This window comes from Cornus florida, unplaced genomic scaffold (genome assembly GCF_030987335.1).
Source record: "Cornus florida cultivar Cherokee Brave unplaced genomic scaffold, ASM3098733v1 CherokeeBrave_3.0.0_Hap2_Chr07, whole genome shotgun sequence".
Taxonomy (NCBI): domain Eukaryota; kingdom Viridiplantae; phylum Streptophyta; class Magnoliopsida; order Cornales; family Cornaceae; genus Cornus; species Cornus florida.
In genome coordinates, this window is record NW_026775577.1 from 12,651,018 (window position 1) to 12,723,106 (window position 72,089).

Here is a 72,089-nt window from a genome sequence, read left to right on the forward strand (position 1 = left end):
CTTTCTAACCATTTGCTGATGCTGACATCAACACCGTGAGTTGCTTAACAGCAAAGGGTAATTTGCTATGCAAACCAAAATTTCAAAGGTAGGTGGAATTATGAAACGTAAAAAAAGTGTAAATGAAATATGGACAAACCTGAAGGAGTATAGATGAAATTAACCCAATTTAAAAATATTTTTTTTAAATATTTTTCCCTTCAAATCCACCCTACCAAAGCCTTAAAGTTTAAGTCTTAAAATTCAAGTCTTAAAATTTTTAATATTATCAAACAACACCAAAGTCTTACTGTCAATATCATGCCACTCACGCACTACAAAATCCGAAGAGGGGGGAAGGGTTTGAGGAAAAAGTGTGAGAATGTTGGTGCGACTCTGTGAGTGTTTTTTTACAATGTGAATAATAATACTAATAATAATAAAAATTCCAAACAAAAATGATAATAATAACCGTGAGATTTAGACTTGGAGACTGGGGATAAAAAAAATTCCCATTCCCATTTTCTGTCAAGGTCTCTCATCTCCTACACCTAAGAACAACTAGAGTTTTTCGATCACTGGTGCTTGTAATCTGTTCCATCAAACACGAATTGCTGCTACTTCTTTCTCAAATCTTCTCCGTTGGAACTGTGGTTGGTAACTTTTTTCTCAAAATCATGTGATATCATCTTCAGATTCAACACCAGTTCATTCAGGTAAGATTTTTGGCAACAAATGTTTTCCCAGAACACAATTTTCTTTACTTCTTCTGTTTATTGAAGAATTATATGTTGTTGCTAGAAAATATAATTGTTTGGAATGCTTCTATTGATTGAATTGATATGGCATGATTTTCTTAAATGGATTTTACTCTATATTTGTGCTATTGAAACTTCTCTTGAGATTTGTGATATTTATATGGTTTGGAAAATGATTTAATGAAGAAAACTGAATAGAAGTAGTGATATACATGTTACATAAAGATATGATTAGAAAATTTCCGCACGTCTCCCACTTTATAATGTTATTTACATGGCGGGATAATAAGTATTCATACCAATAGCGACATGATAATGATAAGCTGAGAGTAAGAATTCAATCCAGCTTAAATTTTAGAACAATCAATATGCTTCTCCATGTCGTTAAGGAGGACAACATCCCTGTAGACATGTCGATTAATTTTAAGCACCTTGTGTTGGCCATGAGTATCCGAAGAGATATAGTGTCGGCAGGCAGGTAACTCGCAGGTGATGCAGTACTTGTTTAACTCATTCTTGCTAGCTTCATGAATTGAACAAGAGATGAGGAAGGTCCATTGCAGAAATGGCTGAAGCCAATCCGGCTTTTCCTTCTCATGTTGGATTGCATCTTCATTCTACAAAATTAATCCTTGTTAATGAATATACAAATCACTAAGATGATTAAAAAGCTAAAGAGCATAAACCAAACTGTGAATATGTGCATTAGTGTCTGGTAAATGATGTTATTTGTTATGCCTAGTAAGTAGTGTGTAGTAAGTTGTGTTTGTGTACCAAAAGGCCTCTAGCCCAATGGTATAACATTCCTTTCCTCAAAGAGGAAGGGAGGGGTTCGAGCTTGGGTGTGGGCAAAACTGTGTATGCACTCACCTGACCAAAAAAAAAAAAAAAAAGGGTTGTGTTTTAGTTTTTCGCATATACCTGTTATTGAAAGTGCAGTTTAACTGCCTTGGAAATAGGAAAAGTTATTGGTAATTTTAGAAGTGTCAATAGTATCTTAATGTTGAGCCTCTTTCAAGAATCAGAGAGAATTGGGCGCGGGATATGGAATTATGGAGTTGGAGCTTTTCTTAATGTTTGCCCCCAAAATCGACCTAAAGACAATTTAGTCAATTTGTGAGCGTGCCATGACCAAATATTCTTAAACAATCTTGTTTAATTGTGTAGAACAATTGAATGCGAAGAGCAAGAATGACCTTACCTTGATTCTTTCTTTTTGGTCCCTGGAATGACTTAAGCCAAAGTTGGCGCTTAAATGTACAGTGAATATCAGTATAAGTAAAAATATACATTTTCTTGTTGAGAATGTATTATTTTCGCTAGGCTTTAAAAAAAAAAAAAATGTAATATTTTCGCTAGATCAGTGCACAAAACTCTCATCATTAAATTGTTTTGGGAGGTGAGATGTATGAAGCCTTACCTTCACATGCGGAGAGGCTGTTTCCCGTTTCGAACTCATGACCTCTAAGTCACAATGGAACAACCTTATCATTACGCCAAGATCCCCAATCATATATTTTCTTCATTAGTTGAAAAAAAAAGAGTAGAATGATGATCAATTGCATTAACTTAAAAACTTCCCTTAAATTAAAACAAGAAAAATGAAACTAAGAATAGAGGGATTAAGGGTAGTAGGAAAAAAGAAAAGAAGATGGGGGGAAGCAAGGGAGGAAAGAAAATAGAAGAGGAGAGAAAGGAAGGAGAAGGACAATAGAGAGAAAGAAGAGGGGTGTGGAGGATATGCCAAGAGAAAGAGAGAATGAGAGATATAGAAGGATATAAAAGCTATGTATGATAAGGAGGGTAAAGGGGCAGTGTTTTTGCTGTTGGAGATGGGACCCTTTCAATTCTTGCTCTATATTATTCTTAATTACTTTAGTCTTGTGAGAGATATGTTTGACATGACAAGCATTTTATACTTGTTGTACAGTGTCATTGCAAGTCACTCACATGGCACACGTCCTACAAAAACTTATTAAATTTAAAATTAGAACCATTATCATAATCTGTCTTTATAACGCCTGAGAACCATAAATGAGAAATACATGCTAACTTTATACTTTTTTTTTACTATTTTAGCCTTGGATGTGTTCAATATGCCAGTGCACATCGTTCACGTTTCTCATCCGGTGGCAGAACCAATTTAAGACAGTATTTATTGTTTTCGAAGTATTCCTCTTAATGTTGCCCATGGTTTTTTTCTTCAACATTATCGTCATTTCTGCATTTATCATGCACAAATGAGGTTGGCCACATGGATTTCTTTCAATACCATATACCAGACAAAATCCAAACTAAATTTGTAGTGTATTTTTATTAGTCTTAATCTTGTTGGACACGTATTTGACAATGCCACTGTGTATCACTCACGTGTTGCTTGTATAAAAAAATTTTAAATTTAAATTTCTTTCCTTCTTTAATCTTATGGGAACATGTTTGACATGCCAGCACATATGATACTTGTTAAATATCGCTCGTGTGGCACATTTCATAAAAAAAAACTGATTTAAAATTAAAATTTTGACCGTTCTCATAATCTCTCTTTATGACACTCAAAAATCATAAATTTATATTCTTCTTAATTATTTTAGTCTTAGAGGGGATGTGTTCAATATGCCAGTGCACAACGCTCACGTGTCTCATCTTATGACGAAACTGATTTAAGACAATATTTATTGTGTTCAAAGTATTCCTCTTAATGTTGCCCATGGTTTTTACTCATAAAAACCATCTACAGGACAATGCCGTTTAATATCGTCGCATTTAATGTCACTCACGTGTCTCTTGTTGTCAAAAGTTATTTAAATTCTTTTCCTCATTTTTTATTTTTTCATTTTTATTTTTATTTATTTATTTTTTTTTCTTACCTATTTAGTCATATGAGAACATGTTTGACATGCAGAGCATGTGATTCTTGTTCCACAATGGCGTTGCATATTGCTCAAGTGCGCGTGTCATACAAAAACTGATTTAAAATTACAAAAAACTGATTTAAAATTAAAAATTTAACCGTTCTCATAATCTGTCTTTATGACACCCAAATATCATAAATGAGAAATACATGGTAAGTCTGTATTTTTCTTAATTATTTTAGTCTTGGAGGGTATGCGTTGAATGTGCCAGTGCATATTGTTCACATGCGTTGAATATGCCAGTGCATATTGTTCACGTGTCTCATCCTGGGAACTAATTTAAGGCTGAGTATTTAGTATTTTGAAAGTATTCTTCTTAATGTTGCCGATGGTTTTTACTTATAAAAACTATATACCAGATAAAATCCAGGCTAACTTTGTAACGTTTTTTTTATTGGTCTTAATTTTGTACAGCTTTTGGGATACGTTCCCCTCTTGAACGCTTTCTAATACATTTTACTTATCAAAAAAAAAAAAACAAAAAAAAAAAAGATGGAGTCAAGTTATTTTGTATAATGAGCGAATGATTCTAGAAAAAGTTGAAGTGGTCCAACATAGTTGAGATTATTCTCTCTCAGAGTTCCTATGCCAGACATCTCTTCCCAAATGCCAAATTCAGAAATTTGTTAATGTGTTTAAAAAAAAAACACAACAGTTTATTTGTTATGTTGTAAAAAGCTATACTTATTTTGCTGATTGGAGACAGTAATGATACAAGTCAATCATTGAAAAAAAAAAAAATCTAAATAAGATGGCAGAGCAATTTTGATCGATTATTTCTTCAATTTGGAATCGATTCATAACAATTCTTTGATTTTTCATATAAAAAAAATACAGATACAGATTCGTGTTGTCATTAATCATTTGATATAATATTTCAATACGTATACGTATGTATATAGTTTTATCCTTCATTCTTTTTGAAGTTTGATGAAAAGATTCTTCTAACATAGCAACGTAGTCAACTCCATATGTTAGAACAACTTCCATTGAGTCTCTGCACATATCCTTTTTCGATTTTTGCTTTCTGAAAAGGATTGTTTTAATAAAATAACAACATCTTGAGAGTGATAATTTGAGGTGAAACTTTGTTACACATAAGTAGGATTGAAGCAAACTTCAATAGGAATCACTCCGCGATATATAGCCAGTAATGTAACTCCTGATTCCACCAAGACTGCCATTCTTGAGGAATCACAGCATGCTGGAATCTCTCCAGCTTCGCAGTGATCACCTTGCAAATTTGATCTGCGTCAGTGTTAATATCACGAATCATCTCCAAAATCTCCTGCTTGACATGATCCATTAATGCATGAGATGAAGTCCAACAAATAAAAAAGAAAATGTGAACATGAATTAAAATTGTAGTTACCTTCTGGGCTGATTCAGCAACTCTCGCTCTTGCCCTTGTACAAATGACCCTGACAGCCACCGTCTTTTCCAGAAGATCTGCACATATGTATTAATTATCAAGAATTTGGATCATTCGTTCATGATCTAGATTCTAAGAGGACAAAATAATTAGTCCACAAGGACCAAAATTGTTATTACTTTCTTTGGCTGCTGTAATAGAAAAATTGAGGAAAACAAGAGAGAAGGTTAACTCATTACACAAGACTACATCATTGAGAAGTCTGGGGAGGGTTAGACGTATGAAGCCTTACCTTAACATGCGGAGAGGCTGTTTCCCATTTCTTACTTGTGACCTCCAAGTCACAATTCAACAAACTCATAATATATTCTTCATTAGTTGACAAAATAATTAGAGTAGAACGATGATCGATTACACTATCTTTAACAAATATTCCTTAAAATTAAAACAAGAAATATGTAAACTGGGATTGAGGGTTGTAGGAAGAAAGGAAAGAAGATTGGTGGGGTGGGGTAGGGGGAAGCGAGGAAAGAAAAGAGAGGAGAGAAAGGAGGGAGGAGGCCAAATAGAGAGATGGGAGAGGCAAGGATAATGAGAGAGAGATAGAGAAAGAGAAAGAGATAAAAGATATGTATGTTAAGGAGGGTAAAGGGGCATAGTCTTGGCTTTTGGAGCTGGGACCCTTCTCATACTAAGTCTATAGTTTTCTTAATTACTTTAGTCTTGTTGGGGGAGATCCCTCGACATGCCAACGGATTTTATAGTTGTTTAATGCCGTTGCATGTCGTTCACGTGGCACATGTGCTACAAAAAATTATTTAAAATTAAAATTAGAACCATTATCATAATCTCTCTTTATAACACCTAAGAATCATAAATGACAAATACAATGTGTATTGCTTATGTGTCTTATCCTGTGACAAAACCGATTTAAAATAATATATTTATTTGTTTTGAAGTATTAATCTTCGTAATGTCGCCCATGGTTTTTACTTTGAAACCATATACTGGACAAAATCCAAACTAACTTTGTAACAATATTTATTAGTCTTAATATGGTGGGGATGTATTTGACAATACTATTGCATTTGACTCACGTGGCGCTTGTTGTATAATTTTTTTTTAAAATTTAAAATTTGATCCATCTCATCTTCTTTCTTTAGTTTCGTCATAATTTTATATTAAAACCATAAATAGTATAAACATTATATCATTTTTAATTACTTTAGTATTATATATGTTTGACATGCCAACACATACGATGCTTGTTGTATAATATTGTTGCATGTTGTTCACATGGTTCATGTCATCAAAACTAATTAAAAATGTAATCGTTCTCATAAATGAGAAATACAATCTACCTTTATATTTTTCTTTATTAGTTTAGTCTTAGAGGGGTCATGTTCAATATGCCAGCGCCTATTCCTCAAGTGTCATCTTGTACCAGAAGTGATTTAAAATAGAATATTTATTGCTTTCAAAGTATTCCTCTTATTGTTGTCCATGGTTTTTAGTTTTTACTTAAAAACTATATATAGGACAAAATTTTAACTAAATTGTAGTATTTCTAATTAGTTTTAATATTGTTGGACACATAGTGCCCCGTTGGACTAGCCCTTTATTGTTGAACACTTATTTTTCTTAATTAATTTGGTCTTGTGGGAATATATTTGACATATCAGTGCATATTGCTCATGTGTCCTGTTGTGACAAAGTTGAATTATAAATTAAATATTTTTATTTTGGATTTTTTTAATGTTTGTCACTTCCAAAAAAAAATTATTATTATATTAAATCATTATATATATAGATGTATGTGTCTGTGTGTATATATAAAATATTAACCAAAATGCATGTGATGAGGAACATTGTTAGAAATTTTTTAAAGTTATTTTGATTTTAGTAACAAGTTGTCCAATGTAAGGAGTTAACCACACCTCGCATTCAGTTTAGAACAGTTCTCAATAATAAAATAATTGGTACTCGTCTACCTAATACGATAACCACATATATATTTTTCTCACTTGAAATTTGGCAATTCACAGTGAGAGATATACTATGGTCTTGAAAGGGCACTTGGGGAGAGGGATAGCTTAAACGGTTGGCTTGTTGTCTCTTGGTATACTAATGACATCTATTGGCTTATTGACGTGGGATTGGACTCCACCAAGTGATTCTTTATCTCACGTAATTTTGCCCACCCGTTCCACTTTCGTGCCGGAGAAATTGGGATTCGAAACCATGATCATATTGTTAGAGGGGACATGTTCAATATGCATGCTAACTTTATATTTTCTTAATTATTTTAGTCTTAAGAGGGGACGTGTTCGATATGCCAGCGCATATTGTTCATGTGTCTCATCCTATGACGGAACTGATTTAAAATAGAGTATTTATTGTTTCTAAAGTATTTTTCTTAATGTAGCCAGTAGTTTTAATTTTGTAAAAAAAAATATCTTCGACAAAATTCAGACCACTGTTGTAGCATTTTTTATTAGTCTTAATCTTATTGGACACATATTTGACAATGTCATTGTATGTCACTCACATGTTGGCCTTATTTGTGTACAAATAATTTAAATTTAAATTTCTATCCTTCTCTTCATCTTTCTATATTACTTTAATCTTATGGGAACATGTTTGACATGCCAGTGCATAAGTTGCTTGCTGTACAATTCCATTGCTTGTCGCTCGCATGGCACCTGTCCCACAAAATATAATTAAAATTCTTTCTCATAATCTCTCTCTTTGTGACATCCAAAAATCACAATTGAGAAAACACACGGTAACTTTGTAATGTTTTTAATTTAAAAATGCCAGTGCGTATCGTTCATGTGTATCATCCTGCAACGGAACTAATTTAAAACAGAGTATTTATTGTTTTCAAATTATTCTTCTTAGTGTTGCCCATGGTTTTTACGTCAAAAAAACCAAATTCCAAACAAAATATGGGCCAACTTTGTAGCATTTTTTTTTTTTTTTTTTTTTCATTAGCCTTAATGTTGTTGGACACAATTTGACACTACCATTGCATGTCTCTCACGTGGCACTTGTTTCGTTTCAATTTTTTATTGAAACCATAGATAGGATAAATCCATGCTAAGTTTATATTAGTCTTTGTGGGGACATGTTTGACATGCCAACGCATATGACAATGCTGTTGTATGCCACTCATGTGGGCATGTCATAAAAGCCAGATATAAAATAAAAATTTAACCTTCTCATAATCTCTCTCTTTATAACACCCAAATCATAATTGAGAAATACAAGATAACTCTACATTTTTCTTAATTAGTATAGTTTTAGAGGCGACAAGTTCAATATGGTAGCATAGATTGCTAAAGTGTCTCATTTTATGGCAGAAGTGATTTAAAATAGAGTATTTATCGTTTCCAAAGTATACCTCTTAGTGCTGTCCATGGTTTGTACTTCTATACAAGATACAAGATAAAATTCTGACTAATTTTGTAATATTTCTGTTCTTCTTTTTTCTAGTTGATACTCACCCCCCCACCCCACCCCCGTTACAGTTGGTATTAGAGCCGCCGGCGAGTTTGTGTCCCATGTTATGTCAAAGTTGATTTAAATTTTTCTTTATTTTGGATTTTTTTTAAAAAATGTTTATCACTTTCCAAATTTTCTATTATATTATGTTATTATATGTGTGTATAATATATATTATTATTTTTATTATTATATGTGTGTATATTTATTTATTTTATTATTATTTATTTTTCTTACTTTTTCACAATCCTCTTCCTACCCTATGCCTTCACCTGAAACCACTATAATCTGAACTCTGAAGATGGTTTTCATCCTATAATCTGAAAATGGTTATGTCAATCACATTCCCATAGCATATAAGAAACCCATTTTCTGTCGAGGTCTCGTCTCCTATACCTAGAAGAACAACTAGGGTTTCTCTATCACTGGTGCTTAAAATCTGTTCCGTCAAACACGAATTACTACTACTTTCATCTCCATTGGAATTGTGCTTGGTGCAAACTTTCCTCTCAAAACAATGTGATATCTTCAGATTCAACACCAGATCATTTAGGTAAGATTTTTGGCAATTAATGTTTCCCCAAAACACATTTTTCTTTGCTTCTATTTATTGAAGTATTACTATGTCATTGCTAGAAAATATAATTGTTCCATCAAATGATATAATTGTTGGGAATGGTTCATTGGTAGAATTGACATGGCACACTAACAGTTTGATGATTTGCTTCAATGAGATCTTTCTCTATATCTGTGCTATTGAAACTTCTCTTGAGATTTGTGAATATAAAATCTTCCATCTTGTTATGTCTATTTCCTTTACAGGGTGTTTCTCTGTACAGGTTAGACTGTTAGACCCGAGTTCGTTAGTCTGCTTGTACTGAAGTCCTACAATGTACATCCCCCTCCTCCTCAAATGAAACCACAAAAAAAAAAGGGGATATAGAAGCTTGATATTACCTGCTTAAAATAATCGCGAAGCCTTTTAATCTCAACATGAACATTTTTAGATTAGAAAAAAGGCTAGCTCAGTACATGAGGCTCTCAATATTATAGGGTCTGGAGAAAGTCAGATGTACACAGCCTTACCTCCACATGCGGAGAGGTTGTTCTAAATATTGGGAAGACAGTTAATCCCAAATGTAATGACAAAAAGTGAAAACACGCACACTATAAGCTGAGTCATACATACAAAGACACAAGCAAATTTATATATTTGCTCCGTTATTAGTTTATTTTGAGATGCATGAAGCTGATGCTTCCATCTCTGGAAAGAATGAGTGAGTGGTAGGTTGTGACGTTCCACATCGCCCGTGGGGAGAGGTTGTTGTCACTTTTATGTGTGGACTCCTCCTAACTGTGTAGACATGTTTTGAGAGCACGGAGAGTGCGCAAAACGGACAGTATCTGCATAGGTCATGGTAGATGGTATTAGAGGTAATCCCCAACCACAAATGGGAGGAGCATGCACAAGCCCATGAGGGTTAGGCCAGAGAGGACGCTGGGTGCCAAGAGGGGTTTGGGGGAGAGGTTGTTGACACTTATATGTGTGGACACCTCCTAACTGTGAAGACGTGTTTTGAAAATTGTGAGCACGGATAGTGTGCAAAGCGGATAATATCTACACAGCGGGACTGGTCATAACATTGGCGCACACACGCCTTCAAGTAAGAGAAGACCTATGAGGCACTCCTTTCCTCTCTCGCTTTCTCTTCCCTGTTATAGCCTGTGTGCCTTCTTCATCTGGAGGTGGACTTTGGACAGCAAGAAAGGGAGGTTCAGTTTCATTTTCCTTTCTTGAAAAAGCTTCAACCTGCAAATTTTGATTTCAATTTAAAAAAAAGTCAATAGATTCTTGAACAAGGGAAACAATGATAATGAACTAGTCATATCTCGCCTTCTTACCTTGCATGCAGTGGAGCAGTAGCGGTTGGCATTTGGGTCGAGTAATTTCCTGTGGCACACCTCACATGCTGCATTCACATCTATTTGTGAACCACTGTGTGGCAGAGGATTCAGAGATATGACCAACTGCTTGTTGCATTTGTAGGTCTGCAATAACAAAGGATGGCAGATGTAGTCAGGAAGAAAAAGAGACCTATAAAGTTAAGATTGAAAATGTTTGATTGAATCAATAGTTAGAAACCAATAAATGATGGCATCCACACATCATAATCCAAGAGATGTTTCATTTAACGGAAGTGCATGACAACTATTTCTTGTTATGTGAGGGTGATGTTATGTTAGTCCTTTATGAACAAAAGCAAATCTTATCAATTATAGAATATTAAAGTAAACTAAATAAGGTCAAAGTTACTTTAAATATTTGAAACTATTACTTTTTAATTAAAGAATTTGTACCTGAATTTTAGAACAATCAATATGCTTCTCCATGTCGCTAATGGGGACAACATCCTTGTAGGTATGTCGATAAATTTTTAGTACCTTGTGTTGTCCATGAGTACCCCAAGAGATACAGTGCCGGCAGGCAGGTAACTTGCAGGTGATGCAATACTTATTCAACTCATTTTTGCTGGCTTCATGAATCGAACAAGAGCTGAAGAAGGTCCGTCGCAGAAATGGCTGAAGCCAATCCGACTTTTCCTTCTTATGTTGGACTGAACCTTCATCCTGCAAAATTAGTACTTTTTAGTGAATCAATACCAATGACTAAGATGATTAAAACGCTACAGGGCATAAGGCAAACTGAGAGTATGTACAATAGTGTCTAGTAAATGATGTTATTTATTGTTCCCAGAAAGTATTGTGTAGTAAGTTGTGTTTCTGTGTTTCCCATTTTCTTGTTATTGGAATTGCAGTTTGACTGCCTTGGGAATAGGAAAACTTATTGGTAATTTAGAAGTGTCAATATTATGTAAATGTTGACAGTTAACAAAAGGATGAAGTGTCTTACCTTGATGGCGGAATATGATTATGCATGAAAATGAAATTTTTTGTGCCTTTGTTGGACTCGATTTAGGTTCCAAAAGTTGTTTCTCTATGTGTTTAAAGTTGGATTACAGTTACAATTTTTTTTTTTTTTTTTTGAAGATGCTCATAAGTTGCTTTATTCTTTCTTTGTAGTGGAAAAGAGTGTGGAAGCTAGAGGGTGGCATCAGCTAAATGCAAGTTGGTATTGATAATTTCTTTTCAGTGGAAAACTAATTACTACTTCTAAATGAAAGACATGCTATTTGATGCTATTATTAAATCAATAATTAAAGATATTAAATATTATTGTTCCTATGATTCAGAAGGATTATATATCAATTTAGACATTCTTGTATTATTGACCTGTTTTGGGAATTGCTCTTATATTATCTTTTCCAAAGCTTTGACCATTTGGTGTTATTAGATATAGAAAATATCTAGTCTGTGAGATCCCTTGTGTTTAGTGTTCATACTTTTGGTTTGTATACTGTGGTTGGTTCAGAATTTGGCTTCAATTTCTAGACTAATGTAAATATTAAGTATCTTACAGTAACTAAGGATTAGACTTTTAGTCCACTGCAAAGTTGATGAAGCCTCTTTCATACCAACTTCACTAGTCGCTGCTAAATCACGAAATTCACGGTATTTTCTTTTACTAGCTTTGGAATTTATTTTTGATGGATTATTCAAGTTAGTTAATGAATCAATTTGTCTGATAGTTCTGTCTAATACCTCTTTATCTTTTAGAAAGGAAAAGGAATATTATGCGGCTAGTTAGCATTATTGTTTGATTCTAATAATAGACAAATACATGAATTAATTTGAATTAGTTGATGAAGTGATATATATTTTTCAACTTCACATACTGGTCCATGGTTGAAAAAAAATTAGAATTTTAAAATTAATGTTGATATAGTTTCATAAAACATTTTAATTAAGTATTAAACCATTTGCAGACTAAACCTTAGAAAATCATGATGTTCAAATCATAATAATACTAGGTCTAAAAGAATACAAATTTGAAGATGAAGCCTTTGTAGATCTATATACACATTTAAAAGCAAGTCAAAATGGTTCATTTCAACGAAATCTAAGTTATATGCATTAACATAGAAAAGGATATCAACATTTTAATTTGTCTTTTGGAAGATTTTTTTAACCCTTCATATTAGGATATATAGGCTAAACTATGACAAGTAAACTGATCATTTCTAAAAGGAAAAAGAAATTGAGAAAAATAACATTTTTGGTATAATAAAGTGTTCATCTCCTTTAATCTAGTTTTTGTAACAGAATGAATTACAGTCTTAAACAATGAAAAGATATTTGGAAAATATCTGATGAAGATTTCAAAAGGAAGATATGAAATACTTGAGTTCACATACCTTACTCATCTCTTCTTGCAAGTTAAAATGGAATATGAAGTGTAAGTTTCTTTTTCCTTTCTTCTCTCTCTATCAGTCTCGAAGCTTTGAACTAGGACTTGAGAATGAAGAACCAAAGACCACTAGACCATATCTAAAATGTAAGTTTACACTTTCTCTCTTTTTATTGTTCAAAAATGGAGGCTGTGAAGTTACTTTAAGTTATTTAAGTTCAATGCATGTATGGCTTTGAGAATTGTGGACCATTAAGTTTTTGCATTTGCAAAATTTATGTCATGGTTGTGTTAAATTTTTACTTATTGTTATGCCTATCACATCATCGTAGTGTAAATACTTTCATAATTATTTATTTATATAATCTTAGATTCATAATAATAATAATAATAAATATCACATTTATAATATAAATGTCTGAAAAAATAAATTTCCTTTATCCCCTTGTTTTATAGTTTAAAAATGGAGAGAGTGAAAATATGACAATTTAGTTCGACACATCAATGATTTTGAGGTTGCAAATACATTCCCATTTGCAAATGGAAATCATTTGTCTTAGATGTGCAACTATTATTATGGTTATTGATATTATCATAGTGTAAATGCATTCATAAATATACCTATGAAAGCATTTATGACCATATTATGTGTATAACCATAAAAATAATTACTTACCATAATACTAATTACTCCTTTCATCCCATAATGATGTTCACCCTTTAGGACTCTAGGTTTTTAATGGAGCTGTCATTATATGCATTACGCCCTTTTAAATTTAGAAAACTAATTGAATTTTATTTGAACATCTACTTTACTTTGTTGATTTGAAAAGATTTTCAAAACTTAAGGATAATTTGGGGAGGTTGAAATTTCGAACATCAAACATCTTAGAAATGAAAGTGGACATTTATTTTGGAACATCCCAAAAAGGAAACATCCACTTTCCTTTTTAAGATGCATTTAGTGCATTGTCTGAATGCCTTCATAAATACTTATGAAAGTAATTTTTACCATATGATATATTAAAAATAACACTAATTACTTGACATAATACTTTCTTGATTCTAATTTAGTAGTCCATTTTTCCTTTTTTGGTTGTCCCAAAATGCTTATCCTATTTAAAAAGTCAAAGTGAGATAAATTCATCTTTATGTAAATTTCCTTTTAGGTTTTCAAAAAATTTCAAACAATTTTAAAAGGGGATAATACACTAATTGCATGTTCCCTTGAAAAGTTATAGAATTAAAAAGGGACTATTAACCTGGGATAGAGGGAGTATTAATTACTCTTACCTCTCCATAATAAATATCACTCTTTGAAATTCTAACTTTTTTAAAGAACATGCATTTAATGCATTGACCCTGTAAAAATTACAAAACTAATTGAAAAAAATTTAAACATTTCTTTATTGATTTGAAAATATTTTCAAAACTTAAGGATGATTTGGAAATTTTGAAATTTGAAGCATATATTTATTTTGGGAATGGAAACATCCACTTTCCTTTTTGAGATGCATTTAGTGCATTGTCTTAAATTTGCAACTACTATTATGGTCATAGACATTATCATAGTTTTAATGCCTAAGAATTTTTTATATAACCAAAACTCATTACTAACCACAATACTGCATGTGTCCCATTTAATAGTCCATCTTTTCTTTTTTGGTTGTTTCAAAATACTTGTCCTATTTGCAAAGTAAAAAATGGACAATGTTTGTCACTTTGAAAAGTTGGAATCTTGAAAAGGGACACAATTAAATTGGGACATAGGGAGTATATTTCTTTCCGGGAGACCTGTTGACCAAATTGTATAAAATAATAATTTTTTCCTTCATTATTTGTAATATAACATATTATTATAATATAAGTGCATTATTGACTTTTCACACTTATAGTTACTTTTCGGCCGCTGGCGAACGGGTTTAGGGAAGGTCAAAGTAATAAACGTTGCCCAAACCTCAGGGGAGGTCAATGTAATTTATCCTAAAATAAAATGAATAATTTTTTTTTTCTTTTCATTGGCAAGAAAAACACACACCCATTTGGCCCTGCGGGGACTTGAACTATCACCATCCACTTTGGGAGGTAGAGGAGATACCACTAGGCCACAAGGCCCTTGGTAAATAAAATGAATAATTGAGGTTCAAAATTTTAGAGAAAGAATCATACACAAAAATTAAATTTTCTTGTAAGAGTAGCAACATTTGAACTCAACCGGAAATTTCTATCTCTAATTTGTTAATAGAGAAGTAAAACCTCTTGGTCTTTCTGTTATCTCTCTCCAGCTTTTATGCCCTATAGCTCTGTCTTCTAAATTTTATGTTCTTCGCCAAATATTTCTTTTGTTGTTAACCATGTGATTTATTCTATATTATAACTAGATTGAACAAGGAGTGGTCCAATGCAAACATTATGATTCATTCTACTGTCATTTGCATTCTCCTTTCAATTTTCTTTGCCACCCATGTCTTAGGTTGAGGTTCAGAGATGGCTATTTCTTGATTAATCGGCTTACATTCCATGTTGTTCATCATGATTTCTTGTTTGAATGATTGTTATATTCCCTATATTCATGGCCAATTGAACAGTACATGACATGAGAAATTCCTTGAATGCTCATGTAACTGTTGTCCATTTAGATGCACCTCAACGTATCCCACTACGTAACCGTTGCCAAGGCACTGAAAGAAAAGAAGAGCCACAGATGCCCCACTCATTTATCCATCGATTCAGGTACTCTTACAAATTCATTCATTACTGCAACTGTAGCAATATGAAAATAGGAAAAAAAGTGGAAACACATCCATATATTCTGGCATTTCGTGGCAGGACAATAACTTCTGCCTGCTTGTGTGATAGACAAGGTGACAAAGTTATGCATAAAAGCAAGTATCTTGACTCAGTTCAAATGCTTGGGTGAATTCAAGGGTCGAGAGATTTGTTTTCCATGTCTAGAAAAATCACCAGGTTTGTCATTTTTTTTCTCAAACTCTTATTCAGGTCAAAATGATGTCAGGTTGATAAATTTGCCATTTTTTAGACATTAGACATGTTGAAGCTTAATCTGCTTGACATTTATAATTATGTGGTAAGGGTACACCTGACTCTGTTGCCTGTATTAAGGTCCTACAATATTCACCCCCCTTCTCCACAAATTAACCATGGAAATGCTACTAATATATGCTTAAAATAATTGTAAAAGGAGAAAAACTACGCAAATGCAGTTAAAAGAAAAAACACACCAAAGCACATCCATGAGAAAAGACACATCAAACCAAAGTCATATTTCAAGGTCCATCATTGGTTTGGCTTGAGCTGCTTTCAGACGATGCTTCCATTTCCAAATACGATGAGTGAGTAGTAGGCACACTCTAATCTTCAGAAAACAGGAGATCTTTTGAGGATCCTTTTTGCACTACACCTGCTTATTGTCTAAAATGTTCCCACCTGAAAGGAAAATTAACTGATATATATATATATATATATATATATATATATATATATTTATAATGGAGCATAAGCCTTGTGGTCCGAAGGTATCAATCTTGTTCTTAGCTCCTATTTGGTCCTAATGTTAGATTTAGAGTTCGTGATGGCAGTCGCGTTCATTTTTGGGAAGATCTTTGGTGTGGACATCAGCCTTTATGTCGTACTTTCCCAAGATTATTTAGTATTGCAGTTGATAGACATGCCACCGTAGCTAACTGTTATCAGCTTGATAATAGTGCAATTACGTGGAATGTTCTTTTTCGGCGTTCTTTTCAGGATTGGGAGTTAGATGATGTGAGCATTTTTTTGGATCAATTGTATTGGCAGGAAGGAATTGGTAAGGGTTATGACAATTTGATTTGGATTCCCTCTTCTCACGATCATTTTGAAGTAAGGTCTTTGTTCTTATGTTTGTCTAATTTTGCACCCTCTGATTTTCCATGGAAGATTATTTGGCGTTCTATGGCTCCTACTAGGGTGGCTTTTTTTGTATGGACCGCCGTTTGGGATAAGATTCTGATGATCGATAATTTGAGGAAAAGGGGAAATTATTTTGTTAATTGGTGTTGCATATGTAAGCAGAATGGGGAGTCAGTTGATTATCTCCTAATGCATTGTTCTGTAGCGCACTACTGTTGGAATCTTATTATTGGGCTTTTTGGCATATTTTGGGTAATGCCACGTTCTACTAAGGAGCTGATTCATGCTTGGAGAGGTTGTCGTGTGAGTAGAAGTATTCGTGATTATTGGAGATCTGCACTGCATTGTATTTGGTGGTGCATTTGGAGGGAGAGAAATAGTAGAATGTTTGAAGGAAATGAGTCGTCTACAGCGACACTGAAACTTTTTATTATTCGTTCTCTCTTCAGTTATGTGAACAGAAGTTTCTGTTCCTCTTCTGTTGATTTAATTTCTTTTTTGGATTCTTTGGGGCCTTAGTTCCCGGTTTCTTTTATGTCTATGGGACGCGTTCCCCTATTGAACGCCTTTTTTAATTTATTATTACTTATCAAAAAAAAATTTGGTCCTCAGGCAAGTCTATTTCCTTTGCTGGGTGGTTCTCTTTACGGTTCAGGAATTTGCAGTAAGGTTAGACCTGATTCAGTTTGCTTGCACTGAAGTCCTACAACATACACACCCCCTCCTCAAACCAAACCACAAAAAGAACTCCATTTGAATTATTTGCGGTCCATATCAGTACGAGTACAGAAATTTACAGTCTTACTTTTGAAGATCAAGAAATTCTAGGGAGATGTAAGAATAATTACCAATTGGACCCTTAGCCCGAGAGAGGGAGGGGGGGAGGGGAAGGAAGAGAGAGAGAGAGAGAGAGAGAGGGATATATACGCTTTATCTTACCTGCTTAAAATAACTGCAAAGCATTTCATCTCAACATGAACATTATTAAGATAAAAAAAGGGGCTAGCCTCGCGAGACTTCTACGATTGCAGGGTTTGGAATGCATCAAATGTATGCAGCCTTACCTCCACGCGTGGAGAAACTTTTCTAAATATTATATAGTTATACAATCCCAAATAGAATGTCAAAAAGAAAAAGAAAAACATACACTATAAGGAGAGTCATACATAGAAACACACACAAGATGAGTAATATCTAAGTTCCATTATGATGAGCTGCTGGAATCTGATGGTTCCATCCCCAAACAGAACGAGTGAGAAGTAAGCACCCCAAGCCTTCAGGTAAGAGGAGACCTAGAGGGCACTCCCTTTCTCTCGCGCTCTCTCTTCCGTGTTGTCGCTTGACTGCTGCCTTCATCTGGAGGTGGTCTCTGGATAGCACGTTAGGGAGGTTCTCCACCTGCAAATTTGGATTTTCAATTGCAAATAAAGTCGCTATATATTTGAACAAAGGAAACAATGAGAATGAACTAGTCATGTCTTGCCTTCATACCTTGCATTCACATCTATCTGTGAAGTGCTTTGCGGCAAAGGGTTCAGAGTTATGACCAAGTGCTTGTGGCATTTGTATGTCTGCAACAACAAAGAATAGCAAATCTAGTCATGGTTAATCTAGTCTCTCTCTCTCTTCTATCAAGAATCAAAGAGAGAGAGATGAGGTTGGATCCTTTAGGGCAAGATTGATCCAAGGATGATTTAGTCAATTTGTGAGCCTAGGGTCAAATTTGATGCCAACCAAATATTCTTGAAGGGACCATGTTTAGTCCTTTAGAATGTAAGCAATGGAGTGCGGGTAGCAAGAATGACCCTTACCTTGATTCTTTCTTCTTGTCATTGGAAGGACTTGGGCCAAATTTAGTACTCAAGTGTACAATGAACATACGATCTAACTAAAATGTAATGTTTTTCCGAAAAGGGTCAGATATATTCTTACCTTCACATGCGGAGAAGCTGTTTCTCGTTCTGAATTCATGAGCATAGGTCATAATAAAACCTTATCGTTGCGTCAAGACCATCACTCATAAGCTAAGAGAGAGAGAGAGAGAGAGAGAGAAAATGTGAGATATATAGAAGGAGATAAAAGCTATGTATGTTAAGGAGGGTAAAGGGGTAGAGTTTAACCCTTTCCATACTAACTTTATATTATTCTTGTGTGAAAGATGTTTTTATATTTGTTGTACAATACCATTGCGTGTCACTCACGTAACACGTCCTATAAAAATAGATTTAAAATTAAAATTAAAACCATTATCATAATCTCTCTTTATAATGCCGGAGAATCATGAATGAGATATAAAAGCTAAATTAATATTTTTATTGACTATTTTATTCATAAAGGGGACGTGTTCAATATGCCAGCACATATTGCTCACGTGTGTTATCCCCAGAATTTTTTTTATTTTTTATTTTTTTCTTAGTTGGTACTCACACACACATGCCTCCACTGAGGCTTGAACCCCTGACTTCCCTTTGGAAAGTAAGAGCCTTATATTGTTTTTGAAGTGTTCATCTGTTGTTACCCATGGTTACTTGAAAATCATATCCTTATCATCAGTATCCTTGCCTTTATTCTGCACAAATGAGGTCAGCCACCTAAATTCTCTTAAAAACCATACAACGGACAAAATTCAGACCAATTTTGTAGCAATTTTTTATTAATTTTAATCTTGTTAGACATGTAATGACAATGCTGTTGCATGCCACTCAAGTGACTCTTGTATAAAAGTTGTTCAAATATAAATTTCAATCCTTCTCATCATGTCTGACATGCTAGTGCATATGATGCCGTTGCATGTCCTTCATGTGGCACATGTCATACAAAAATTGATTTAAATTTAAAATTTTAACGGTCCTTGTAATATCTCTTTATGACACCCAAAAATCATAAATGACAAATACATGCTAATTTTATATTTTTCGGAAATACATGCTAATTTTCTTAGTTATTATAGTCTTAAAGGGGAAGTGTTTAATATTCATAGGACTGATGAACTGATTCAAAACAATGTATTTATTGTTTTCAAAGTGTTATGTTGCATGTGGCACGTCATACAAAAATTTATTTAAATTTAGAACTTTAACCGATTTCATAATCTCTCTTTGTATAACATCCAAAAATCATAAATGAGATATAAATGCTAATTTTATCTATTTCATAATTATTATTTGTATCTTAGAGGGGAAGTGTTCAATATATATATATATATATATATATATATATATATTTATGGGGGAATAAAACCTAGGATCAAATAGGGTGGGGGGCACTTTAGGCTTGGCACTTTTACCACTCGGGCAACACCGCCACACCTAATGCCAACATATATTATATTGTTCACTTATCTAACAGAACTGATTTAAAACAATGTATTAATTGTTTTTAAAGTATTTGGGTTAATTACACTCACACCCCCTCAGGTTAGGTCGAATATTACCTAGATGAACATTTTGGTTTTAACTTTCACTCATATTTGGAAGAGTGTTTTTGTATGTCACTAACACCCCTAAATGTCAGTTTTCAGTGGTGCCAGAGTAGTTTTACGTGTAAAATGACGATACTACCCCTTTTGACTAGTTGAAGACTTACAAAATGATATTTTAATTTTTGCATGACAAAAATACCCCCCAAATGATCCAAAACTGATCTGTACAACACCTCCATCACCCCCACCATCACTGCTGCCCCCACCCAACACCTCCATCACCGCCACCCATCACCCAACACCTCCACCGCCCCCACCCAACTCCTCCATCACTACCACCCTGTGAGTAGACAAGTATTGTCCTCGATGAAAAATTTATATAAATATATCATTAGGGGCGGAGTCAGGATTGCAAAGTAGACTGGGTTAAGAGGAAGAGTAGTATTGCATATGGACCGAGTTAAGAGGAAGAGTAGTATTGCATATGAACCGGTCTTAGCGGTCTATGAACAGTAGGACTAAATTTTTTTCTTTGGATCTGGGCTGTTAGCCCTTCAGTAGCTCCGCCCCTGTATATCATCTTTCTTTAATATTATTTTTTCCCTAATGCAGCACAAGCCTTGTGGTCTAAAGGTATCAATGTTGTTCTCAACTCTGATTTGGTCCTCAGGTAAGCCTATTTCCTTTACCGAGTAGTTCTCTCTATGTTTAAGGAACACACGGTAAGGTTAGATCTGAGTCAGTTTACTTGTACTGAAGTCCTACCATGGACACCCCACTCCTCAAACCAAACCACAAAAAAAGGGGGAAGGGGGAAGAGTATGTTTGATATTACATGTTCAAAATAACTCGCGAATCATTTAACTCAGCAGGAAGATTATTAAGATTGGGGGGGTAGCCCAGTGAGATGTATGTAGTCTTATCTTCGCATGAGAAGACGCTGTTCCAAAATTTGGAAAAAAAAAAACCATAAGAGGAGGTCATACATAGAAACACACAAGCAGAGTTCTAATATTAGTTTATATTGAGCTGCATGAAGCTGATACTTCAATCTCCAAAGAGAATGAGTGAGAGGTAGGTAGACTCAAGCCTTCAGGTAATAGAGACCTCCGAGGTGCTCCTTTTCTCTAGCGTTTTCTCTTCCTTGTTGTCATTAATTGTCTGCTGGTGGACTTTGATCAACAAGAAATGGAGGTTCAGAGTTATTTTCTTTTCTTGAAAATGCTTCAACCTGCAAATTTTGATTTCAATTTCAAACAAAGTAAACAGATGTTTGAACAAAGGAAACAAATATAGTGAACTACTCATGTCACACCTTACTTTGCATGCAATTGAACAGTAGCGGTTGGCAGTTGGGTCCAACAATTTCCTGTGGCATACTTCTCAGGCTGCATTCAAATTAGTGGCATATTCTCAATGTTCACTTTCTTGGTGTTGTCCCATTGAGCCAATCTTGGCCCACCATATCCAATGGAACTGAGTGTTGCAAAGATCTTTCCCATGCCCAAATTTGAACAAATTGCAATGTGGCTCATACTGCAAGTGCTAAAAGCAAATTCTTTCACATCTGCTAGTTTCCAATTATGTAACGATAATGTTTCAACCTAAGGCACATAGAGCAGGAGCGGGAGTGCAAAAGCAGCAAAATCTAAGTCACACATAGTGGGTGTAGTAGAAGCAGCGAGGTGAGATAGTAAGAGTGGCATCTATTTAGAAGAATTGTGTGACTTAGGTCTCAACAACTCGGAAGATGCTAACATCCACAAGACAACAGCAGTGTTGGTGTGTCGTTTGTCCCACGGGCAAGCTCAAATAGATACCGGTATGTCGTTCATCCCATGGGCAAGCTCAAATAGATACACATCAAATTCTTCTAAGCTGTTCTCTTTAGTATAGGTCTTCTACTGGATATAAGTTGCAAATCCATTCTGATCATCTGAGTCATTATTTAATCAAACAAACATAACTATATAGAATTTACAAAATTTTGGTGGTTCTAAAATGCACCAAACAAAAGTAAAAGAAAATAAAAAATAAAAATAATTGACCTCTTTATGTAAATCAAATATGCAAATAATATTAATGACTAGATTTTAAGAAGAGGAAGAAGCACGGAAAAAAAAAAAATGTTTCTTGCACTATAGTATAATTTCTTTAAGTAAAGCATTCTTTGGAGTCAGTCAGTTTTGTGTTTTTTTTTTTTTTTTTTTTTAGGAGGGTCACCATAATTAACTTAGTTTTTTTTTTTTTTTTTTTTTTTTTTTCTTGAGGAGGCTTGAACCCTGACCTCCCTTTGAGAAGTAGGGGCCTGGTGCAGTTAGGCCACTAGCCTGTTGGTTAATTAATTAGAAGGTTCCCTGTTTCTCAAGTTTTGCTTGGGACGAAGAGATTTAATACAATTACCACCCTTCTTAGTCCAACTCCTCCTTCCATTACCTTGAGAGTGCCATCTAGACAATGGCTTTAAATTATCATCCATGCCTCCTACGTTTATTCTTTGATGAATTGTGTCCTACATTATGATCATTATCATGTGAAGAGTTAAGGGCAACTTCAACATAAGTGTTTGTTATGTTTCTCTCTTTCTGGCATTGCTCGTGAAGTTCCTTATGTCCTCATAGGGACGGAGCCAGGATTTAATTTAAGGGAGCACAATGTACTTGATAAAAAAAAATAAATAAAAAATTAAATCAATAATGGGCACGTTAGTTTGAGTATAAAATTTGTGTCTTTCTTTTTTCTTTTTTTCTTTCTAAGTCACAGCAAATTTGTTAAAATTATTCCTCCTCACCTGAAAATAAAGTTTGATGAAATATTATATATCTAGGATTGATCTTAGAAGACTATCTTTAAGCATATATGGTCAAAATAACCTATTAAAAAATTAAGATTTAATTGAAGAAAGGGATTTCAAATTTATTTAAAGAGATTTTTTTTTAAAAAAATGAAGAGGAAGAAGAATAGTAGGGGAAAATTACGGGGCACTATGTAATACTTTACAAATTAGATGCTTATATATATATATATATATATATATATATAATTAATGGACCAATCTCACAGTCTGGCCTGGGGGATTTTTAGAAGGAAAAAAAGAGAGACTAACTTAGTATATGAGACTCCCATCGCTAAGAAGTTTGGGGAGAACAGATATAGCATCCTTACCTTCTTCACATGCGGAGAGGTTGTTTCCTGTTGAGACTGTTTTTGATTTCGAACTTGTTACCTCTAATTCACAATGGAGCAACTTTATTGTTGCGTCAAGACCTCCGGTCATAGTATTTTCTTCATTAGTTGAAAAAAGAACCCCACTCCTGATGATAAATCACATAATCCTTTAAATTTTTTTCTTAAATTCAAGCAAGAAAAATATAAACTAACAATAAAGGGGTTGAAAATAGTAGGAACAAAGAAGAAGAAGATGGGGTAAACAAGTGAGGAAAGAAAAGAGAGAAGTGAAAGGAGGGAGAAGGCCAAATAGAGAGAAGGGAGAGGTGTGCGGGGGATAAGCAAAGAGATTGAAAGAGAAGCTGTGTATTTTAAGGAGTAAAGGGCAGAGTTTTGGCTGTTGGAGTTGGGACCATTTCTATACTGACCCTATATTATTCTTAATTACTTTTCCTTTGGAGGGAGAGATTTATAGTTGTACAATGCGGTTACATGTGGGCACATGTCTAGCAAAGACTAATTTTAAAATTAAAATTACGACGATTCTCATAATCTCTTTATTACGCCCGAAAATCATAAATGATATATACAATCTAACTTCATATTTTATTTGATTATTTTAGTGTTAAGAGGGGGCGTGTTCAATATGCCAGCGCATATTGCTTATGTGTCTTATCCAGTAATTAGAACAAATTTAAAATGGATAATACTTGGGTCTTCATCGGTGAGGATGTACACCGTCCTTGCCGCTGATGTGGACCAATAACAAATGGATACGTCTTCTTTCATTACCAAACCAAAGATGAGTATGTACCCCACCCACTCTAATTTGGTAATGAAAGAAGACGTATCCATTTGTTATTAGTTTACATCAGCAGTGAGGACCTAAATATTATATATCCATATAAAATTAGTGTATTTATTGTTCTTAAGGTACTCTTCTTAATGTTGCCAATGGTTTTTACTTCAAAAAATCATCATCATAATCATCATTGCCTTTATTTTGCACAAATGAGGTTGGCCACGTGGATTTTCTCCAAAACCATATACCGGACAAAATTCAAACTGATGTTGCAACATTTTTTATTAGTCTTCATTTTGTTGGACGCATATTTTACAATGCCATTTCATGTAATTCACATGGCACTTGTATAAAAGTTTTTTAAATTTACATTAAGTTCCTTCTCATCATTTTCCATTATTCTTAATTACTTTAGTATTATAGGAACATGTTTGGTATGCCAATGCATTTTATGCTTATTGTATAATGTCGTTGCATGTCCTTACGTGGCACATGTCATATAAAAACTAATTTAGAATTAAATTTTAATCTTTCTCGTAATCTCTTTCTTTATGACTTACAAAAATCATATATGAGAAATACATGCTAGCTATATATATATATATAATTACTTATCTATATATATATATATATATATATATATAATTACTTTAGCCTTAGAGGGGACGTGTTCAATATGCCAGTACATATTGTTTACGTATCTCATCCTATGATGAAATTGATTTAAAGGAGTATTTATTTTTTTTCAAATTAATATTTTTAATGTTGCCCATTAAAAATATTAATTTGAAAAACAATAAATACTCTCCTTTAAACAATAAATATTATTTCTACTTATCAAAAAAAAAAAAAATTTTAATGTTGCCCATCGTTTTTACTTTAAAAATAAAAATAAAAAAAATTTCTCGAACAAAAGTCGGACTTACTTTGTAGTATATTTTTTATTAGCCTTATTCTTATTGGACACATATTTGACTGTGCCATTTTTTGTCGAACATATTGTTGGTTGGGCTAAGGCTTTATTTTTGGACACACTGTATGACAATACCATTGCATGTCACTGTACTGGTGCTTATTGTATTAAAATTGTTTAAATTTAAATTTAGATTATTCATATAATCTTTTTTAATACCCTTATAATTTTCTATTAAAAATATAATCACTTTATATTATTATTAATTACACGACATGTTTGATGTCTCACCTGTCCCATGTTATTATGTCAAAGTTGATTTAAAATTTTAAAAATGTTTATCCCTTTCCAAAAAAAAAAAATTATTACTCTTATATTCTATCATTATATATGTGTATAATATATATTATTATATTTTAATAAATATGTGTATATATATTTTATTTTTTACTTTTTTTAACAACATCACAATACTTGATCATACGAATATACAATTGTATTAGAATACCATTTTCTGTCAAGGTCTCGTCTCCCACTCCTAGAAGAACAATTAGGGTTTCTCGATCACCGGTGCTTGAAATCTGTTCCATGAGACACGAATTGCTACTTCTTTCTCAAGTCTTCTTCGTTGGAATTGTGGTTGGTGCAAATTTCTCTCAAAATCATGTGATGTCGTCTTCAGACTCTCCTTCCATTTAACACCAGGTCTTTCTGGAAAGATTTTTGGCAATAAATGTTTCCCCAGAACACATTTTTCTTTGATTCTATTTATTGAAGGATTATTATGTCATTGCCAGAAAATATAATTGTTCCATCAAGTGATATAATTGTTGGGAATGCTTTTATTGGTAGAATTGACATTACATGCTAACAGTTTTATGATTTGCTCCAATTGGATTTTTCTCTATATCTGTGCTATTGAAACTTCTCTTGAGATTTTTGGGTGTAAAAATATTTCATCTTGTTATGCCGATTAATCAAAGTCTATTTCCTTTACTGGGTGGTTCAGGAATTTGCGATAAGGTTAGACCTGAGTCAGTCTGCTTGTACTGAAGTTCTACAATGTACAACTCCCTCCTGAAACTAAACCACAAAAAAAGATCTATAAGCTGGATATTACCTACACTTTGTAAATATTATAAAGATGGGCAATCCCAAATGTAATGTCAAAAAGAGAAAAAAAAACACACTGTAAGCAGAGTCATACATAGAAATACACACAAGCAGACTCATATTTTTGTTCCATTTTAGTTTATAATGATCTACACGAAGATGATGCTTCCATCTCCAGAAAGAATGAGTGAGAAGTAGTCACACTTAAGCCTTCAGGTAAGAGGAGACCTATGAGGCACTCCTTTCCTCTCGCGCTTTCTCTTCACTATTGTAGCCTGTCTGCCTTCTTCATCTGAAGGCGAACTTTGGACAGCAAGAAAGGGAGGTTCAGATTCATTTGCCTTCCTTGAAAAAACTTCAACCTGAAAATTTTGAATTCAATTTCAAACAATGTCAATAGATGTTTGAACAAAGGAAACAATGATAATGAACTAGTCATGTCTCGCCTTCTTACCTTGCATGCAATTGAGCAGTAGCGGTTGGCATTTGGGTCCAGTAATTTCCTGTTGCACACCACACATGCTGCATTCACATCTATTTGTGAACCGCTGTGTGGCAGAGGATTCAGAGATATGACCAACTGCTTGTTGCATTTGTAGGTCTGCAATAACAAAGAATAGCAGATGTAGTCATGAAGAAAAAGAGAACTGTTGTACTACACCAATAATCATTGTCTTGATAGTTCTTGTGTTTTGAGTCTCACAGAAATTCCATTACCAAGATTCGATCACAAGAATTTACACGGTTCAACGAAAGTTGCATTTAAATCTATGGGCAAATACAATCAACATGAAAATCCAAACTATGATGAAATTACATCAATATAGATTACTCTTGAAAACCCACATTACCCACTAGAATGGTAATACTAAAATTGCATCAAAATTGGATAAATATCCTACTACATGCTCTCTAAAAGAGACTACAAATTTGGACACACATGGGTTTTTACTGTTAAGTAGTTAATAAAGCACAAGAAACAACGGTTAACCACCACCTGATTCCTCCTTCTCAAATTATCCTGGGTTAAAATCCTTCCCAAAACAGAAGTCCAAGCAAAGAAGGCCACTTTGAGGGGGTATTTTGATGCTTGGTTTGTTTGGGATTCCCTGGGTTATTCCTTGTTCCACTAGAGGGTTGATTGAGGCTTGGAGAGGCTTCTCAGTGGGGGATCTCATTCAGGATGCCTGGAGGGCTACTCCTCTTTGTATTTGGTGGTGCATTTGGTTGGAGAGAAATCGGAGATATTTCGATGGAAAGGAGAAACCTGTCTCTATGCTTAAGTTCTCTATTATTTTCACTCTTTTTTGTTGGGTTTCAGGGAGAGATTATAGATCTTTTGAGGAGATTGTTTCTTTTTTGGCCTCATTGAAGGCTTGAGGCGTTTTTTGGCCTTTGTGTTTCTTTGGGATCCTCTACCCTTTTTGAGCCTCTTTTTTTTAATAAAATTTTTACTTATAAAAAAAAAAAAGAAAAAAAAGAAAAGAAAAAGTAGTTAGTAAAATTTCAAACAAGCACAAGGGGTACGACCTGGCGTATCTCTGCTAGCTTTTCAAGTCGAAGGTTGAGGATTTAACTAGGTCAAAATTAGTATATATGTTCATTATTGCAATACACAAAAAAATAAATAAATTATATGTACAAAATTTCTAGCAGATATACTATCCGACAAGTCAAAAATGTCTAATATATATTTTTTTTCATAACTTCCAATAGGAAATCTGAATAAAGGTGAACTTCTTTCAAGGATCAAAGACAGAATTGAGGTGGGATATGGAGTTGGAGCTTAAGGTTTGGTCCAAAATTGATCTAGGACGATTTAGTCAATTTGTGAGCGTGCCAGGGTCAAATTTGATGCCAACCAAATATTAACATCCTCTCACTAGAGCCTGCTGTGAGAGGATGTTAATATTTCATGGTTTATGATAAGTGTAGACATCAAGTCTTTGCTTAGGGTGTGTGGAAGATGAATACAAAATCTTTCATCTGTATGCCGATTAAGCAAGCCCGAGTGCCAAAATCCCATCTTAAGGGTGATGTTCTGTTTTGGGAGGACTGTTGTACTAGACAATGGTTGAGCACAAATTGCCAACAGATTAATGACACAAACTTTTAAAGTTCAATTTTCAACAAGAACTAAAAACAAAATAAAAAGAGCCATCGATGCTGATTTCGGGTCTTCTCAGAAGTCAGATGTGGAACGTGCTATTTAGATCTCTTTTGAACAATTTTGCAAATCTGTCAAAAAGTATTTGGAGTTTTTATGTTTATTGTAAATAATTTTTTAAGAAGTGATGTCTCAAACATATAAACATAAGATTGAAAATGTTAGATTGATGCAATAGTTAGAAACTTATAAATGTTGGCATCCACACATCCTAGTCCAAGGGATGTTCCATTTAACAGAAGTGCATGACAACTATTGCTTGTAATGTGAACAAAAGCAGATCTTATCAATTATAGGATATTTAAAAAATACTAAACAAGGTCAAAGTTACTTTAAAATTTTAATATATTACTTTTCAGTTAAAGAAGTACTACCTGAATTTTAGAACAATCAATATGTTTCTCCATGTCGCTAATGGGGACAACATCCTTGTAGACATGTCGATAAATTTTAAGTATCTTGTGTTGTCCATGAGTACCTGAAGAGATACAGTGTCGGCAGGCAGGTAACTCACAGGTGATGCAATACTTGTTTAACTCATTTTTGCTAACTTCATGAATCAAACAAGAGCTGAAGAAGGTCCGTTGCAGAAATGGCTGAAGCCAATCCGGCTTTTCCTTCTTATGTTGGACTGCACCTTCATCCTGCAAAATTAATCCTTTTCAGTGAATGAATACAATTGACTAAGATGATTAAACCACTACGGAGCATAAACCAAACTGGGAATATGTACAATATTGTCTAGTAAGTGCTGTTATTAATTATGCCCAGAAGGTAGTGCATAGTAAGCTGCGTTTCTGTTTTTCCATTTTCTTTATTGGAAGTGCAGTTTGACTGCCTTGGGAATAGAAAAACATATTGGTTTTTGTAGAAGTGTCAATATAATGTAAATGTTGAAAGTTAGTCTTACCTTGATGGCGGAGTATTATTATGCATGAAAATGAAATTTTTGGCCCCTCATTGGGCTGAATTTTGGTTCCAAAAGTTGTTTCTCTGTGTGTTTAAAGTTGGATTACAGTTACTTTTTCCTTGCATAATCCCTAAAGAAAATAAAATTATAGGATTTTTTTTTTTTTTTAAGATGCTCATAAGTTGCTTTATTCTTTCTTTGTAGTGGAAAAAAGTGTGGAAGCTAGAAGGTGGCATCAGATAAATGCAAGTAGGTATTGATAATTTCTTTTCAGTGGAAAACTAGTTACTACTTCTAAAATGAAAGGTATGTTGGATTCTTTTATTAAATCAATAATTAAAGATATGAAATATTATTGTTCCTATGATTCAAAAGGATTATATATTAATTTAGAGATTCTTGTATTATTGACCTATTTTGGTAGTTGCACTTATATTGTTGCCCTTTCCAAAACTTAGACCATTTGGTGTTGTTAGATATTGAAAATATCTAGAGTCAGTGAGATCTCCTGTTTACTGATCATACATTTGGTTTATATACTCTGGTTGGTCCAGAATTTGCCTTCATTTTCTGAACTTATGTAAATATTAAGTATCTTACAATAACTAAGGATCAGAATTTCAGTCCACCGCAAAGTTGATGAACCCTCTTCCATATCAACTTCATTATTCACCACTCTAAATCACAAAAAATCACTGTATTTATTTATATATTTTTACAATATTTGGAATCTAGGGTTGATAGATTATTCAAGTTAGTTAATGAATCAATTTGTTTAATAGTTCTGTCTAATAGCTCTTTATCTCTTAGAAAGAAAAAGGAAAAAGTATGCCGCTAGTTAGCATTACTGTTTGATTCCAATGATAAACAAACACATAAGTTAATGTAAATTAGTTCATTAATTAATTATATTACTGTTATCATCAGTGCAATTGGTTGCTTGATCAAATATGATTTTGTATATAAAAAAAATATAATAATTGCTTCTCTAAGTATATGTCAAAATATAACCGTACAATCTGATGGATATTATCTTTGGCCATGTTACTAATTTAGCCAAGTGTTTCTTTCTCATATCTTAGCACAAGAAGTGGACTGGATATGAGAAAAAAATTCTTGGTCTTAGAATAATAACTGGGCAATGATACGACCTGAAAGCTAAATCTGTGTTTTGGATGAGGTTTGTTTGCATCCTAGATGAAGTGATCTGTATTCTTCAACTAAATATACTGGTCCATTCGTTTTTTTGCAATTTTACTTATCCAAAAAAAATATATACTGGCCCATGGTCTAAAAAATTAGAATTTTAAAATTAATCTTGATATAGTTTCATAAAACATTCTTTTTAATCAAGTATTAAACCATCTGCAAACTAAACCCTAGAAAATCATGATGTTCGAATCATAATAATACTATGCCTAAAAGAATACAAATGTGAAGATGCAACTTTTGTAGATCTATTTACACATTCAAAAAGTAAGTCAAAGTGGTTCATTTTTCAATGACATCTAGGTTATATGCATTGCAATAGTAAAGGATATCAACATTTTAGTTTATCTTTTGGAAGATTTTTTTTTTAATCCTTCCTATTAGGATATTTAGGCTAAAGTATGACAACTAAACTGATCATTTCTAAAAGGAAAAAGAAATTAAGGAAAATACCTTTTCTGTATAATAAAGTTTTCATCTCTTTCAATCTAGTTTTTGTAACAGAATTAATACAATCTTAAACAATTAAAAGATATTTGGAAAATATCTTGGGAAGATTTCAAAAGGCAGATATGAAGTTAAGTTCACATACCTTACTCATCTCTTCCCGCAAGTTGTAGTGTAAGTTTTTTCCCTCTCTCTACGAGTCTTGAAACCTTGAACTTGAACTTGAACTTGGGAGTTAAGACACAAAGACCACTAGGACAAATCTAGAATATAAGTTCCCCCCTTCTCTCTGTCTTTATATATATATATATATATATGTATATTATTGTTCAAAAATGGAGGCTGCCAAATTTTTTTAAGTTATTTAAGTTAAATTTAGATTGGTGGACCATTAGGTTTTTGCATTTGCAAAATTTACGTCATGGTTGTATTAAAATTTTACTTATTATTATGCTATCACATCATCATAGTGTAAATGTTGTAAATACTTTTGAAAGTATATATGACTATTATGGTTAATATAATCATAATAATAATTACAAATCTAAAATGAATATAATAATAAATATAAGATTTATAGTATGAATGTCTAAAAATTATTTTCTTCCTCCTTTGTTTGGTAGGTTAAAAAAAAAAATTCAAAAGTAATAAATGTTAATTGATTAGGGGATGCTCAACCTTAGGACAGTTACGGTGGCTGCCTAAAGCCCCCAATGGGAGAAGAGGCTCCATAAAAGTGGTCTCATTTTATTACTTTTGTATTTCTTAATGTATTAATTATGTTTGGATTTTCTTACATATCATCAATACTTGTTTATGTGATGTTGTGGCCCGAATTTGGTGCCGGCTCGCAACTCGTTGGATGAGATTTGTGAGGTTCCAAGCCCACCAAAGCTCTGGGGGTTCACGGGCTTGGTGCCGAGGAAAATTTTTGACCCAGTTTTTGCTCATGGGTTGTGGACCCTAACTAGTCTTTTGTAGCCCCATATATAAGGGCGCTTAGGGTTTGGAGTGGGGTAAGAGAGAGACTCTGAAATTCATAGAGAAATGTAATATTAAAAAGGGACTATTAACCTGGAATAGAGGGAGTATTAATTACTCCCTCCATTCCATAATAAATATCACCCTTTGGGATTCTAATTCGTTAAGGGAACGTGCATTTAGTGCATTGTTCCCTTTAGAAATTACAAAACTAATCGAATAAAATTCATACATTTACTTTATTGATTTGAAAAGATTTTCAAAACTGATGGATAATTTAGGGAACTTGAAATTTGAAACATCTTAGGAATGAAAGTGGACATTTATTTTGGGACATCCCAAAAAGGAACATCCACTTTCCTTTTAGAAATGCATTTAGTGCATTGTCTTAAATTTGCAACTACATTATCACAGTTTGAATGTTCCTTTTTTGGTTGTTTCAAAAAACTTGCCCCATTTGAAAAGTCAAAGTGAGGTAAATGCATCTTACATAAACACCCTTTTATGTTTTTAAAAAAATCTAAAACTTGATAATAGATACATTTAAACTTCAAAGGGAAACTTGGTAATTTCAAATGGGTTCAATGCATTAAATGCGTGTTTTTCGAGTAGGGACTATGAAACTAGGACGGGGATACTCCCTTCATCCCATAATAAATGTCACACTTTAGGATTCCAACTTTCTAAGAAAGCATGTATTCAATTCATTATCTTCTATAGAAACTACAAAACTAACCAAATAAAATTTAAACATTCACTTTATTGATTGGAAAAGACTTTCAAAACTTAAAAGGGTAATTTGGAAATGTTGAAATGTGAAACATCTCAGAAAGCAAAGTTAAACACTTATTTTGGGACATGCTAGAAAGGAAATTGTGACCTTTATGATGAGCAAAGGAATTACATATTTAAAACGATGATAATGAATATTACATTTATAGAATGAATATTTTAAAATTATTTTCTTACATTTTTGTTTGGGTGGTTACTGGTATAAATACTTTTGTTTGGTATGTTGATGGCTAATATTACCAAATGAAAGAGAGAAAATAATATTTTTTAATAGTTAAAAATTATTTCATCTCTCCTTTATTTGGTTGGTCTGATATGTATAAATACAATAAATGGAAACCAACCAAACAAAGGAGAATAAAATAAGGGAGGCGGTATTCGCACTCCATTTTTCTACACTTGCACTCCATTTTTCTACACTTGCACTCCATTCTCTATTACATGGACTCTTCAAAAGTAGTGCACTCCATTTTTCTACACTTGCACTCCATTCCCTGTTATATGGACTCTTCAAAAGTAATGAAGTACCCGTGTCGGGCACATATCCCTTAGACATGGGTATGGGATATGTGTCCAACACTTTTGATTGGACATGTACTTAAAAAGCACATCCAATCATTCAATTATATTATATTATTACTTTAAAATGAGTTAAATGCCTATATTGAACATTATATTACATAAAAACATTACTTTACTCTAAAAAATAAAATAAAATAATTAATAAAATGAATATTTAGCCGTGTCCGTGTGTCCTATTAGGAGATTTGACACGTCCGACGCATGGATACAACCTGTGTCCGACACCTGTACCCGAGTCCATGTAACATATACTCCATTTGTCCCTTTTTTTTTTTTTTTTTTTTTTTTTTCTTAAGAAAAATGACAAGAAGGATCATAAACTCATTAATGTATCATTACTCTAGAACATAAAATAAAATAATTAATAAAATGAATATTTAGCCGTGTCCGTGTGTCCTTCTATAAGGAGATTTGACATGTCCGACGCATGGATACATACCCGAGTCTGACACTTGTACCCGAGTTCATGTAACATAGACTCCATTTGTCTTTTTTGTCTTAAGAAAAATGACAAGAAGGACCATAAACTCATTAATGTATCATTATTTTAAAATACCACTACTACCCTTTCTTTTACCTTATTTACTTGCTTTAGTTTTTATTTATTTTTTTCCTGTCAAAAAACATAATTTATCTAACACAGATAACTTATTTTCTTGGATTTTTTTTTTAGTTAGTTTATGTTGGAAAATATATACTTCATGTGATATTTAAGATATAACACACATTAATAAATGCTAAGAAATAATTAAATTAAATATTCAACTCAATATATAATTAAACATGCAAAATAATGCAGTAAAATGAATAATAATAAATAAAGAACTTGGACAGAGGTTAGTATTGGATACTATGTTCTAGACAATTTTCGCCCCGCATGGTGCCGATGGACTCTATGGCGCTTGTCTCTCATGATACAATAGTCTACATCCACAGTTAGTAGCACCTCAAACTCGTGGATACTTCGAACGTCCTCTGTGCAATACTCTCTGACTCAAAAATGTTTCTCTCCTACATAAGAATGAATTGGGTTCGATCCGAACCATTTGGCTCAGACCAATTGCAATATAGCTCATTGCTATAGATGTTTGGTCTAATGGTTCGAACCATTTGACCATATGGCTTGAACCCACACCCACTTGGGTTGGGTTCATATGGAGAGGGAGAGAGAGAATGGAAAACTGAACTAATTGAAATGGCAGCCAAAGTGGGTATTTATAGGCATAGAAGTGTCTTTTCGGATTAGGTATGACTTCAATTGGGATGCAATGTTTCACACATTGTATCTGTTGATTTATAACCACTCCCAAACACATCCTTACTCAAATAGACACAACCCTTCTCATACAACCAGTATTTGCACCTGGTTCTTCCAACGCATCATTTATGTTATTATCATCTCCCAGACACGGCGACATGTTGTGTAGGTGTAACATATGTCGATGACATTCCCAGGTCTCGACACAATTACGTAAGAACTGGTCATTTTTCTCATGAAAGGATACGTTAAATAATCTGCATGCACCAGGATATCAATATCGTAACATTCACGTTGATGGCCTAACGTGATATACATAGACAACCAACGTTATATTCACGTTGCAGTTCTAATACGATTTACATGGACATCCAAGTTGCAGTCAAGTTTCATTCACACGGAACACTAGTTTTCAAAACTAGTTTCCTACAGTTTATTTACTAGAGATAACTTTTTTTGGCCTTTTTTTTTCTCTTTTTCTTTTTCTTTTTTTTAAAAGTGTTGTCAAAGAGAGAATTTATTCAACAGGTGTAACTTTTTTTTTAGGCCTTCTAATGCAGCACAACCCTTACAGTCCAGAGGCATCAGTCTTATTCCCAGCTTCGGTCTGCTACTCAGGCAAGTCTATATCCTTTCCTGGGTGGTTCTCTTTACGGTTCAGGAATTTGTGTTAATGTTAGACCTGAGTCAAGTCAATCTGCTTTTGCTGAAGTCCTTTATGCACAACACCCCCACCTGCCCCCTCCTCAAATTAAACGACAAAAAAGGGATATATATGGTTGATATTACCTACTTAAAATAACTGCGAAGCATTTTATCTCAACATGAGCATTATTAAGATAAATAAAGGATACACGAGGCTTTTGCCATTGTGGGGTCTAAAGAGGGTTAGATATATGCAGCCTTACCTTCATGTGCAAAGAGGCTATTGTAAATATTCTAAAGATACACGAGGCTTTTCCCATTGTGGGGTCTAAAGAGGGTCAGATATATGCAGCCTTACCTTCATGTGCAAAGAGGCTATTGTAAATATTCTAAGCCAGGCTATATGCAATGTCAATAACAGAAGAAACATGCTATATGCAGTCATACAAATAAACACACACATGAGGCACACTCAAGGCTTCAAGTAAGAGGGACCTATGAGGTAACCCTTTCCTCTCGCATGAAATTGTGTGATAATGTGTTTGGGGTTCAAGCGCAAGTTTGTATGATGTTTGTATTTTGGTGTTAGAGGCATGTAATCGATTCTTGTTAGGTGCAAGCAATTCCTTGGGGGGGGGGGGGGGGGGGGGGGGTGGTGTTGTGTGAGTACCAACTAGGAAAAAAAAAAAAAATGTGGTCTTTTGACTGATATGAGGCAGGTTTTGATGAAATGAGGTAGCGAAGTAGTGTTATATGGATTGTGCTTTTGGAGGGTGTGATGAAGGGGAGGGATTGGAAAGTGGAAGATGGTTGTTTGAGAAAATGCCAGACGGAAATGAGCTTGCTTGGCCTATGATGATTGTGGGTTGTGTTCGGAGTGGCTATACTATGGAAGCTTTTTCGCTTCTTGGGGAAATGGTATTGGGCTTGGGTTAGGGATAAATCACATTACGCTTTGTTTTATTGGCTTGCATGCAGTCAGGGGATTTGGTGATGGGCAGGTGGGTCCATGTCTATGCTTTGAAGATGATGGTGAATGAGATGGATATCACGGTGGGTACAACATTGCTTGACATGTATGCAAAATATGGTAGGATAAATGCTGCGTTTCAAGTTTTTAAAGCAATGACTAGAAGGAATGTTGTGCAATGGAATGCTATGCTATGTGGTCTAGCAATGAACGGATGAGGTAGTGTTGTGATGGCGTTTTTTCATCAGCTGTCAGTTTGTTCTGGGCTTATAGCACAAAAGCTGGTGTGCCTCTATACATTTTTCAAGTATAGAATAATTTGCCAAGATTGACATTGTGCTATGGAGATTGTGATGGTCTGTACATGTTGGAGTCAAGTTAATTCCTTATAATTAGGGAATGATTCTTGAAAAAGATGAATTGGTCCAGCATACTTGAGTGTATCGACTCTTAAGAGTTTTTATACCAATACCAAATTTCAAATTAATAAATTTGTTGATTTCTTTAAAAAACACAACAGTTCTTTGTTATGTTGCAAAAAACTATACTTATTTTGCTGATTGGAGACAGCAATGATACGAGTCAATCAATGAAAAAATAAAATCTAAATAAGATTGCAGAGCTATATCGATTGCAAAATAGCAAGGATTGTTTTAGTAAAGTAACATCATCACAAGTTGAGAGTGATAATTTGAGATGAAACTTTGTTACACATAAGTAGGATTGATGGCCAGTAATGCAACTCCTGATTCCACCAAGACTGCCATTCTAAAAAATCACATGCCTCATGTTTGCACAAAACATGCTTATTGTCTAAGGATCCTTTTCGCACAAAACAGGAGCTCTCTGAGGATCCTTTTCGCACAAAACATGCTTTATTGTCTAAAATGTTACTACCTGAAAGGAAAATTAACTGATTTTTTCTCCTCTTCAAATGCAGAGGAATCAATCTTATTCTCAGCTTCGGTCTGCTCCTCAGGCAAGTCTATATCCTTTACAGGGCGGTTCTCTTTAGGTTGAGATTGGCTGGCTATGTCCCAAATAACACCTCACAAGTTTTATCTGGTTGTGATAGTGTTGGGGATAATGCACATGATCGGGAGGAGAAGCAGGCATTGTTCTCTCGCAGTGAGAAGCTGGCAGTTTGTTTTGGGCGTATAAGCACAAAAGCTGGTGTGCCAGTATACATTTTCAAGAATATAAGAATTTGCCAAGGTTATCATTGTGCTACGAAGGTCGTGCCTACCATATATATGACAGGGAAATTGTTATCAGAAATCGCAATAATTTTTGTAGTTTCAGGCAAGGTTTATGTTCTTCTTGTGATTATTGGTGATCGGAACTGCACTATGCTGACAAATGCAGAGAGAAATAATTTATGTAATTTGTCATTCGTTTATATTATTACATATCTACGTATTCTCAGTTAAGCCACCGATGAAAGAAAGCTTGAAGGCATAATTAAATAATGGCGAAAGTGAGCTTCGTTCCGATGGTCTGTACATGTTGAATTCTTGCATGACATTTGAAATGGTGAAATTATATTTTTCATTTCATTCAAGTGTTCTTACTCATTTGCTAGTGGTAGAATTTCTGTATAGAGGCACACCAGCTTTGTGGTGTTCATATTTGGTCATGATTCTAAAATGTTAAAGAATATCATTATTCATATTGAACTTCTAATAGAGTGTAATATTTGGTGGGTTCAAAACCACATCAGGAATCTCAATTTCCTCCTTTGATAAGCAAGCATTGTACTTTGTCTCATCTAATAAAATAATAATAATAATATAAAGAAGAAGAAGAAGAAGAAGAAGAAGAAAACTATATATTCATTCATTGCATGTTTATTTTTCATTATTACACTTTTTTTTTTCCTGCATTACACAATAGGATATGGAGTCAAGTCAATTTCGTATAATTAGGGAATGATTCTTGAAAAAGCTGAATTGATCGGGCATACTTGGGGAGTTTCCTATACAAGGTAGAGATATGATTCCATGAATCTCCTGATCACATCAATGACAGAAGCAGCAGAGGAGACCGTCATGGATGACAGAGAACTGAGAAGAGCTCATGATTTCACCCAGAGGAGGTAGACCCAACTCTCAGAATTGCCCATTTTCTCAAACCCTATGTCACCTCGGACCAGTCTTTGATCTCCCTTCACCTTCTATCTCCTCTGCACCCACCAATTCTGACACTGAAAGTGTCCTTTAATGCAGAAAATATGCTCGAATAGCCGCAAGCATTCTTCATACAAATCCCTGTGGAAAAATGCCATCATGAATTCAACCTACACAATCAGAAAAATTGACAACTTGGTCTTTGGGTTTGCAGAGAGATGGTGTTCTGAGACCAACACATTTGTGTTGGGCAGAAACAACCATCACTCTGAGAGTTGGGTCTCCCATCATTGAGAAATTTCGGGAGGGTCAATGTATATAGTCTTACCTTAATTGCGGAGAGGCTGTTTCCCGTTTCGTACTCGTGACCTTCAAGTCACAATGCAACAAACTTATCATTGCGCCAAAATTTCCACTCAATATTTTCTTCCTCGGTTGGAAAAGGAAGAAATATGTAAACTAAGAGTAGAGGAGTTGAATAGGAAGAAAGGAAAGGAGATGGGGAAGCAAGCGAGGAAAGAAAAGAGTGGAGAGAAAGGAGGGAAATGTCCAAATAGAGAGCCGGAAGAGGTGTGCGGAGGATAAAAGCTAGGTATGTTAAAGGAGCATGGTTTTGGCTGTTGGAGGTTGGACCCTTTCCATACTACTCTATAGTTTTCTTAATTACTTCAGTCTTGGGGGGGAGATGATTGACATTTCTGTGGATTTTATAGATGTACAATGCCGTTGCATGTCACCCACGTGGCATGTCATACAAAAACTTATTTAAAATTAAAATAAGAACGATTCTCATAATCTATCTTTATAACACTTGTGAATCATAAATGAGAAAGACAACGCACATACCTTATAAAATAGAGTATTTATTGGTTTCTAAGTATTTCTCATAATGCCGCCCATGGTTTTTACTTTGAAACCATGTACTGACAAAGTCCAGACTAATATTGTAGTATTTTTAATTAGTCTTTATCTTTTTGAATGCATATTTGACAATGCCATTACATGTCATTCACGTGGCGCTTATTGTATAAAAGTTGTTTAAATTTAAATCTTGATCCATTGTACAATGTCATTGCAACTCGCCATTGCATGTCATTCACGTGGCGCTTATTGTTTAAAAGTTGTTTACGTTTAAATTTTGATCCATTGTATAATGTTGTTGCAAGTCGCTCACGTGTCACATACCATATACAAACTATTTTAAATTATATATATATATATATAACTCTTCTTGGAAGCTCTGTCTGAAAATCATAAATGAGGAATATAAACTTTATATTTTTATTGATTAATTTAAGTTTTAGGGGGGACATATTCAATATGCCAGCACATATTGCTCACGGGTTCCCTTTATATTGCTTAAGTCTCTTATTGACAATGACAGAACCGATTTAAAATAGAGTATTTATTATTTTTAAAGTATTCCTTTTAATGTTGTCCATGGTTTTTTTTTCAAAACCATATACCGAACTAGAATTCAGGTTTTTTTTAGCATTTTTTTATTAGTCTTAATCTCATTGGACACGTATATGACAATGCCATTGTATGTCACTCGTGTCATACAACGTGGCACGAGTCATACAAAAACTATTTTAAAATTAAAATTTTAACCGTTGTCATTATATATCTCTTTATGACACCCAAAGATTATAAATGAGAAAAATGCATGCTAACTTTATATTGTTCTTGAGTAATTTAGTCTAGGAGAGGATATTTTCAATATGCCAGAGCATATTGGTCAAGTGTCTCATTTTGTGACAAAAAAAAATTGGTTTAAAATAGAGAAAGGGTAAATTTGATATTAAAGAGGGTTTTGAGGTCATAGGATCCGCACATGTCACTTTTTATGTAAGAAGCCCTTCTATGCACACTTTATATACTACGGGGGATGGATTTGAACATGAAAGGTGTTATTTGCAACATTTTGAAACTACAAGAAGGTTTTATGCACTTCACCCCTTCAAAACCATATACCCAACAAATCCACACTAACTTTATGGCATTTTTTATTAGTTTTAATATTGTTGAACAAGTATTTGATAATGCCATTGTGAGAACCATAAATGGGAAATCTAAGCTAATTTTATATGTTTTTTTCAATTATTTTAGTCGTAGTGGGGTGTGTTCAATACGCCAACACATATTGCTCACGTATCTCATCTTGCCATGAAATCAATTTAAAACAAACTATATGTTGTTTCAAAATATTGCTCTTAACGTTGCCCTTGGTTTCTACCTTGAAACTATATACTAGACAAAATCTAGACTTAACTTAGTAGTATTTTTTATTTGCCTTAATCTTGTAGGACACACATATTTGACAATGCCATTCCATGTCACTTACGTTGCGCTTGTTGTATAAAAGTTAATTAAATTTAAATTTCGAGCAATTGTACATTGTCGCTGCACGTCGTCTCTCACATGTCACATATCATACAAAAACTTATTTAAATTAAAATGATAACCCTTGTCATACTCTCTCTTTGTACTCTTTGTACGTAATGCATGTGAACCGTAAACGAGGAGCACACGCTAACATTATATTTTTCTTGTCTATCTTAGTCTTATAGGGGATGTGTTCAATATGCCAACACATATTGCTCACGCATCTCATCTTTTGCCAACACATAGAGTATTTATTATATTAAAAGTATTTCTCTTAATATCGATCATGGTTTTCACTTTGAAACCATGTACTAGACAAAATTCAAACTAACTTTGTAGCCTTTTTTATTAGTCTTAATCTTCTAGAACACATATTGCATGCCATAATCATAAATGTCAAAACATATTTCTCTTAATATCGCTCATGTTTTAATTCCAAAAAATAATAATAAAAATAATAAAGAAGAAGAAGAAGAAGAAGAGGAGGAGGACCATTTATTCATTCATTGTCTTTCTTTTCTTTTTTCTTTCTTCTTCTTCTTCTTCTTCTTCCTTTTTTTTTTTTTTTTTTTTTTTTTTTTTTTTTTTTTTTTTGCATCACCCAAAAGGATATGGAGTCAGGTTAATTTTGTATAATGTATAATTAGGGAATGATTCTTCAAAAAGCTGAATTGGCCGGTCTAGCATACTTGAGAGTATTCACTCTGAGAGTTCCAATATCAGACATATCTTACCAAATGTCAAATTCATAAAAAGCTTCTTGTTACTTTTTGTGTTGATTGGATACCGCAATGATACAAGTTCATCATTGAAAAAATAAAATCTAGATAAGATTGCAAACCAATATTGATTGAAAAAAAATATTGATTGCAAAATAGAAAGGATAGTTTCAACAAAGTAACAACTTCATAAGTTGAGAGTGATAATTTGATATGAAACTTGACATAAGTAGGATTGAAACAAACTTCAATTGGAAACACTTTGACGATAGCCAGTAATGCAACTCCTAATTCCACCAAGACTGTCATTTCTGAGGAATTGTGGCATGCTGGATTCTCTTCAGCTTCTTCCTGATCTCCTTGCAAATTTGATGATGCAGGACAAAAATTTGGACAGTTCAAATTTCTGTCCTGCTTCAGTTTATCCGCGTGAATCTTAATATCGCGGGACATGTGACGTCCCACATCGTATTTGGGATAGATGTTGTTGAGACGCACCCCTTAACTGACGCATTTCGAAAAAAACTGTGAGCACTGAGAGGAGAGTATGCAAAGCGGACAATATCTACACGATTTGGGAGGGTAGTGACAAATCATCTCCAAAATCTCCTCCTGGACATGATCCATTAATGCATGAGATGAAGTCCAGTAAATAAAACAGAAAATGTGAACAAGAATTTAAACTGTAGTTAAAACCTTTTTTTTACCAATTATCATTTGGGGCAGGAGGCATTTAAAACACTCATCCTTATCAAAAATAAAAATAATAACAATAAATTAAAATTAAAACACATAAAAACTCTTCAATCCAAAAAACTCAGATAAATACATGTCCATCTAAAAACCTCAAAAATTACAGAAAACCAATTTTCGTAACAACAGTCAAATTCCCATTGAATAGCTTAATTCATTCATCACTTTTGACTTAAGCAAACACCTTAAAATAAACATGTCACATGATAATTGACCTTAGGTTTTTCATGTTCTGTGACTGCAAAATTCTAATACATAGGTTTTTTGGATGGACATAAAGTTCAATCAAAATTTTGGATCCAAATAATTTAAACTCTGAATAGCTTTAGGCTTTGGATCTCAAATATAAATTTAGAAATTATAACAGAAACTTTTGCATGCTAACCAAATATAAATTTACAAATACATTCATCCTAAAGTCTTACACTGATATCGTCATTGCAAAATTGACTGCTCCATTTGAAGAATTTGGTACCGAACTTCTGATTTGCTTCAATAGATCAAAGTTTAAATCAGTTATATTTGTGTGCTTCTGGTCCATAATTCTTCTGGTAATTCTGCAACATAAAATATAATCTACCCATTATCATAAATAATATAAAGTAAGAGTACTTTTACCATCTTAGAGCAAGTTTTGGTGCCTACTGGCATTGTCAATAAAAGTCTAGAATCTTGGAATTCGTATAGATGATATGAGAAAACAATATGTCAAGAGAAAAATGGAGAACATAAAAGAGAAAAGGTTAACTCACTACACAAGACTTTATCATTGAGGAATTTGGAGAGGGTTATATATGTTTACAGCCCTACCTTAGCATGTGGAGAGACTGTTTCATATGTCAAGAGAAAATTGGAGAACATAAAAGAGAAAAGGTTAACTCACTACACAAGACTTCTATCATTGAGGAATTTGGAGAGGGTTATATATGTTTATAGCCTTACCTTAGCATGCGGAGAGACTGTTTCCCGTTTCGTATTCGTGACCTCCAAGCCACAATTCAACAAACTTATCATTGGCGACAAAACTCTCACTCATAATATTTTCTTCCTTAGTTGAAAAAGGAATTAGAGTACAACGGTGATCAATGACACTACCTTTTACAAATTTTTCTTAAATTAAAACAAGAAATATGTAAACTAAGGATAGAGGGGTTGAGTAGTAAGAAGAAAGGAAAGAAGATGGGGAGAAGCAAGTGAGGAAAGAAAAGAAAGGAGAGAAAGGAGGAGAAGTCGAAAATGGAGAGAAGGGAGAGGCGTGTGGAGGATAAGCAGAGACAGACAGACAGACAGACAGATAGACACAGAGGGAGATAAAAGCTATGTAAGTTAAGGAGGGTAAAAGGGCATAGCTTTGGCTGTTGGAGGTAGGACCCTTCCCATACTAACCCTATAGTTTTCTCAATAACTTCAGTCTTGTGGAGGAAGATGTTTAACATTCCAGCGGATTTTATTGATGTACAATGCCATTGCATGTCGCACACGTGGTGCGTCCTACAAAAACTTATTTAAAATTAAAATTAGAACGATTCTCGTAATCTTTCTTTATAACGTCTGAGAATCATAAATGAGAAATACTACCCATATTGAATCATATAAAATATAATATTTATTGGATTCGAAGCATTCCATTTAATGTGGCCCATGGTTTTTACTTTTAAACCATATATTGGACAAAATCTAGACTAATGTAGTAGTATTTTTTTATTAGTCTTATTCATGTTGAACAACAACGCCATTGCATGTCATTCACGTGGCGCTTGTTGTATTAAATTATTTAAATTTAAATTTTGATCCATTGTATAATGTCCTTGCATGTCGCTCACCTGTCACATACCATATAAAAACTGGTTTAAAATTAAAAATTGCGGGGAGAGGATTGACATTTCTGCGGATTTTATAGATGTACAATGCCGTTGCATGTCACCCACGTGGCACATCATACAAAAATTTATTTAAAATTAAAATGAGAACGATTCTCATAATCTATCTTTATAACGCCTGAGAATCATAAATGAGAAAGACAATGCACATACCTTATAAAATAGAGTGTTTATTGGTTTCTAAGTATTTTCTCTTAATGCCGCCCATGGTTTTTACTTTGAAACCACGTACTGGACAAAGTCCAGACTAATATTGTAGTATTTTTAATTAGTCTTTATCTTTTTTAACGCGTATTTGACAATGCCATTGCATGTCATTCACGTGGCTGTTTAAATTTAAATTTTGATCCATTGTACAATGTCGTTGCATGTCGCTCACGTGTCCCATACCGTATACAAACTATTATATATATATATATATATAACTCTTCTTGGAACCTCTGTCTGAAAATCATAAATGAGGAATACAAAATTTATATTTTTCTTGATTAATTTAAGTTTTAGGGGGAACATATTCAATATGCCAGCACATATTGCTCACAGGTTCTCTTTATATTGCTTAAGTCTCTTATCGAAGATGACAGAACCGATTTAAAACGGAGTATTTATTATTTTTAAAGTATTCCTTTTAATGTTGTCCACGGTTTTTTCTTCAAAACCATCTACCGAACTAGAATTCAGGTTTTTTTTAGCATTTTTATATTAGTTCTAATCTCATTGGACACATATATGACAATGCCATTGTATGTCTTACAACGTGACACAAGTCATACAAAAACTATTTTAAAATTAAAATTTTAGCCGTTGTCATTATCTCTCTCTTTATGACACCCAAAGATTATAAATGAGAAAAATACATGCTAACTTTATATTGTTCTTGAGTAATTTAGTCTAGGAGACGATATTTTCAATATGCCAGAGCATATTGGTCAAGTGTCTCATCTTGTGACAAAAAATTGGTTTAAAATAGAGAAAGGGTAAATTTGGTATTAAAGAGAGTTTTGTGGTCACTGGATCCACACGTGTCACTTTTCATGTGAGAAGCCCTTCTATGCACACTTTATATACTACGGGTATGCACACTTTATATACTACGGGGGATGGATTTGAACATGAAGGATGTTATTTGCAACATTTTGAAACTACAAGAAGGTTTTATGCACTTCACCGCTTCAAAACCATATACCCAACAAATCCACACTAACTTTGTGGCATTTTTTATTAGTTTTAATATTGTTGAACAAGTATTTGATAATGCCATTGTGAGAACCATAAATGAGAAATATAAGCTAATTTTATATGTTTTTTTTAATTATTTTAGTCTTAGTGGGGTGTGTTCAATACGCCAACACATATTGCTCATGTGTCTCATCTTGTCACGAAATTAATTTAAAACAAACTATATAGTGTTTCAAAATATTGCTCTTAACGTGCCCTTGGTTTCTACCTTGAAACTATATACTAGACAAAATCCAGACTTAACTTTGTAGTATTTTTTATTTGCCTTAATCTTGTAGGACACACATATTTGACAATGCCATTCCATGTCACTTACGTTGCGCTTGTTGTATAAAAGTTAATTAATTTTAAAATTCGAACTATTGTACATTGTCCTTGCATGTCGTCTCTCACATGTCACATATCATACAAAAACTGATTTAAATTAAACTGATAACCCTTCTCATAATCTTCCTTTGTACTCTTTGTACGTAATGCATGTGAACCATAAATGAGGAGCACAAGCAAACATTATATTTTTCTTGTGTATCTTAGTCTTATAGGGGATGTGTTCCATATGCCAACGCATATTGCTCACGCGTCTCATCTTGTAATAGAACCGACTTCAATAGAATATTTATTGTATTAAAAGTATTTCTCTTAATATCGATCATGGTTTTTACTTTGAAACCATGTATTAGACAAAATTCAAACTAACTTTGTAGACTTTTTTGATAGTCTTAATCTTCTAGAACGCATAATGCTTGCCACTCATGTGGCGTTTGTTATATAAAAGTTTAAATTATTATTTATAACACCTGATAATCATAAATGTCAAACATATTTCTCTTAATATCACTCATGTTTTAGTCTTATGGAAATATGTTTGACATACCTGAGAATATTATCTTTGACGGTTCCAATATCGGACATCTCTTACCAAATGTCAAATTCATAAATTTGTTGATGTCTTAAAATGCACAACAGCTTCTTGTTACTTTTTGTGCTGATTGGAGACCGCAATGATACAAGTTAATCATTGAAAAAATAAAATCTAAATAAAATTGTAAGTTTAAACTGTTAGATGAATTTAACAATCAATTTATATATATCTATTCACTTTCTTATTTTAATTCAATGCGGACAAGTCTTTCTTCTAATAATAGAATACATTAGCCAACCTTTAGCATTATTTGCAAAAAAATATATATCATTAATGTCAAGATCTGCAAATGTATTTTATTTATTTATTTTTATTAGGGTAAAGTGCAATAAACCCCTTTGAATTTAACTTTCTTCCTAAAAACCCCTCTCAACTATTTTTTTTACAATTAATCTCATGAACTATCAATTTTTTTGCAAAAATTACCCACAGATGAAATTCCGTTTGATTTCTCCGGCGGCATCACGAATACATGCCAGCAATATATTTTTAAAATGACAAATCTACCTGGTACTTTTAAATGTATAAAATAAAAATTGAAAAATAAAAAAAAAATCCCAAATTAAAGCCCTAAAAAAATCACAGGCGTCGGTGTGGTGAGGGATGGATTTGAGAGAAAGGTGGTCGTGGTCCTCGTTGCCGCTGGTGCTAGAGGTGGTCGTGGTCCTTGTCGCCACTGGTGCCAGATGAAGTCATCGTCCTCACTAATGTAATTTTCTAAAAAAAAAAACCTAACCCACTTTCGTTTCCCCCTCCTCTCTCTCTGCGCGATGCCGCCAGTTAACCCACCTTCTCTCTCAATATCACCACCGCCCCATCCTCAGCCCACCTTCTCTCTCTCAATATCGCCGTATAGCAGTGGCGGTAGGTTCGCAGCGGTAACGGTGGTGGTGAAGGTGACGGCAACGGGTTCACTGGGTGGTGAAATCGCGACGGCGACGAGAGATAGAGGTGGCTGAGGACGCGGCGGTGGTGAAATTGAGAGAAAGGTTAGGGTTCGTTTGTGATTGTTGATTGGCTGGTGATTTGTTAGGGATAGGATTCCAACTTCCAATGTTGGTGGTGGTTCATTTTTGGGAATACTGTGTTGGTGGTGGTTGTGGGCAGGCTAGTGGTGGTTGTGGGTCAGGATTGTGGTGATGACGGTGGTTACCGGTGAGAGCCCAACCTCAAACTCCATGATCGCCGGCGCCGACGAGAAACTCTAAGCATCGAGGAGCAAACCGGTGTGAGCCCAACCTCAAACTCCACGATCACCGGCGCCGACGAGAAACTCTTCAACAAGGAGCAAACCGGTGAGAGACCGATCACAAACTCCATGACCGGCGGCGAGAAGCTCTAAGCATCACGACACAATTGCAGTGAGCAAACCAGTAACTTAGCATCATACAAACCCAGTTAACTAAGCCGTGAACATCTTTGAAGACCCAAACCGAGAACTTCATTGAATACCAGATGCTGGTATTGAAGGTTGCGATATGTCTGCAATATCTTTGACTCTGGAAAACTAGGCGTAGGAAAGAGAGCCTTACAGTGTGTTTGAAATGCTGGATTTGATGGGATTTGATTTAGAAATTGGATTTACAGTGTTTGGAATGATTGGATTGTGAATGAGATTTTAAAGTTACGGGATTTCAAATACTGTTTTTGATATGTTTCAAATCCTGTCTAAAACGGTAGGATTTGACGGGATTTGGAAGATAAATGCAATATTATCTTAATTAACCTTATACAATATCTACTTAACCAATTTCAATTTCTAGCTGTCTTCTTTTCATTTAACCCTATCCTATTAAATATATATTAGCATATCTCTCCAACCGTCTTCTTCTCATTTAACCCGATCCTATTAAATATTTACTAGCATATCTCTATCTCCAACGTTATTTAACTAATTCCATACTACTCTCTCATATAACTGTTAATCAATGTTATTTTACTATTTAGTGATTTTTTTTTAGAAATGGAATTTCATTTTAATTCTAATTTCTTTTCTAATTCCAATTCCTTTTCTAAATTCTAAAATAATTGATTCCAAACAAAGCGTTATGTGTAAGGTGTCTTCGGCGGTAAAATAATTAAGGTGATAAGGTAAGGTTCAGACAACTCTAAAACAGCGTCCTATCAAAGGGTAATATTGTAATCCTCTTTTTCCGGAGACTTGCCTACCGTCCTTAACTGCAACTTTATCATAGTTCAAGGCACTTATTAATTCACGAAAGTTTTGTGCAATTGACTAAAAGTTCAGGCAGGTTTGATGCACGTTACCCTTATTATTATTTATTTTCGGCAAATAACACACATTAGGGACTTGAATTCTTTAACTTTTTCTTTGGAAGGAAAAGAAGTATTGGTAACTTATAATAGTAGGTACTAGTCAAAAAGTTATAATAATAGGTACTAGTCAAAATCGTATCGATATATTAAAAAAAAAAAAAAAAAAAAAATTCCTAAACCAGACTTTATTAATTTATTCTCTGCTTTGTAAAATTGTGCCAGCTAACTTGAATTTTCCATTATAACTCTTTACGGAGTAACTTTTACATGTATTTATTTGTTGGAAACTATAATATTCACAACAGTAATGCTCTAATAGAGCTAGAAGAGTAATGAGACTCGTGAGATCTCTTTATTTAATTATTAGATTGTAAATTATATTAAATAATTAATTTGACTTTTCAAAAATTTTAAAAAATTATTATAAGTGAATAATTAAATAGTAAGAGTTCATGACTCTTTTCAGGAGTATAACCTTATTCTCAAATGATGAAAATGATTTCTCACTATGACATGGTAACAAATCAAACAAATATTTAAAATCTTGTTAGTTCCGACATTTCAAAAGGCCATTTGATTAGTTGGCGTGGATGGCTAAAATGTGAACAAATTCTATAGAGATGCACAAAGAGATGCACCAAATGATATGTATACATATACGATCCGTATATATAATTTCTGTATTTATTTAAATCCCATTTACAAAATTGTCATAAAAGGTAAAAGATGGAAAGAGTGACAAAAAAAATAACATGGATATGACTTTAATTAAAAACTTAAATACATGAAGTGGAATGACATGTAATGAAAAAGATTGAAAGCAAAGAATTCATGTGGAGACCCAATTATTCATATATGATTAAGGCAAAAATAGTTATGATGATAGACGAAGAAACATCATCATGCACCAATTTAGTTAACAAGATCCACCCCCGCCGCCGTCGCCGCCGCCTCCACCACAAGCATCACCTCCATCTCCACCTCCATTTCCACCCCAAGCAGCACCACCTCCACCAGCGCGTCTGCATCCACCTCCACCTCTGCCAGAAGAGTGACCGCAAGCGAAGATGACCATGGACAGGATTGAGAGAGACATAACAATCATACACAACAAAAATGTGACCCCAGACCCATGAAGCAAGAGACCTGCTTCATCCAATGCACTAGCACCACCAGAGTAATGAAAATTCTCGCCATCTTTCAATCTCTATGGGCTAGCTTGAGTCGAAGAAATTGCATGCATACATGTATATATATAGGCCATGCCAATGCTTGACATTTTATAGGGGTTGAATTTTGTTATCATCACCACCCGGATTGGTTACTTGTATTGACCGTAACTACAGCAGCTTCCCAAGAAGGTCCCTTAGACAATTGTGATCGAGAAGCCTAGACTTTTCGCTTATCTATACCAGTCCCATGTAGAAGAAGCAAAAATTAGTAAACTGGTTTAGGCATTGGTTTCATAGATGAAATATAATTAACCTACTGACCCACAATATGTGATGGCGTGTGTCCATCTATATATTATCTTATCTATACCAGTCCCATGTAGAAGAAGCAAAAATTAGTAAACTGGTTTAGGCATTGGTTTCATAGATGAAATATAATTCACCTACTGACCCACAATATGTGATGGCGTGTTTCCATCTATATATTACTATACTATATTTCATCTATGAAACCAATGCCTACACCATTTTACTATATATATATAAAAACCTTCTGTCAACGCCCGCTTTTTTGTTCGACAACCTGTGGATTTTACACCCTTGGTCAATTACCTGTCGATTGCTAGCAGCGGCCGTCGACTTCAAACTGTTATAGACAAAACCCGTCGATCTCACGATACTATTTTGACTATTCTACGACTCACAAGGAACAGGTATATATATATATATATATATATATATATATATATATATATATTTCCGGTCATTGATCAATCATAATTTTGCATTTCTTCAATTACCCACATCGTAGTTTCTTCAATTTCTGAAATTTGGAAGTGTTTTGATTATGTCTTGCTAAGTAATTGTTTTGTTTGATGCCCAGATTGTAATTTTGCATTTCTTGAATTAGCCAAGTTGTACTTTTTCAGTTTTTGTACTACAAAGTGTTATGATCTTAAATGGGCATGTCTTGGCAATGCTTTTTTGGATACCCAGATTACAAGTTTTGATTATTTTTTTTTTGGTTATTGATTGTGATTTTTTTGTATAATTGAGATCGAATGAGGATTGAGAAGATAGATGTTGATGAAAAGCTTGAGTATTGAGAATTAAGAAGACAGTGAGTCCACTCGCAGCGAATTGAACAGTGGAGCTCCCGGCGTCCCTGATGTCGCCGGCGCCGATGCCGTCAGTGTACCTGTCTCCGATTCCGGCATTTTGAACTCTTTTTTTTTTGTCTTTTTTTTTTGGGTGTTGAGATTGAGGTTCCCAAAGGAACCAGAGAGAAACAAACTTATTTGGTGGCCACGTTGTTATAAAGATATAATTAAGGGAGGGAAAAAATGGATTGATCCACTTTCAATGCAAACACAAATTAATACAAGAGAGTGACTAACAGACGCTTAATGAAAAATGGGTTTGACTTTCTTTTATATAAATGAGCAGAAAAATAAAAATCTAATTAATTTTTTTTTTTTTTTTTTTTGGGTTTTTGAAATTGGGTTCCAAAGGAACCAGATAGAAACACAATTACTTAGCTGTCGACCATGGTTTTTACAAAGGTATGTTCAAGGAAGAGAGAAGAAGATTGACTGAGCTAGTTGTAACACACAAAACTTAATGAATTGAATTGACTAAGAGCTCAACTCTGTGCATGGGAGAGAGAGAGAAGAATAAAAAGGGATGAATGGAAGTGTGTGAGATTGAACGCAGAGGAACAGGACACTTCTGTTGTTGCGGTTGTGTCTTCGGCTTCTTCGCCGGCATTTTCTCGGCATCGCCAACTCTCAGATCGTCTCTTTCTCTCCGTTGGTGTATTTAACGGTCCGTCACACTTAAGGAAGTCCGTGTAGAATATTTTTAAAAGTAAGAGAGGTCCGCGTAATTTTCGGAATAGGAAGGGTGCCGCCTATAATTATGACAAATCATAGGAGTGGTCTGTGTAAATTACCCTATATATATATTCTCCAAATTAAAAAAAATTACTGATTGCAAAATAGCAAGGATCGTTTCAATAAAGTAACAACTTCACAAGTTGAGAGTGATAATTTGATATGAAACTTTGTTTCACATAAGTAGGATTGAAACAAACTTTAATTGGAAACACTTGGCGATAGCCAGTAATGCAACTCCTAATTCCACCAAGACTGCCATTTCTGAGGAATCATGGCATGCTGGATTCTCTCCGGCTTCTCGCTGATCTCCTTGCAAATTTGATGATGCAGGACAGAAATTTGGGTAGTTCAAGTTTCTGTCTTGCTCCAGTTGATCCGCGTCAATCTTAACGCCACGAGTCGTGATGTCCCACATCTGCATAGACGTTGTTGAGATGCACCACTTAACTAGAAAAATTGTAAGCACCGAGAAGAAAGTGTGCAAAGCGGACAATATCTACATGAGTTAAGATGGATCATCTTCAAAATCTCCTGCTGGACATGATCATTAATGCATGAGATGAAGTCCAGCAAAAAAAAACTGAAAATGTGAACAAGAATTGAAACTGTAGTTAAAACATTTTTTTACCAATTATCATTTTGGGCAGGGGGCATTTAAAACACTCATCCTTATCAAAAATAAAAATGAAAAATAACAATAAATTAAAATTAGAACACATAGAAATTCTTCAATCCAAAAAACTCAGATAAATACTTGTCCATCTAAAAACCTCAAAAATTACAGAAAACCAATTTTCGTAACAGTCAAATTCCCAATGAATAGCTTAATTCATGCATCACTTTTGACTTAAGCAAAAACCTTAAAATAAACGTGCCACGTGATAATTGACCTTAGCTATTTCATGTTATGTGACTGCAAAATTCTAATACGTAGGGTTTTTTTGGATGGAAATAAAGTTCAATCCAAATTTTGGATCCAAATAATTTAAACTCTGAATAGCTTTAGGCTTTGGATCTCAAATATAAATTTTGAAATTATATCAGAAACCTTGGCATGCTAATCAATATAAATTTACAAATACATTCGTCCTAGAGTCTTACACTGATATCGTCGTTGCAAAATGGACTGCTCCATTTGAAGAATTTGGTACTGAACTTAATTATGATTTGCTTCAATACATCATAGTTCAAATCAGTTGTAGTTGTGTGCTTCTGGTCCATAATCTTCTGGTAAGTGCACCATAATTCTGCAACATAAAATATAATATACCCATTATCAAAAATAATATAAAATAAGAGTACTTTTACCATCTTAGCAAGTTTTGGTGCCTACTGGTATGGTCAATAAAAGTCTTGAATCTTGGAATTCGTATAGATGATATGAGAAAAACAATATGTCGAGAGAAAAATGGAGAACATAAAAGAGAAAAGGTTAACTCAATGCACAAGACTTCCATCATTGAGAAATTTGGAGAGGGTTATATATATGTTTATAGTCTTACCTCAGCATGCGGAGAGGCTGTTTCCCGTTTCAAATTCGTGACCTCCAAACCACAATTCACCAACTTATCGTTGGTGACAAAACTCCCACTCATAATATTTTCTTCCTTAGTTGGAAAAGCAATTAGAGTACAATGGTGATCAATTACACTACCTTTTACAAATTTTTCTTAAATTAAAACAAGAAATATGTAAACTAAGGATAGAGGGGTTGAGTAGTAAGAAGAAAGGAAAGAAGATGGGGGGAAGCAAGTGAGGAAAGAAAAGAGAGGAGAGAAAGGAGGAGATGTTGAAAATAGAGGGAAGGGAGAGGCGTGTGGAGGATAAGCAGAGAGAGAGACACACACACACACACACAGAGAGGGAGACAAAAGCTATGTATGTTAAGGAGGGTAAAAGGGCATAGCTTTGGCCGTTGGAGGTAGGACCCTTCCCATACTAACTCAATAGTTTTCTCAATAACTTCAGTCTTGTGGAGGAAGATGTTTGACATTTCAACGGATTTTATAGGTGTACAATGCCATTGCATGTTGCACACGTGGTGCATCCTACAAAAACTTATTTAAAATTAAAATTAGACTCGTAATCTTTCTTTATAACGACTGAGAATCATAAATGAGAAAAACAACCCATATTGCTCACATCTCGCATATAAAATAAAATATTTATTGGGTTCGAAGAATTCCCTTTAATGTCGCCCATGGTTTTTACTTTTAAACCATATGTTGGACAAAATCCAGTCTAATGTAGTAGTTTTTTTTTTTATAGTCTTAATCATGTTGAACAACAACGCCATTGCATGTTATTCACGTGGCGCTTGTATAAAATTATTTAAATTTAAATTTTGATCCATTATATAATGTAATCATATAAAAACTAATTTAAAATTAAAAATTGTAACTCTTGTTGGAACACCTCTCTCTCTCTCTCTCTGTCTCTGAAAACCATAAATGAGGAATACTACTTACTTGTTTTCCCTTTATATCGCTCATGTGTCTCATGGTATGGCATAAATGATTTAAAATAGAGTATTTATTTTTTTTGAAGTATTCCTTTAGGTGTTGCCCACAGTTTTTTTTGGTTCAAAACCATCTACCTGATCAAAATTCAGTCTAACTTTGTAGCCTGTTTTTTTAAGGGAAAATTGCATTAACACCCCTTTAGGTTTCGGTCAATGTCTTTCAGATATGGGTCAACAGTTTTTTTTTAACAATGACACCCATTGGTTTCAAATATCATATTTGCCCCTGATTATTTAACTTAAAAAAATATCAACCTTGTTAATTGACGAAACTACCCTCAACCATGGGTTGGCCTTGATTGTTTTCAATTTTTTTCTATTGTGGTGGTGGGTGTGGTTGTGGTGGTGGTGGTAGTGTTTAGGTGTGGTTGTGGCGGTTATAGTGGTGTACGACTATCTGGCTATTTCAAAAAAAATTATTTTTATTTTTTATTTTATGTTGTGGTGATGGTGGTGGTTTCTTGGTGTGGTGGTGGTTATGGTGGTATAAGTATTGTTGTATATACACAATATATATACATATATATACACACACACATACGTATGTATAGAAGATATGAAGAGGTTAGTTTGGTCCATTAAAATTAGTTACGAGGTTAAATTTGTAATTTCATGATTCAAATGGGGTTGTTGATAAGTCAAATGGTTAAAGGTAATTTCAAATTGTCTTAGAGGTCTGGAGGAGTGTCAATGCACATTTTTTAAACCTAAAGAGGTGTTAATATAAAAGAAGTCATTGAGTGGCATTGACCAAAACTTCACTGGTGTCAATACAATTTATCCCTTTTTTTATTAGCCTTAATCTTATTGAACACGTATTTGACAATGTCATTGCATGTCACTCATGTGTCACATACAACGTCGCGGAGCTAGAAATTAAATCCAAGGTGGGCACAATGTTAAAAAATAAAATAAAATAAAATAATTCAATAAACATGATAACAAATATCGATTCTTTAAATCAAGAGGCAAAAAAGAAAAATTATTGCAAAATAATATTATATAGTATAAATAAGATAAATAGTTGACAAAAATTAGAAAAAGGAAAGAAAAGTAACATAACTTTGAAAGGGGAAAAAAAAAAAAATAGAGTTTGTTTCAAAAATGAAAATTTAACGTTTTTTTTAAGGAAATTAAACAAATTTAAAGAGTAAAAGAGAAAAGCAATAAAAACTTAAGAGATAATTTTAGAAAATAAAATTTTTAGGGGGGGACATTATGATATGCAGGGCCAGTTCAACGGGCATGTGGCATTAACTGGATCCAGCACAAGTCATACAAAAACTAATTTAAATTTTATTCTCATAGTCTTTTCTCTTTATGACACCCAAAAATCTTAAATGAGAAATACATGTTAACTTTTATTTTTTAAATTATTTTAGTATTAGAGTGGATGCTTTCAATATGTCACTCCATATTATTCACGTGTATCATCATGCGATACAACTAATTTAAAACAAAGTATTTATTGTTTTCAAATTATTCTTCTTAATATTGCTCATGATTTATACTTTAAAAAAATCATAAACTGGACAAAATCTAGGCCAACTTCATAACATTTATTTTATTAGTCTTTCTTGTAGGACTCTATTTGACAATTTTATTGCATCTCACCCACGTGGCGCTTGTTGTATAAAAGTAGTTTAAATTTAAGTTTTGCCAAGGCGACTTGATGCAGTCCATAAAGTGAAATCACTAAATTAGACTTCTAACATTGATTATATTAATAGAGTACTAATAATTTTTATTTTAAGAATATTATTTCTACTTAGCTCAATGAAATGTAAAAATACTATTTACTTTTTATAACTTAATATATAGTGATTGAAAAAAGAGAGTCAATAAATTACAAAGTACAAAATTTTGAACAAGTATTGACATGCAAGAGAATTTAAACATTAGAAGAAGTCCAAAAGGTGTGAAATTGTTAGGGAAAAAAAAAAAAGGTAATTAAATAATAAAATTAAAAATAATAATAATAAATTAATTGACCAATGGAAGTACATTTGTATTTATTTGGTAATTAATAAGAAGCATAAACAATTCATTAAGTTATATATATATTTATTTTGTAATTAATATAAATTATAATACACGAAGCATAATTATTTCATTAAAAAATATATATAACTAGCATAATGAGATATAAGGCCTCTTCTCTTATTGGAGGCTTTAGGCAACTGCCTTAATTGCCTTGTGATTGAACCGCTCATGAGTTTTGTCACAATTTTTAATTGAAACCATAAATTGTATAAATTCATACTAACTTTATGTTAAGTCTTTATGGGGGATATGTTTGATATGTTAGGGCACATTGCCAATGTATGCCACTTACGTGGGCAAGTTATATAAACCTGTTTTAAAATATATATATAAATTAACCCTTCTCATAGGCATGTTCAATATGACAACACATATTGCTCAAGTGTCTCATTTTATGTAAGACGTGATTTAAAATAGAGTATTTATTATTGTTGATGTAGGATTTTGCGGTGACTCGAAGCAACGTCATACCTAGAAGAGAGAGGGGAGAAAAAGGTGATCGGGAAGACACCGGTGTGATACCGGCTAAGAGCCTTCGACGATCAATTCAGTGCTAGATCGGTAAAAGGGGGAGAGAGTGAGGTATTAACGAACCCCCTCTTTATAGTGGTGTCAAGTTACATTAAAATAAGAGTGTTATACCTTTTCCTTCTAGGGGTGTCAAGTTGCATTAAAATACGGGTGGGAAACCTTTGCTCATTTTTATCCAAGCCACTAGAGCTTATCCTGCTTTGTAAACTTCGTATGACGGTGAAACTTTGCAGGTGAAGCTGGGTCAATCAGTTGGGATAGTATATATCCATATTGATTGACCCACCAAGAAGTTTGACATTATACGAAATCTATAAAGCAAGATAAAATTAACCCACCATGAAATCTATAAAGCAGGATAAGCTAATCGTCTTGGAAAAGTAAAAGGTATAACACTTCATTTTAATATAATTTGTACGACACAAATTCCTAGGCAATACCTCTCTCTCTCTCCCCCTTTACTGATCTAGCATTCTAGCACTAATTTGATTGTTCGACTGCATTCTAACACTAACTTGATTGTTCGACTCTGCATTCTAGCACCAACTTGATTGTTCGACTCTTAGGCCGGTACCATACCGGTGCCTTCCCGATCACCTTTTTCTCCTTTCTCTTCCAAGTACGATATTACTTTGGATCGCCGCAAAATCCTGCATCTAGGATTATTTTCAAAGTATTCATCTTAATGTTGCCCATAGATCTTCAAAACCAAATAGAAGATAAAATTTAGACTAATTTCACCTACTATTGCGTGTTACTCATATTGTGTTTGTTGTATTAATGTTATTTTAAATATAAAATTAGATTATGAATTACAAACATTTTCTTTCTTAACATGTTACAATTTTTTATTTATTTATTTTTATTGAAAACATATTATTTTTAATTAACATTTTTGAGGTGCTAAGTCTCCCATGTTATTTAGGATTTTTGTTTAAAAAATGTTTATCCCTTTCAGAATTTATTATTATTTTATTATATCATTATGAATTACTAACATTTTGTTGGTTATACGAATATAATAAAACCATGTCCTGTAAAGGTCTCATCTCCCAGACTCCCGCTCCTAGAAGAACAACTAGGGTCTCTGGATCACTGGTGCATGAAATCTGTTCCATCAAATACGAATGGCTACTTCTTTATCAAATCTTCTCCGTTGGAAATGTGGTTGGTGCAAACTTTTCTCTCAAAATCATGTGATGTCGTCTTCAGACTCTCCTTCCATTCAACACCAGGTCATTCCGGTAAGACTTTTGGCAATAAATGATTCCCCAGAATACATTTTTCTTTGCTTCTATTTATTGAAGGATTACTATGTTATTGCTAGAAAATATAATTGTTCCAACAAGTGATATAATTGTTGGGAATGCTTCTATTGGTAGAATTGACATGGCATGCTAACTGTTTGATGATTTGCTTCAATGGGATTTTTGTCTATACCTGTGCTATTGTCTATATCCTTTTATAATTGCTGGGAATGCTTCTATTGGTAGAATTGACATGGCATGCTAACTGTTTGATGTTTGCTTCAATGGGATTTTTGTCTATACCTGTGCTATTGTCTATTTCCTTTTTATAATTGCTGGGAATGCTTATATTGGAAGAATTGACATGGCATGCTAACTGTTTGATGATTTGCTTCAATGGGATTTTTGTCTATACATGTGCTATTGTCTATTTTCTTTTATAATTGCTAGGAATGCTTCTATTGGTAGAATTGACATGGCATGCTCACTGTTTGATGATTTGCTTCAATGGGATTTTTGTCTATATCTGTGCTATTGTCTATTTCCTTTACAAGGTGGTTCTCTGAGTGGTTCAGGAATTTGCGATAAGGGTAGACAGTATGCTTGCATGGAAGTCCTACAATGTACAACTCCCTCCTCCTCAAACTAAACCACAAAAAAGGGGTATTTATAAGCTTGATATTACCTGATTAAAGTAATCGCGAAGCATTTAAAGATAAGAGATCAAAGTCAAATTCTGGACAAATCACAGTATACAAACCAAATGTTTGAACAGTAAATACACACCACATTAAGCTCCATATATGCATTTTAATTGACTTTAAAACCATAGTCCAATATAGATTCAAATGTCAACAACTCAAATATACATGAACTTTTTCGGGGATAATTTTTTAAATAATACTTCTGGAGTTTTCTAACAAGAGTACAGGACTAAAATCATCCAGATCGAAGTGAAAATGAAAAGGTTATCATTGCATAAAGTCCATCTCAAAAAACCATTAAATTTATCATTTAGAGGAAAATAGCATTGTGTTAGTCAAGGATAACATTTTAGGTAGACCTTTTCATTTTGTTTCTATTAGTTTTGAGTTACAATCTGCTCAAATAATGATACCTCTCCAATTTGAAGCCGGATTCATTCAAACCATCTTGGACATGCAATTTAAAATTTTCTTTGACTCCATCATCAATTAATTCATGTTTTTTGCTTTCAACGTCGAACATCTTGTAACTATCTTCTTCTTTTGTTGTCTCAAATTTCTTAACTGCTATTGCTTCAACTACAAGAAGTGGAGCAACACAAATTTTCTTTCAATCAATCTCCATAACTTCACTTGGTAATTGAACAAAATTTTGATCTTCCTCCTTATTTATTTCATTCTTCTCCACTTCTAGGCAATTTTTCTCAGATTCTGATTCATGGACAAATTTTTTTTTTCTTCTTGTGTAAACTTGACCATTGCAGGAGGAGGTCGAGGCTTTGAAAACAAAGATAAATTGGTATAGGCCTGAACCTTTGTAAACCTTGGCCGATAATCCTGGTACGGCTAAAATTGGTCTCCTCATACTCCTCATAATCTAGTGGAGGAAACTTCGCTTTCAAAAGACGTTTGATCTTCAACCAAGAACTTATCGGTGCTTTTCTTTGTCGCGCACAAGTAACCTGCAACTGTTCCCACCAATTAAAAATTCTTCCCTTCAATTTGTATGCAATGAGTGCGACCTTCTTATCCTCTGGAATCCCCATGTAATCAAAGAAACTCTCAAAATCTTCTTGCCAATCTAGAAAATCTTCAACATGAAAGAGACTGTCAAAATTGGGAAGGTCAATTTTCATTCAAAAATTCCTAGAATCATAATCTTCATGATTGGAATATCTTTGTGTATTTCTGTGACCCCCAACCACATGTTCCTCATAGGCTAATTGACTATGCGGAGGGAAGGGGTTTCGACTACGAACAGGACGAACACGATCTACATCGTCGTTGCGCAACCTGTTGTTATCGCGGTTCTGCTCTAGACCTAACTTAAGCCTAGCAAGCATTGATTGAATATCTTGCAGCGTTCGCTGGGTTTCACGTTAGCAATCTTGAAATTCGGCTTTAGAAAAAGCCACTCTATGTCGATCTTCGTCGCTATAGAGGTTGCGATGAAAACGATCACCTACCATCAGATGATCAGACCAGGAAAAGATAAGGCTCTGATGCCAACTAACGTAAGCGGAAGCTATATTTGTTCACAAAGAACAATAAACTACTTTGAATCCACAAAGTAACAACTTTGAATCCACAAAGCAAGAGATAAGTTCAAAGAAAATCTTATATTGTATTGAATAATTGAATGAATGATTCTGCTATCTGCATTACATATATTTATAATGAAAGGAAACCTTAATTCATATGGAAATGAAACTAACTGCAATACGAAACCTTATAACATAAGGAAACCTAATTTCGAAAGGGCACTAATACTCGAAAATAAGCCTAAAAATAAAGTTTCTCTAAAAATTCCGAAAAAATAGAATACGAAACTTAATCAATAAAAACTACTAAATCTAAAATTTGAGATAAATCTGACTTCGTTTAGGCCTTAGACAAAAGTCCCGAAATAATCAACAGGCCTTCAATAATGTAATAAAACGGGATTTCGGAGTCCTAAACAAAAGTTTTCAGCCGAAAACCAACATGGCCCACAAGCTAAAGCTAGTAGGTTTTTCTTAATGCATCGTTTCCACCCGAAAAACACTCTTATTTTGTCGAAAACGGACTTGTTGGTCTCATTGAATTTCTGTCCTGCATCAGTAAAAGCCAACTTTTATCCCTCAAAGCTCTACATTTATTTTGGTGATTTGATTTTTTTATCACCTTCTTTGAACCCCACCTGAGGCTTTTCTCAATACAACGACGGGGTAATGAGACTTTGGAAATTTAGAATAATGAGCTTTGGAAATTTCCATCTTTTTAGTTTATTTTTCAGAAAGCGAAGCTTTCCTACTAAGATAAAACTCGATGATCCCACCACCATGTCCTCCTCCCACTAAGACCGCACCATACCCTGAAAATCCACCGCTCTAAGCCACATGTTCTCAAATCTGAAAGGGTACAAAGAGGTGTCAAACCTCCACAGTCCAAGACCAAAGGAATATGGTCCGACGTCACCCAAGCCAAAACAGCCCGAACTGTGTCCGGGAACTTCTCCTGGACTCCGCTCTTATTGCCAGTGAATGTGTGGATTTTAGGCTTAGTAGCGGGGTTCCTAGAGTTTTGTGTAAGCTGGATATCGAGAAAGCCTATGATCATGTTTACTGGAGCTTTTTGTTCTATTTGTTAGAAAGGATGGGTTTTGGAGAGAGATGGAGGAGATGGATTGAAACATGTGTTTCGTCTGTCAGATTTTCGATGTTGGTCAATGGGTCTCCATTCGGGTTCTTTGGTAGTTCTCGTGGCTTGAGGTAAGGGGACCTTCTCTCCCCTTTCTTGTTCATTATTGTTATGGAGGCTCTTAGTAGGTTGATGAGGAGGGCTGTGGCCTTGGGGCTCATACGAGGCTTCAAAATTGGTCCAGAGGCAGCTCATCAGTTGGAGATCTCTCACTTGCTTTTTGCGGATGACACTCTGGTTTTTTGTGAGGCAAAGGTGTCCCAATTGAGAAACTTGAGATGTGTCCTGGTTTGTTTTCAGGCTGTTTCTGGGTTGAAAGTTAACGTGGGAAAGAGTGTGCTTGTCCCTGTGGTGGAGGTTTAGGAGGTGGATTCTCTTGCAGCTGATTTAGGATGTGGGACGAGCTCTTTCCCAATTTTTTATTTGGGATTGCCTTTGGGTGTCTCGTCAAGGAGGGTGGGAAGTTGGGACCCGGTGATTGAACGTTTCGAGAGAAGGTTGGCTAGGTGGAAAAAGCAATATCTTTCAAAGGGAGGTAAAGTTACTTTGGTGAAGAGCACTTTATCCAGTCTTCCAACTTATTTTCTTTTGCTGTTCCAGATCCCCTCTTCTATTGTTGAAAGACTTGAGATGCTTCAACGGAACTTTCTTTGGGGCGGTCTGGGGGAGGAGTTTAAATATCATCTTTTTCGGTGGGAGCAAGTATGCAGGCCCTTTAAGTTAGGAGGTCTTGGGTTTAGGAGATTGGCCCCTTTCAATAGGGCACTCCTAGGCAAGTGGCTTTGGAGGTTTGGCAGTGAAAGACATAGATTATGGTGGAAGGTTGTTTCATGTCGGTTTAGGGAGGAGAGAAGGGGACGGTCTGCTAGGCCGGTCAGATCTACTGTCGGCGTGGGGGTGTGGCATTCCATTGGGAAGGGTTGGGATGAGTTTTCTAAACATATTAGATTCAGAGTTCAGGAAGGTAGGAAAGTTCGGTTTTGGGAGGATCCTTGGTGCGAGGACTGTCTTTTGTCTTGCCTATTCCCAAGGTTGTTCAGGATTGCTGTGGATAGACATGTTTTGGTTGCTAACTACTATTGTCTTGATAGCGATAAGTTGTCTTGGGATGTACAGTTTCGGCGATCCTTTCAGGATTGGGAGTTGGATGACGTCACTTGCTTGCTGGGCCTTTTGTATAGACAGGAGGTGGATGGCACTGGGTTGGATTCTCTGACTTGGGTGCTTTCTTCGCAGGGGACTTTTCAGTTCAGTCCTTCTTTTTCTGCCTTTCCAGTTTTCACGGTACCACTTTCCCGTGGAAAACGGTTTGGCATTCAAAGGCTCCTCTTAGGGTGGCCTTCTTTGCTTGGACTGCTGCTTGGGGTAAGATCTTGACTCTGGACAATTTGAGGAAGTGAAAGACAAGTCATTGTCAACCGATGTTGTTTGTGTATGATTGATGGAAAGTCTGTGGATCACCTTCTCTTGCATTGCCCCGTAGCTCATGACTTGTTGGAGTCTTATTTTGGGTCTTTTTTAGCGTCCAGTGGGTTATGCCCCGAACCTCACGGGGCTTGATTGATATTTGGAGGGGCCAAAGGGTGGGAGCGCGTGTTCGCGATTTTTGGAGGGTGACCCCCCTTTGTGTTTGGTGGAGCGTCTGGAAAGAGCGGAATAGAAGATCTTTTGATGGGAAGGAGATCTCCATTGGGGCGTTGAAGTTTTCTATTATTTGTTCTCTTTTTAGATGGGGTTTGGGGAGAGATTGTTTATCTGTAGATGAGATCATGGACTTTTTGGAGTCTTTGGGTTCATAGGTCCTCCCCTTTCCCTATTTTTTCTTTTTATCGGTTCTTGTACAGCTCTTGGGATGTGTTCCCCTTTTGAACGCTTTCTAATACATTTTTACTGATAAAAAAAAAAATGTTCCAATACCTTTTTTTTTTTGGGTTGATTCTTGTAGCACAACTATGGAGTCAATGATACAATATATATATATTTTTATACCTTTCCTCACATAAAAACCATCACCAGTTCGTTAGTAATGGCTCGATTAAGGATGGACAAATGATATTGATGCTCCACTTTTGTACTCACACCCCACACAATTGTTCTTCAAAAAATTTCTCTTCATGATTATCTAAAAGAGTATTTCTACTTTTGATGGAACACTGTCATTTATTTCGTAAAAATGATCAATTGGACTGCAAGAGTACAAAAGTGGAATCCAAAAAGGCCTCTCTGCCATGATACCATCTGAATGACAAGTCTTCTCTCTCTCTCTCTCTCTCTCTCTCTCTCTCTATATATATATATATATATATATATATATACTTTTTTTGGTCGGTAGGACTCTTCTCATTTGTATTTGTCTAAAATTGAAAGTAACTGTCGATCACTGTGATTTTGTAAGTTGCTCCAATTAAGGTGGGATAATTAATGAAAACTAGCATTTTCCTTGTGAAATTGGCTTATGTTTTCATGCATTATGCTTGAACAGCGTTCTTTAAATGTCTCTCCTTGTCTCTCTCCAATTATCCATAAGGAATTTGTGGATTGTTACATTCTTCCCTTCCTGCCTCCTTTTGTGAAGATTTCTTTGTTGCATGATGAACAAGAGAACACCCTCTTTAGACACGCTTCAACGTATCCCACTACATAACTGTTGCTAAGGCACCGAAAGAAAGGAAGAGCCTCAGATGCCCATTCATTTATCTCAATGTAGATATTCTTCCAAATTCATTCATTTGTATAACTGTAGCAATACGAAAATAGGAAAAAACAAAAACACATCCATATATTCTGGCATTTTGTGGCGGGACAAAAACTTCTGCCTGGTTGTGTGATAGACAAGGTGACAAAGTTATGCATAAAAGCAAGTATCTTGACTCAGTTCAAATGCGTGGGTGAATTCAACGATTGAGATATTTGTTATCTATGTCTAGAAAAAATCACCAGGACTGCCATTTTTAAGAAACCAAATTCTCAACTCTTATTATGGTCAAAATGATGTGCAGGTTGCTAAATCTGCCATTTTTGAGACATTGGACATGTGAAGAGATCTGCCCGAGATTCATAATTTTGTGGAGGAATAATCCATTAGACATGGTAAGAAAATGTTTCCATATGTCGCCCACATTGTAATGTTATCTCAACAGCAGTATAATAAGTATTCAGACCAACAACGGCATGATAATGACAGGCTGACAGCAAGAATTCAACCCAACCTAACAAAACATGCTTTAAGGCCACATTTTTTTAGTTTTTGTAATCATATGCCAATGTACCTTCTGCACTACCTTAAAAATATCTTTCCTTTTCATTTTTCTATTGTCCTTGAAACACTCTCAATTTCAGATTGTTTCACTCTTTCTGATTGGTCATGTTACTTGTCTTAATTGTGTATACCCAAACTATCCTTACTAGTTTTTTCTTTGCCTTTTCACAGTTGTGCTCCTCCAACTAATTACAAAATGCTCTACATATTTTTCCTTCTTTGTGTCATCTACATTCATCTCACTTTGTTGTGTTCTGTCCCGTGAAGTATAGTTTTTTTTAAAAGTAACTCTATATCATGTCCTGTCAAATGTTTCCCTCCTGGTGGATCATCAGGACTTAAAAATAAATGGTCACTCTTTGGTATCTCTTGTCCATTAATATTTGATGCATCCTTATAGTTTTTTAACGTGCTATGGTTACATCTTATATTTTACCTTGGTTTTGCTCATCTTAAACCTCGATTGTAAGACTTCTAATAATCCAACTTAGTAATTGCCCGGCATTCGGAGGTAAGGGCAATCTGTCTTTTCTTTCTTATGTTGGACCGCACCTTCATCCTTCAAAATTAATCCTTGTTAATGAATGAATAAAAATGACTAAGATGATTAAAAAGCTACAGAGCATAAACCAAACTGAGAATATGTACAATTGTATCTAGTAAATGATATTACTTATTATGCCCAATAAGTAGTGTGTAGTCAGTATGATTATGCATGAAACTGAAATTTTTGGTGCCTTCGTTGACTCAATTTAGGTTCCAAAAATTGTTTCTGTGTTGAAAGTTGGATTACAGTTACTTTTTTTCTTGCATAATACCTAAACAAAAAAAAATTATAGGAAATGACATTTTCTTTTCCTTTTTTTTTCTCCCTTTCTTTAAGATTCTCATAAATTGATTTATTCTTTCTTTGTAGTGGAAAAGATTGTGGAAGCTAGAGGGTGGCATCAGTTAAATGCAAGTAGGTATTGATAATTTCTTTTCAGTGGAAAACTAATTACTACTTCTTAGATGAAAGACATGTTGAATGCTATTATTGAATCAATAGTTAAAGATATAAAATAGTATTGTTCCCATGATTCAGAAGGATTACATATCAGTTTAGAAATTCTTGTATTATTGACCTGTTTTGGTAATTACGCTTATACTATTGTCTTTTCCAAAATTTTGACCATTTGATGTAGTTAGATATAGGAAATATCTGGAGCCAGTAAGATTTTTTGTGTTTACTGTTCATACATTTGGTTTATATACTGTGGTTGGTCCAGAATGTGACTTAAATTTCTAGACTTATGTGAATATTAAGTATCTTAAAGTAACAAAGGAACAGACTTTTAGTCCACCGCAAAGTTGATGAAACCTCTTCCATACCAACTTCAGTACTCACCACTATTAATCACTAAAATGCACGGTATTTTCTTTTACTAGCTTTGGAATCTAGGTTCGATGGATTATTCAAGTTAGTTAATGAATCATTTTGTTTAGTAGTTCTTTCTAATACCTCGTTATCTTTTTAGAAAGAGAAGGGAAAAAAGTATGCTGCTAGTTAGCATTATTGTTTGATTCTAATGATAAACAAACACACAAGTTAATTTGAATTAGTTAATTATTTAATTATATTACTGTTATCTTCAGTGCAATTGGTTGCTTGATCAAATATGATTTTGCATTAAAAATATAATGATTGCTTCTTTACGTATATGTCAAAATATAACCATATAATCTGACAGATTCTGTTTGGTCGTGTTACCAATTTAGCCACGTGTTGCTTTTTCTTAGCACCAGAAGTGGGCTGGATATGAGAAAAAAAGTCTTGGTCTTGGACCAATAATTGGGCAATGATATGACCTCAAAGCTAAATCTGGGTTTTGGATGAGGTCTATTTGCATCCAAGATGAAGTGATCTATATCGTCCATGGTCTAAATAATGAAAATTTTAAAATTAACATTGATATAGTTTCATTAAACTCTTTTTAGTTAAGTACCAAACCATTTGCAAACTAAACCATAGAAAACCATGATGTTTGAATCATAATGATACTAGGTCTAAAAGAGTACAAAGTTGATGATGCAACCTTTGTAGATCTATACACATTCAAAAAGAAAGTCAAAATGGTTCATTTTTCAATGACATCTGAGTAATATACATTAACATAGAAAAGGATATCAACATTTTAGTTTTTCTTTTTTTTTTTATAATTTTTTTATAATTTTTTTTTATATATATCCTTCAAATTAAGATATTGAGGCTCAAGTACAATAAGTAAATTGATCATTTCTAAAAAGAAATAGAAATGAAGAAAAATGCCACTTTTGTATAATAAATTGTTCATCTTCTTCAATCTAAGTTTTGTAATGGAATGAATACAGTGTTAAACAATTAAAAGATATATAGCAAATATCTGATGTAGATTTTAAAAGGCGGCTATGTAATATTTAAGTTTGCATACCTGGTGAGTTGATATTGATGGTTCACTCATCACTTTCTGCAAGTTGAAATGAAATCTAAAGTATAAGTTTCCTATCTATTGTTTTTATGGTTCAAAAATGGAGGCTGCGAAGTTACTTTAACTTAAATGCACATATGACTTTGAGATTATGGACAATGAAGTTTTTGCATTTGCAAAATTTATGTCATGGTTGTATTAAATCTTTACTTACTATTATGTATCGCATCATCATAGTGTAAATGATGTTGTGAATACTTATGAAAGTATGTATGGCTATTATGATTTATAAATTCATAATAATAATTAAAATTCTAAAATGAAGATAAGAATAAATATTACATTTGTAGTAAGAATGTATGAAAAATTATTTTCTTCCTCCTCAGTTTGGTAGGTTAAATAAATAATCAAAAGTAATCAATGTTAATTGATAATGTAATTATTTGCATCATTAATACATTATGGTCATTTGATGAGTTGACTTGGAGGCATGCACTCATCATAATTTTCATATGAAGTTGAAATAAATCATATGAAAATTTTACATGGTTATTGCTATTATAATGTCTTTATTTCAATCATTATGTTGTTCAATAGGGCAAGTTGGCAATGCATTTGTTGGGGGCGGGGGGAGATGCAAACAAACAAAACTCTCAACTCTTATTAGGTCATAAAGTCCAACTCTCTGACCAAGAATATCAATTAATAAATCAAGGGCTTGTTTGGTTGCAGTTTAAGATATTTCTGTATAATATCTCGTGTTATTTTGTTTTGTGGTTTCAGTTGTTTTTCTTTATGTTTTTCCAATTGAAATTTCTATTATTTTGGCCCTATTTTTTCTTTTTTGTTAAGCACACCAAACATTTATGTATTCTCTATTGCTTCTGCCTTCCTAGTTTTTTTGGGAAGCATTTTAAACATTCAAATAAGCTCTAATTGTGACCAAGTTCTTCTATAATATACCAAATTATGCTCCAGGATGCTTTAAATTATGAAATTATTCACTGTTCTAATACATTCTGAAGAATATCAGGGAAAAAATAAAATAAAAAAAGAAAAAGGAAAAAGAAAAACTCTCTCCGTAGAATCAAAATAAAAGAAATAACAGTCACCAAGAGTTCTGCAGTGGTTTCTCCAACACAGCTGAAAGGTACATCTCCTTGAGCTCTTCTCCACGATCAAGCTTCCGTCCCACTACCCACTTCACCTTCTTGAATCCAATGCTGTGGATAAGTGGCATATAAACATTCTCCAACTGGTCACCCACACAGAAGAAATGGTCAAGCCAAAACAACCCTCCTGGTCTAAGCACCCTGTAGATGTCAAAAAACATGAAGTGTAGCAGTGTTGTGGGTATCCAGTTACTCAACACATGCATCGAGTGCACAATATCCAGCGTGTTATCGAAGAAGGGAAGTCTCTGAGAAATGCTTATATATAATGGTATGACCCCTCTTGCTGCTATAAAATTGTTGAAAGGACCATTCAAATTCATGGAAGTTGTAACAATGGTTATGTTCCTTTCCCTCATTCTTATAGCAAATGTAGCCACACCACCTCCAATGTCAAGCCCTATACGGATTGTGCCAGCCTTCTTCATTGCAAGTACTTCATCGATTGAAAAATCAAGCTCCCTACCAACATTACTTGTCCAACGGATCTTTTCTGGACCCTGAAGATCGAAACAGTCTTTACAATCATCAAAGCCCTTCTGATTTTTCTTGCGGTTGATGAGACATGAGTAGTCCTTGCAAGTATATGCTGTCCAAACCACGGATGAATCAGATGGCGTGGTCCAATAGCTTACAGGAATAGGGTAGGGCTCAACATATTCTGGCGGAGAAGCTGGACGACAACGACGGCGAGGCAGTGGCTCACAGCCTTTGAGAAGGAGCTTCTGGGCTAGGATTTCATCATCTGGGCAGGACCCATTGACCGTGTATGACATGTAGCGCTGTAGTATTTCAGGAAAGAGGGTGCAAGGGGCACCAACTGGAGGTAATATTTTGTCAGAATCAAAGTTAGTGTTGAACCCGAATGGGAGTGTTTGTGGAGATGTGAAGGCTAGGTATTCAGGTGGGAGGTCTGAAGTAGTTTGAGATTTCTCAGACAGTTCAACTACATCGTGTCTAGGAGCTAAGTCGGCGATGGCAGGGGCAGTGGTGGTGATAATGGTGGTACCGGTGTTGGCAGTGGTGGCGGTAGGATTGAAAGAGCAAGAGGAATAAAAGGTGGCGGAAATGAACAGGGTGAGAAGATTTGAAGACAACAGGAGGAAAAGAAAGAAGAGATTGGAGACAGATTTGGGCTTGTGAGGGGAATCCATAGGTGATGTTTCTGATTGATACAGATTACTTAGAGTTGAAGATGAAAATGTTGGTGTTAAGAGTAGGTAAGCTTGGGAGATGTCCTATTTGCTAACTAAAATAGATTAATGGGGCTCTCATTTTTAGTCAAGCATTGATGGTGTTGTCAAGAGGCATCTCATTTATAATACAAATTAGGTGATGTTGATCATCACTGTTTATATTAAAGTAATGTAGCAGGTGCTAGAGCTTGTAGAAGGTCAACTCTGGGTGAAACTCAATGAAGTCCAACTCCATAAATTAATATGCTTCTCAGAAAACCAAGATCTTGTTTTTCGCGGCTAATGTAAGCAAAAACTCGTTTGATAAATAGATTTTCCCCCCCTTTTCTGGGATTTTAATTCAGAACTAATGCAAACTATTATTAGGTGCTCTTGATCATCACTGCTCAAAGATGCACATTTGACAAATGCTATTATTTTACATTTGATGATGCTAAATCTTAAGTGAGATGTATAAAATTTCAGTTTTTGTTTTACCAAAAAATTCTCTCTCCCTCTCTCAATATATATATATATATATATATAGATAAATATATGTACTTATGTGTATATGCCTTCCTGACTAAAGATGCACGTTTGACAAATACTATTATTAGGTGCACTTGATCACCACTGCTTAAAGATGTACATTTGACAAATGCTGTTATTTTACATTTCATGATGCTAAATCTTAAGTGCGATGAATAAAATTTCAGTTTTTGTTTTATCAAAAAATCCTCTCTCTAATATATATACACACACACACACATGTGTATGCCTTACTGACTAAAAAGATGCACATTTGACAAGTGCTATTATTGTAAGCTGATCCGCCCAAGGAGGTGGATCTGAGGATGATCATAAATTCAATAGCCATAAATTTCAACTTAGTAAACTTATTTTTTTCTCTCTCAAATTTAGTGTTGTTTTATGGGGATGGGTGTCATTAGTAAATACATAACAGAAAATCCACATGCATTGTCTTGGATGGATGTGTCCTAGTTTTGAATTTGAAATGGTTGTAGGTTTCTTCAAGCAGGTCTATTGAGGAAAACAACATTTTAGTGTGTGTGTGTGTGTGTGTGTTTTTTTTTTTTTTAAATCACTTTAGCATGTGTTGTGCACATCAAAGACCATCTAGTATCAGAAAAGTTCTCTCTCTATGCCTTCTTCCTTTCGGGGTCTCTGGACCGGTTTGTCCCTTCAGACTCACAATTGCTATAAATTTTGTTTTAGGTTGTGGGTTGAGGGATGTTCTTGTGCACGCACTCGCACTGTTTGTATAACTAGAAAGTAAAAGAATCATGAATGTCTAATTATAAAAGGAATTCAAAGGGAGACATAGTGGCAATCCTTTCTGAAATATGGTGGAGAGAAAAGAAGGAAATTGATTGTTTTATTTTGTGAGTAGTAAGGGCAAAATAGAATTCAATTTGTTTTGGTAATTTATTAATCCTGTCCTTTCCTCTAATCCATTTTTTCCCTCGTAATTTTTTTAAAAAAAAAACAATATAAGCAAACCCTTCTTCTTCTTTTTTTCTTTTTATTTATTTATTTTTATTTTTTTTGTATTTTGAACATATAATTATGTAAGAATAATGTTGCAACTGATGATCGATTTTTTTAAAAAATTCTTAATTAGTAATGAAAAAAATATAATCTCTTTTCTCTCAAAGTGTTTAAATCAATTATGAATTCATCATAATATGAAGTCTTTTATCATTTTTTTTATTATGTAATTGTTTGTTGTCTGCTCTTTATTCTTTAAAGAGCGTGTGTGTATATATACACATGAAACAAGTAGATAAAAATGATATAATAAAGCACGCCAAATTGCATGACAATGGTAGTCACAGCTTTTTTACTTACATATAGCATTCCATTTGAATGAAAATTAACAACTTATTATTATCAATGTTTTTCTTAGCTTTTGCTCATGATTGATGGGGTGAGAATAAAATTTGTTTGAAGTATTGGAGGAAATTTAAAAACATTAATGAAATGACAATTAATTGTGTTTGTATCGTTTTTTATGCAAAACAACTAGACTACTGTGTTTTTGGTTTTACTCTGGACAAGATAAAACCTATTTTTGGATGTTCATTGGCTTAATTGGATTTTGAAAAACAGTTAGATAAATCTTAAATCACAATCCAAGACACACATGTCTCTGCAAAACCTTACAACTTTTGAACAGGTTGGTACCTAAAAATTTTTAGTGTTATATTATGGTGTATTTTTTTTTAATTTTCTTATGATATTTTTATTTTAATTTTTTTTTTTTCAATAACCATACATGTATGGTGACGTTCACATGGTTCAATTTTCAATTACATATAAAAATAAAAGAGTTGAACCAAACATTCCGGTGAACAAATCACCTACTTAATATTAACTTGGTTTTAAATAATTAAGCTAGTAAAAAAACTCCGACTTTGTTTCTTCTTGGGTAATAAAATCTGTTCCAAACTTGATAGCAATGATTCAAGGTGGGTTGAGTCTAAGGTTATTAAGTAGTATTCTAAAATATCTCATTTCTAAAGGTGTAGTGGGATTGTCAATGTCTAACTTTTATCCCACCTATGTGATACAAATTCTCTTCCCTTATCCCACTATTGAGGTAAAAAAAAAAAAAACTACCCAAGTCAAGAAATGTAATTAAATAACCAAATCAAATGCTAACTTTCACCCAAAGAAGCTCACGATAATGTGTTTATTTAATTTATTAAATAATAATAACAATAATGCATTTCTTTAATTTTATTACAATAATTTGAAGTATGGGATGACATTAAAAAACATATGACTCATGGATTAACATGGAG

At 34.1% G+C, this 72,089-nt stretch overlaps 1 protein-coding gene and 1 long non-coding RNA gene across 18 annotated transcripts; both read left to right on the forward strand.

Annotated features, from left to right (window-relative positions):
• The first annotated feature begins 337 nt into the window (after nucleotides 1-337).
• Nucleotides 338-37,669, forward strand: LOC132266403 (pentatricopeptide repeat-containing protein At1g08070, chloroplastic-like). 17 transcript variants are annotated; one of them, XM_059767270.1, is made up of 10 exons: nucleotides 341-695; nucleotides 11,607-11,655; nucleotides 12,004-12,095; nucleotides 12,915-12,978; nucleotides 15,471-15,564; nucleotides 15,691-15,798; nucleotides 29,439-29,483; nucleotides 35,050-35,121; nucleotides 37,059-37,097; nucleotides 37,194-37,669. In XM_059767270.1, exons 5-10 carry the CDS (start codon nucleotides 15,471-15,473, stop codon nucleotides 37,277-37,279), a joined length of 444 nt encoding a protein of 147 aa, XP_059623253.1. In that variant the 5' UTR covers nucleotides 341-695; nucleotides 11,607-11,655; nucleotides 12,004-12,095; nucleotides 12,915-12,978; the 3' UTR covers nucleotides 37,280-37,669. The 17 variants fall into 17 exon arrangements, 12 of the variants coding, with proteins under 12 accessions (XP_059623250.1, XP_059623253.1, XP_059623245.1 ...); XM_059767265.1 differs by having other exon boundaries at nucleotides 343-695; nucleotides 29,439-29,487; XM_059767262.1 differs by having other exon boundaries at nucleotides 15,420-15,564; nucleotides 29,439-29,487; nucleotides 37,059-37,669.
• Nucleotides 37,670-57,558: 19,889 nt separating this feature from the next.
• On the forward strand, nucleotides 57,559-70,010 carry LOC132266406 (uncharacterized). Its single transcript, XR_009468612.1, has 4 exons — nucleotides 57,559-57,825; nucleotides 64,211-64,301; nucleotides 65,387-68,360; nucleotides 68,457-70,010. It is a non-coding gene; the product is annotated as an uncharacterized LOC132266406 (long non-coding RNA).
• Nucleotides 70,011-72,089: the final 2,079 nt, after the last annotated feature.

Bases quoted from the DNA above. Each gene is read 5' to 3' on its own strand.
- LOC132266403 (XM_059767262.1), top strand. From the start codon at position 15,471: ATGCACCTCAACGTATCCCACTACGTAACCGTTGCCAAGGCACTGAAA. The intron at 15,799-29,438 runs GTTTGTCATTTT...CTTTCTTTGTAG, and splicing joins ATGTCTAGAAAAATCACCAG to TGGAAAAAAGTGTGGAAGCT. The intron at 29,488-35,049 runs GTATTGATAATT...CTTTTTTTTTAG, and splicing joins CATCAGATAAATGCAAGTAG to GCCTTCTAATGCAGCACAAC.